A 72,089-nucleotide genomic window follows, 5' to 3' on the forward strand; every position below is an offset into this window, starting at 1 on the left:
TCCTCCTGACTGGTAGGAAAGGAAGAAAGAACACACACTCAATCAAAGGCAAAAAGTGAAAATAAAAGGAAACTACTGTCCGAACCACTTTACATCAAAACTGGCTTTTTGTTGTTGCTCCGTCAAAACAGATCTGATGTCTTGCAACAACTCCTGTGTGTGTTGTTGGTATGCAAACTTGTTTTCATTGTTGGGCACTCATCTGTGCTTAGTTTTTTTGCTCCCACCAGCCAGAAGAGAGGATGGGGGGGGGGGGCAGCACTTACCCATTCACTGGCTTTCTTTTCCACCACCAGTAGAGAGAAAAGAGACAGAGAGCATCAGGCTTTTACATCCACAGATGCTTAAATTCACTCGTGTGCTGCTGCTGTGATGGATCACTTTTTCTAAAAATTACCATTATATTTTGTCTAATTTATCTGGAGTACTGTTAGTTTTTGAGGTAGAGCTCTGTTTCAGGGGAAGTGACAAAGTCCTTGAAAAGCAATTTATCCCCTTCCATCCACAGCCACCTTCTACCTGATCACTCTTCCAGCTATATCTCCTGGAGCCCTCTTACTCTATCTTAATTTTCCACTGTGCTTTCATCACCTGCTGACTCACCCTCTCCATCTCACGCCCCCCTCTCTTGTACCTCCCGTATTACTCTCTTTCTCTGCGCTGCATCACACACTTATCACATCTAGTATCGTAAGAATCAAATGTGAAGGCCAGCCGTGCTCTCGCTGCTTAAATCTCCCCATAATGGAGCCCAAGGGTATCTGAAATTGAGTGTGAAGACTACATCAAGGTCATTTACTCCACCCCACAGGATAGTGATGGATGTCTTGTCTGATTGCTCGATTTGGCTGCCCTACTTGAGGAGGGGGAGCATATCCCATTGCGCTTTCTGAGTGAGGGAAGAGTGTTGCTTTTGCGCGGATGGCCAGAAAGTCATTCCTAGCGGGAGAGAAAAGACGGAGGAGGGAGGGGGGAGGAGGTGTAATAGGAAGGCGGAGATACTGTATAATAGCCGCTGGAGCCTGGGGAGAGAGGCGTTCTGTGTCCAGATTCCTGAGTAAACATTTGAAGGGATTAAAATAAAACATATTGATTGCTGGATGGATGGCGCACCATCTGTCAATACGCTAATCTGCCAAATTGACTGCGCCTCTCGGAGCATTGTGCGGCTCCAAACAGCTGGATCCAGTCATAGAAAACCATAAACATCAGCCGTAGTCAGCTGAAACCTTTCCCAAGTGCCTGTGATTTATAATCCCCTGGATTGTGTGTGCACTTGTGGGAATTACTATAGACTGTGTTTGGACGTGCAGGGCTCAGCCCATGCAATTGTATTGTAAGGGTAAAAAAAAGGCTCATTCACTCAGAGAAGCATGATCCAAAAGTGGACTAAATTGTGTGTCTTTGCCATTTTTCTTGGTCCATCTACTTTCTTAGAGGCAGCGTTGGAAAGTAGAAATTGGTGATCCATGACGACCCTTTTATCCAATCTCGTTTGTCACGTCTTTTTATGCATGACTATTATGAAGATTAGGTTCATTATCTCATTCGATTCACCATAATAAACTGTGATAAAGAATAACGTCATAATGAGTCAAGGAGCTAAACTCGATGTAATTCGATTTGGGTCTGAATTCTGAGCATGCAGTGGGACATTCTGCACACAGAAAAGAAAATGTGTTTTCAAGCACATTTATAGTATTTTGTTGTCAAATTATTATCAGACAAAGACAGAATTTAAATTGAGCAAACTTGCTCTCTAACACAGAATCAATTGAACTATTTCCCTGCTGACCGATAATCCTGCTAGCCACTGGAGTGGAGACAAAACAGAAATAAACTAATTTGACCTAGAGTTTATTTTTTTTTGCTCCGGATAACTTATACTTTCTTTGATACTAATTTCTCTACAAAAACATAACTCATTTTCATTCATTTTCCATAACTGCTTGTCCTGATACAAGGTCAAAGCAGTGCTGGAGCCTATCCTAGCTGTCATTGGGCAAGAGGTGGGGTACATCCTGGACAGGTCGCCAGACTATCACAGGGCTGACACATAGAGGCCGTTTACACGTACACGGTGATTTTGATAAACGGAGACATCTTCCTTCATTTGTGCCCTTTGTTTACACGCAAACGGAGATTTCTCTTCTGAAAACGAGTCTTTCTAAAAACTCCGGCCAGAGTGGAGATTTTGGAAAACTCCGGTTGCGCGTTTGCACGTAAACTGAGATGAACGGAGATAAATGGAGTTATGGGCAGCCGACATCACAGTATGCGCCGGAACTTGCGCCTGTGTCAAAAGTGCGACCTATGTTGCTATGGTGACAATGGATACATGGAAGGCTTGAGCTTCTCGTTACACTGCCACCTACAGGTTTGGCATGCTCTTGTGTATATATACACGGGTAAGTGTAAACGAAGATCTTTTTGAAAACGGAGACGGTGAAATGTCCGTTTATGAAAACAGCCGGCAACGTGTAAACGGCCTCATAGAGACAGACAACCATTCACACTTACGGGTAGTTCAGAGTTACCAGTTAACCTAACATGCATGTCTTTACATTGTGGGAGGAAGCCGTATGGGAAACAGGGAAATGGAATGGGAAATGGGATACTATGGGAAAACCCATAGTATGGATCTGAATCATATGACATGGACTCGAGTCAGACTGGAGTCACAAAGTTGAGAATTCACTTGGACTTGAACCTTTTGATTTACAAACACTTCTTAACTTCACTCAAGCGAAATTGCATTTCTTAGGATGGCGAAGGTGTGACCTGCATTACTCTCACTCTCATTGGCTAGTACTTGTTGCCTTCGTGGGCTGCATTGGTTAGGTTTAGACAAGAGGAGTGATAGGGTTAGGGTAAGAATGTCAGGGTAAGCCAATCAGAGGTAGAGTAATCAGAGTAGGGCGGGTCATGCCTTCGCTAACCTATGAAACACAAATGTGTTTCCCTGAAGCCCAAACAAATAGAAAGTGATATTCAAAAAGTGTACCACAAATCAGTTAATTATTTTTTTCCCCCAGCAAATCAACACTTAATCCCAAGATGATCCACTTTGTTTGAACCAATAAAACAGTATCCAATCAGGAAGAACCATGAAGAATTACTATTATGTTATGGGGAGATAGTTGCAAAAAATAATACCAAGATAATTTTGTTCATGCTATTTGTTAAAGGGGAATTATGACTTGGGAAATGAAAAATTGGGACATGGCTGTCTTGACTTGGGACTTGACTTGTGACTTGAGTGCAAAGACTTGCCAAACAATGACTTGGTCTCACCTCTGTGCTTAAATGCTCCATGGTGTGCTCAGAATTGTGACACAAATATAATTCTGTAAAACAGCTTCAAGAAAATGCAGCGCACAGTCATCCTGTATGAGGCGAACAGCGGGAGTCACGTATGAATCCTACAGTCTGAGGTGTTGAGCTGTCAGGTTCGTAATCAACAGGCAGGTAATTGACAAGCGAGCCGTGATTGTCTCAGTCTTTATTCAGTGTTATGCTTGAGAGTTAACAAAGCGTGAGATTGGGCCGTGCCTCTACGCTGCACATTCTCAGCTTGCAGGCCTTTTGTTCTGCAGCCCTTTGTGGAGCCTGCCCCGGATTCATTGAAACTCTCCACTGCTGAGAGAGCTGAAGGAGCTCCTTCTTTGTCACACACCCTCATTCTCTGCTCAGCACACACACATGCACATGCACATACACACACGGGCATGCACAAAGGCTGAAGCTCTGCCAGCATTTCGTGGGATAATCTACCTTCCTGAAGGTTTGCTAAAGCACCCTTCCCTCCCTCCCTTCTCACCACAATCCCACTTCTTCTCCTCTATCCTCCCTCCTCTCCCCTCCTCTCTCCTCCTTATCGGCCCCAGTGTAAGCAGCATGTGGTTTCCTGCCAACTTCTGGGAGCCGTGAGCAGCCTCTCCAAACAGGAACATGCATGAAGACATTCCACCGCTGAAGGAAACAGTGTCCTCAACCGCCCTCCCCCCTCTTCTTCAATCCCCCCAGACGCTTCCACACATCCTGCACAGCTCCGTTGGGACTTGACCACTGGACAGTCGGCACACACAAACATGCACAGACACACAAGAGCGGGCCCAGACGGCAGCAATTCAACACAGCTATGGACATGGAAATGAAGATGGGTGTGAGTGTGTGTGTGTGTGTGTGTGTGTGAGAGAGAGAGAGAGAAAAGCAGAGGGATGGCAGGAGAGTGTGTGCGTGACTATGTATGAGATAGTGTGTGTGCATGTGTATGTATGAGCGAGAGAGTTCACAAAAAGGATTGAAAATTAATTCTGCGAGGAAATCTGTCATCAGCTCATTCCACATCATTCATCATCGTGTGACGTTACATCACAATTTTGGTTAGAGTTTGATGTGAAAAAAATTCTCGTCAGTGTGCTCATTCACCGCATTTGTCCATGACTTTCAGAGAGGTTCTTCTACTGTACATATTTTTTTATTGGAAATCCATGAACGCTTTAGCTGAAAAGCAAATATCACTGTGAAGAGTACTGAGAGAGCAGTTGGAGGGCTGTTATGTGCCTGTTAGAAGAGTAAATTTGTTTAACATTGCAGGAGGGCTCTTTGAGACCAGACGGCAGGTCTCAGTAAAAACAATAGATCTACAAAAAAGTGGCAAAGCTCCTGTTAGTTTTGATAAATGTGGTGAGAGGCACATTTCACCTCCGGACATTAACCCACATTTGTCAATCTACGATACAAACCAGCGCAGATCCGAGTACAGAAATCATCTAACCATAGCATTCACGTGTGATTCATGAAACGTTCTTGTGTCGCCAACCAGGAATGATCGGGTGTTGATTGAAGTGACCGCTGAAAACAATCGTCACTTACGCATCCTGCCGCAATATACTGATAATCTTGGTTTTGAGGTCTTATGTCTAGAGTTTACGACATGAAGAGGCGTAATATGGCCAAGAAGAGAAACTTCTCTGAGCTAGAACTGACGTCCCAGGTCCAATTTAACAAACCGGTTTTATTACTACTGCCGAATTTATTCACTGCTGCGTCCATGACATCCATGATATGTACCAACCTATCATCACAAATGTATTAATAATATTATCTTATATCTTATGTAATAATAATGTTGATATAGCCCACTAATTAGATTATAGCTCATAATTGAGGAGTATGTGGCGGTGTGTATCTGGTCTGCTTTCATTTCGGGCATAACAGGTGGCAGAGCAAAAATTCAATTGCCTCGGCTACTAGTATTTAAATTATTACACAGTTGCAAGGTTTATTTATTGTTTTTTTTTTTTTTGTAATGTTCTTATGATAAATAATATCAACATGCTTTGGTTTGTCCGTGTTTAAAAAAAGAAATTATAGATGAATTTGAGCCGGGCACCAGTGGTGTTCAGCCTTCGGTCGAGCGCGTTGATGTAGGCCTTTACAAACTAATATGTTGGCCTCTTATCCTCATAGGCTATATGGTTTAAAGTTATTAATATGTGGCTGCAAATACTAAGATGGTAGTCAGAATATGGTCTAAACACAGTTCCCCAACTCAGCCAGTTTTAACATGCTGCAGAACATCTCTACGTTGACTCAAACTTGCATACACAAGCTAAGACCTGATGTCTTATTTGGTTGTAGCCAGCACTCGTGCCACTTTGATAAATGCCGAGCTCTGTGTGGAAATTCATAAAAGTACGCCCAGTTTTCTGAAGTACGTTCGTTTTGTAAATGAGGGCAATTGTCTTTCACACATATACACTAGCACACAACATGAGATTGTCTGTATCAGAAATGTTCTCACATACAGGAAATAGTCCGTTTGGTTTAGGTGTGGGATGGGACTTGGGTAGAACATGTAGGAGGCAGGACGTGATACAGATTACACCATGGACATGTAGCCAGTTCATAATTTGGTCATGAACAGCTGAGTCTCTTGCTGCTCTTTGATCATTTTGGCTTCTGCCCTTGCTGCCATTAGTTACTGAATCTCATCATCTCTCCAGTCATATTTGTTGCTGTATTTGTGTGAATGACTCTTATTCTTATTTGTTTTCTTTGGGATTTGTGCAGTTTGCAGTGCTGGTGTCAAAGGGGCAGGAGAGACGGGGCGGTATAGGGGCAGACCCAGAATGGGCTGGTTAAATGTCAAGTAAGTCCAATCATGGTAACACAGTAGAACCAGAACAGATGCACCAGCAGTCTGGGTGTCGTGTGAAGACAAAGCTGAAATATGACTCGTCCTCTTAATGACAAAGGCAGCATCCCTGTGAGGAAAAAATAAACTGTGTAATTAGTAGGCAAAGGAGGAAGAAACCATAGGAGACTCATTCTGAACAAAAGTCAAACAAAAATTGGGATTCAGACAGGCAAAAGAAGGCATTAAATCATTGAAAATCTTATTCATAAGTGCTGTGTTTTCTCTCCTGGCATGTGAGGCGTATCGATTGGGGAATGTTATTGGGGAATTCTGCAAGAGATGATTAATCATAAGTCACTTTTCTCCTCTGTGCGTATGGATCAATGCCAGAGAGAGAGTGTCCTCAATCTACTGTCCCGCTGCTTTTAGCAGCCAATTCTCCCACTTCTGCCCCGCTCTCTCCATCTTATCTCCACTCCTCAGTTTCTGAATGTTTTCAAGGAACAAGTAAACAGAGTGAAATGGCCCAGACAGAGATTTTGAGATTTCTTCCCTCCTTTCCTGGGTTGTTGTGTTCACCAGGCGGATACGTGGCAGAGCATCTTTTTGTGTGCCCACATAAATGATTCAGTGGCATATTGAAATTACACAGTGGGCTCTTCTGGTAAAATTGCAGGGGAGTTTTGAGATTCAGGTCAAATGGTGGATGCTCAAGACAAGCTGAAGTACTTCAGGCAAGAGGACTTGTGTTTAAAATGCTGAACAGATTTATCCTTCACAAAGTCTAATTGCCACATGCTCAAGTTTCTTGTCTTTTACTGCTCAAGCTTTGAATAGGGTCCTTTTGGAAATTTCATTACAGCCTAATTTTGTGATCCACATATAGCACCCCACCCCCCAGCCATTACATCATGGGCCACATTTACCTTGACCTTACACCCTCCAAATTATGCAAAGCTCTGGATTACGGACAGTGTTCAAAATCATAACATGCAGTGCCAACATTTTAAAAATTCTGTCTTCTGCAATTTCTGCCCACAGTAACTTCGGTTTTGTTGGGGAAGTAGTATGCTTCTACTGAAGTGCTTGCCTAATGGTGCTTCAGAAAGTCCCTCCACCCACAGCTTTTGCAGAATTGCTAAGTAAGAAGGGTTTGAATTTCCTTCTCAATGTCTCTTTTTTTACACAATTACTTCAGCCACTTTCGTGAATGTAACACCTTGAATGCCTTTGAGAAAGGAATTTCCGAAAGTGTTTGCTGATATTCCCTGATTTTAAAAGTCACATCTCACCCCTCTATGACAACTGTAGACCCTTTCCCCTTCAGACCTGGTCGAATAACCTGTTGTACAAGCTCATTTGTTTCAAGTATAATGGAAGGGAAAAACTGTGGTTATGGCATATAAACTGTGGTTAAGGTATGGTTAGTTTTGGGCAACCAGAAGACTTGGGAAGTTTGTGGTTAGGGTTAATAAAAGACAAATGGTATCTGCAGGTCTGTGAAGGGATGCAAACAGTGGTTTTCTGTATGAAAGTCTGCCTCGCTATATTCGGCCAATCACCAATCCGCCTTCCACACCCTTGAGCTGCCAGTATACTTCATCAGATCTGTTTGTCAGATGGTGAAGTATCTTCAGAAATCCCTTCCCTGCACCCTTCTAATGTCAGATCAGTGGGGGCTGTGCCTGACCATTTCTGCAACTTTCCGAAACCAACAATTGAGCATTCACACCCACCTCATGCTGTAATGGGCCGGTCATACAGAGGTTAGAATGGAACCAGGGTCTTTCTTAAGCTCTTTTTATTCATTACTCCTACAACTATTTCTGTTGCTTTTCATGTGAACGACCAAGGTCAACACTGTCTTCAGCCTAATTTTCACTCTGCCTTTGAGTGTGACCGTTTGGAGCAGTCAGACAACACATTGTATGAATTTCTTCTTTTCAAACATGACCCAACTCTTACATCCTCCATCTCTACACAAAGGGCACACTGCTCCCTGTACTGACACTCAACATTGGCATTGGTCCTAAAACATGAGGTGCCAATAGACTGCTGCAAGGATCTAGTTTTTTTGGTCAGCCGAAGTTAGCGTCACCCTGGTTCCCTGACAGAAAGCCAGTGGAATTTCTCCATTTAATTTTTGATTATTGCAGAAAATAAGCTCTGTGGCAAACAAAAATGTATGATTCCTCCACATTTTGTTCAGCAAAATGACATTTATAAATGAACCCCCACTTTTATGATTTTTGAAGTGTAAATGCAATTGCCAGAAGGCTGCACTATGGTCCAGTGACTTCAATGTTGCTACCACAGACTGTAAAGCCATGTTTGTCCTGTAGTCTCAGTGGGGTATTTACTAATCCATTTTATGTCGTAGAACAAAATGTGAAAGTCTCTTAAGCTTGTGTTAACCACAGATCTTATTTCAGGCATCAAACCAAAAACCCATTCAAAACACCCACTGACTTTGAGACGAGGGAACCAGAAGTTAAAAAATATTTTCTGCATTTCTGGACTCATTCCTGCACCACTCTATATGAACATTATTTCAAATGGTCTGCATATGTCCTGTCACATTGTGCTGATGATGTTGATGGGCATACTGGCTGCTGTAGAGATTGTACCCATTGAGTTCTCTAAACACTAGACATTACTCAGTTTTTACACATTCATGCCCAGAAGCAGTACAACCTCAATCTTCTGCTGTCAGACACGGAGCAGCCCTCTGGAGTTATTGGTATTCAGGGCTGCTGTTAGCTTCAAACAAAGTGCTGTTTGACACAATAGATGCAGTCAGATTCAGTCTGAACAGTTTTGTATTGTTGGTAAACCAACAATCTGACAGTGACTCCCACTTTCTGTGAGTCTGCTGCTATGAAATTTTGCCGATTTGCACCAACATGATTAGCATGACTGTCATCTGCCTTTGGATCATATGAAATTATTCAAAATTCTTTCACTGTATCTCACCCCTGATTTGTTTCACCACCTTAATGTCATGCTGTTCAAACTCGGCTACTCACCTCTCATAAATAATGAATGAGGACTAACTGTTTGTCTTGTGAAATCGTCTGCAAGTAATGTAAGCGCCTTGCTCAAGGGTGTAGTTGATGAGGGAGGGAAAAATCTGCTCCACAAGCACACTTCTCTCACTTTTAAGCCAGCTGTTCTCAGTAAATGTTTGTTAATGCCTCCTTTAATATGTTCTCCATCCCTGTTGTATCAATGAATTAACCAGTCTGCACAGATATTGTGGTCTGGAAAAAAAAACATATGTAGCAGCAAGAACTCATCCTACCTATGAATACAAATGAACTCCACTCACCACACTCTATGCAAGTGAGTGCTGTATAACTTGCAAGCTAAAACAAAAAAGCACAGTTTTCCCAGGGGCTCATTACAGAACCAGCGAGGCAGGGCTTAATGTTGTTTTGACTGAATTGTAGTTATCAGTAGGCCACCGTGATGAAGCTCAATTAGAGCAGCATGCTATAAGCTAAGCAGAGGTAATCACTGGGCGGAGGGCAGACTTATGTGGAAGCATGGATATTCACTCTGAACAGAACAGGCGAGGGATTCACAATAGGACCTGGAGCCGTGGAGAGCGGCTAATGAGCCTACATGATTCACTCTTGGTCTCCCCCACCGAGACCCTTGTCCTGGGCAGAGCGGAGGCGCGCATGATGTGTGTGCTCAAATGCATTCCATGACGCAGGCGCAGCCTGTCAGAGCCAAGAGGTGATTAAAAGTTTCTCTCGCAAATGCTGGATGAATGAAGGTCTTCTGTGTCTTATTAGAGTCTTGAATCAATCAAGAGGCTGTGTTTATTTCAGTAAACAATGTGTCCAGTACGGCTGTGTCTTCCACCATTCAACCTGCAGTTCTAGAAAGCTCTTGAGAAAAAATGCTTTAAGTCTTACGGGCATGATTCACTTGCAAAATGTCACTCAAATCAACATGTACCGACCAGAAAGAGACACACAAGGGCCACAAAGATAGATTGTGTCAACTGCAAAAGAGACACAAAATAACCACAACAGGGGCAAAAATGACCAAAAAAACCCACACACACAGAATGACCTCAAGGAGAAACCAAATACACTGCTCAAAAACATGAAGGGAATGCTTAATCATCACAGTAGAACACCAAGTCAGTTAAACTTAAAGGATATCAGTCTGTCCATTCAGGAAGCACAAGTGATTGTGAATCAGTTTCACCTGCTTTGGTGCAAATGAAAGTGACAACAGGTGCAATGGAGAGGCAAAAGCAAAACAACCCCCAAAAAGGGAATGGTTTTACATGTGGTGTCCACAGACAGTTGCTCTCTCCTTATCCTTCCTGACTGATTCTTCTCTAGTTGTGTTCTGCTGGTGTCCTTGTCACTACTGGTAGAATAAGGCAGTACCTGCAGCCCAATCAGGTTGCACAGGTAGTCCAGCTCCTCCAGGATGGCACATCTTCTAAGTGTGGTCAAAAGAAGTTTTGCTGTGTCTCCCAGCACAGTCTCAAGAGAATGGTGAAGATACCAGGAGCACTGGTCGTTACACAAGGAGAGCTGGACAGGGCTGCAGAAGGGCATCAACCCAACAGCAGGACCAGTACCTGCTCCTTTGTGCAGGTACTGCCAGAGTCTGACAAAATGACAAAACTGTCAGGAACAGACTCCATGAGGGTGGCATAAGGGCCTGACGTCCTCTAGTGGGACCTGTGCTCACAGCCCAGCACTGTGCAGCTCCACTGGCATTCACAAGGGAACACCAGAATTGGCAGGTCAGCCAGTGGCGCCCCGTTCTCTTCACAAATGAGAGCAGGTTCACACTGAGCACATGTGACAACCCTGAAAGAGTCTGGAGACGCCATGGTGAACATTATGCTGCCTGTTACATCATCCAGCATGATCAGTTTGGCAGTGGGTCAGTGATGATGTGGGGAGGTGTATCCTCCATGTCATAGCCATGACTGCTGTCAGGTACCAGGATGAAATCTTCTGAGCGAATGTCAGACCTTACGCTCATGCAGTGGGCCCTGGATTCCTCCTGGTGCAGGACAATGCCCGGCCTCATGTAGCCAGAGAGTGTAGGTAGTTCCATTGACTGGCCCTCTTGTTCCCCTGACCTAAATCCAATTGAGCACCGATGGGATGTTGTGTTTCCGTGCATGTGCGCCACCAAGTATGACCACAGACTGTCCAGGAGCTCACTGATGCCCTCATCCAGGTGTGGGAGGAGATCCCCCAGGACACCATCTGCCAACTCATCAAGAACATGTCCAGACGTTGTGGAGAATGCATACAGGCAGCTGGGGGCCATACATGCTACTGAGTCATATTATGAGTTGCCGTGATAAAATTCACGCACGTTTGATCAGTCTGTAATTTCTTACTCTGATTTTCGGTGTGATTTTGAATCCAGTCCTCAGTGGGTTGATGATTTTGGTTTCAACTGACTGTTGTTAGGCCTACATCATTTTGTTCTCAACAAATTATACAATGTACATCAGTAACAATTTTCAACTTGAATAATTCGTCAAGATCTGACGTGTGATTTAACTTTTTTGAGCAGTGTAACTACAAAAAGGGGCAAAACTACCAAAAAAGACACAAATTGTCTAAAAAAAAGCCAGCAAAATAACCTTGAAGAAACACAATATGACTAAGAGGAGACACAAAGTAACTAATAACAGGGCAGAACACCCAAAAAGAGACACAAAATGACTACACCAAGACAGAGGCAAAGTCACCAAAGTCTGTGTGTCTTTCCAACCCTATGCAGGAGAGGTGGTGGCCTTTTACATGTCTGTGCCCTGGGGTCCATTATCTCATAATACACCCATTCTTATGGGTATGTTTCTGAATATGACTATTCACAATGACAGAAAAAAGATATTCTGTCCAAATATACCTCATCCTTCTTGCAAATAATACAAACACTTACACTTTTCCAACACCTATACAGGAAGAATGAAAATTGTCTGTGCACATACTGTATGTGAAAAGCTTTCTTTTATGGAGTTAAAATGTGGGAGGCATTGCCTTAATGATCCACAACATGACTTCACAATTAAAGGATTGTGTGTTTAAATCACAGCCTTGGCGTTTTGTGTGCAGTTTGCATGTTCACAGGGTTTCCTCCAGGTACTCTAGCTTCACTCCCACAGTCCAAAAACATGAAAAACTCTAAATTGCCCATATGTGTGAAATTGAGTGTAAATGTGTCTATTTGGCCGTGGTTAAACTCTGTTATAGACTGGAGACTATTTTGGGCATGAAACACTTACTTTTCTGCATTCCGGTGAATTTATATGCATCAATATTTGCCTTCTGCATTAATTTGTAGTGGTAATGTCTTTAATTTTGTCAACATAAAAGTCCCCCGCTACTTTCATGTTTTTACTGGGGGGGACAAATGCACATGTTTGAAATACTGAGGGGGACATGTCCCCTGCATCCTAAATGCAAATGCACATAATTTAAATATTTATGTACTCAATGCTTATGTACTTAACAAGCAAAGTATGATCCATCTTGTGATGCTGGTACAACTCCCTACACAACAAGAGAGGATCATTCATAGATAAGCCTGTTATTACTAATAATAGTACTATTATTATTACTATAAATTAACTTGAAAACTGATGCAGCATATCTCTAACAGACCAGGAAACACAACAGGATTTATGACTGTGTGCGTGACACTTTATGTGTAAAGAGCTTGTGCTGGCTGGCTTTTTTTTAACAGGATTTTATTTTTGATATGATGACCCATTAGTACTTTTGACAAACTAGTCGTAATGTTTCTTTTCTTTTCTTTTAGTGTTCTGTATTGCCTTCATGTAATTGCTTTTGCTATTTGTGTATTGTTTCCATGGGCTCTTCTTCTGTCTTGTAAATCATTGTTAATGTGTTTTGAAACTTCTATGTATATTTGTTTTGTTACAGGCTCTAATAAACGCTATCAGTATTCCAGAGCTGTAATCTTTATGTATGTGCGTGGGTTGAGGTGAGGTCTGTCAAATTTCTCTAGTAGTTATTAAAATAGCTACTAAACATCCATCCAGACTTTTAAACCGAGTCACGCTCTGATTGGCTGGGAGGCGGTCACGTGACGTAGCGCAGTCAGTCGCTGTGCCGTGCCTCGAGCCAGCGCTGAGTGGAGCCTGTCTGCCAACAGCTTCAGCAGTGGCTCTATCTGGAAACCACTACACTCACTGACAATTAAAGGAGGCCCCTTTTTCTTCTTATTTCCGAGGACTATTCTTCACCATGGGCGACAAGAAGAGCCCTACCAGGTAAAGCAACCACCCACTGCCAATTTCTGCTTGTTTTGTGCGTTTCGGGCTCGATATTAAGATGCGTTTCCCTCACACAGGGATCGTTTCTCCCTTTTTCAGTTGGTATACCACAGCTAGCTAGAATAGTGCAGTCACTATGGCGGCTTCTCGCTCCCTACAACCCAGTCACTTAACAGACAAAGGGAAAATTTTCAGAGGATACGCCTGGCATTCTCCGAAACGCTCTTCCGTCTCGATGAAGCCTTTCGGAGGGTCAATGTCGAAATTGACATTGTTTGATATTGGTTTTGTTAGCCGACATGCTAAGCTTCGATGCCGAAAATTTTAGCAATGCTTGCCTGCCTGCTAGCCTAACGTTAGCTGGCGATACAATCGGACGGTGTGGAGCTTCGCCGCTGTGGGGATTTATTAACCAAGGAGCTGTACTTGTCGGGACTCGAACCCAAAATTAATGACAACACCATTATTTGTGCCGCACTTAGAAGCTCGTGTGTTACACAGCGTGTAGTGTTTGTCACAATCTCCTTTCTTGTCAATTCATGAAATTCTCTTGGTGGTATTTCAAAAAACTAACTTGACCTTAACATTTGTCAGGCCAAAAAGACAAGCCAAACAGACCGCCGATGACGGCTACTGGGACTGTAGCGTCTGCACCTTCAGGAACACCGCCGAGGCTTTCAAATGCAGCATCTGCGATGTGAGGAAGGGCACATCCACAAGGTAACGTAGCGCTCCCTCCCTCTCTCTCTGCCTCTCTCTCCCTCTCTCTCGTCTGAGCGTCTCGTTTTTCCCCTGCTTGGCTGGCTGCAGCAGCATTGCATCGCAATTTATGGGAATGACAACTTTGATCGACAGCCTATTTGTCTGTGAGCGAATGCGGACTTGTTGATGGACAATCATGCAAACATCTCCTGCCGTTGTCTGGATTATCCGTAGTTTCCCATTTTATGCGACTAACATTGCATTGCTTTTATGCATTTGTCTAGGTAGGCTGGCTGCTTCACTAGCCAGAGGGGGGGATGGGGTGGGGAAGAGGGACCATACTTCATGATGGCTGTACAGCTACAGTGCATCAACAGAGCAACAGCGAAAGGGCTGCTTTTTTCCATGGAGTGAAACAAGGTGAATGCATGTGCGTGCATTTCACCTACCTGTAGGATTGCAGAGGTTGCTTTAATGGTCTGACTAGTCAAATGTGTTGTGCACCATGGGGTGGATGAATAGAAAGGAGATGATTTTGTTTCTTAGATTAAGAAATGAGTTTTCAATCAGGACTATTTCTTTGTCCGTCAGACTTTTTCCCTCTGTGCAATGCAGTTTAAGCCAATGCCATTTCATGCCCAACCAGGCATGACACTGAGTGTTCAGATGAGGTTCAACAGTTTTTTTCCTCTCTTTTTATTTATTTATTATTTATTTCAGTTTTACACAAATCATTTTTTTAGTTTTTTAAGATGTCAGTCCATACAGTTTGTGATCAATCATGTTCAAAATTCAATCTGCTACAAGCCTGCTTTGTTCCAGAAGCTGTTTACAAGTGAATTCACTCATGTTTGCACACAGACAATGTCTCCAGATTAATCATATCAACATTTATAGCAACAGGCTTGTATGTCCCAGACATTTCCCCTGAGCTTCCCATAGAATACATTTTGTGACGTTAGCAGGCGACTGCATCTTATGGGAAACTGAGATGAAATCACTGTATAACTTAAATGTCATGATGGGATTCCCTTTCGGTTTTGTGTAGAATGACGCCTCCACCTCCAGTTCTGGGGAATGTTTGTGATGAGAAGTTGCGTGTGCCACTGTATGAGTTTGTTTACTCGTGTCATCAGTTGCATGATGAGCTGGAGAGATAGATGAGTCATTTGTGGGTTTGTTGACAAGTCCCCTGCACTCTAACCTTTCCAGCTGTGGTTTTACAATGAGTGGCTCCACTGACACCCCTGACGCACCACAAACGGGGAGAACACACTGATGCTGGTTTACTGAAAATCCAAAAGAGCTCAATCTTAATTGTCTGGCTCCCCTCCCCCTATGATCTTTTCCTAGCTGCGCGTGTAGCTTACCACAGCTGAAGATGCAGGCTGAGCCTGCTGCGCGAAAGCAGGAAGCGGAGACAAGCATGTTGTAGCCATCCTGCCACTGTGCTTTGGCAACAGCCCAGTTGCCTCTATTTGGTAAATGGGAGCACATGACATCACAGTAGTGGTTGTCACACATTCCTGTTTGATGTGAATAGTTAACCTTTGATTAATGCAATTGTGTAGTTGTGGGGCTGCCGCTTATTCTAATGAGTACTAATTAGCTGTCTTTTCTTCACTGTTTGATGTATTCCAGCAAAGCATGGGACGAAGCAACATGCTCTTAGCTAAATGATTCACACTTAAGGCTATGTGTGGATGTTTGTCTTGCTGCTTTTATCTGAGGCTCTACTTTGAATGTGCTTTTATGCATGAGAACAAGTGTGTTCACTAATTAGAGTTCCCCACTGCTGGTAAGAGTCAAAACACTTCTTTTCTCAAAGTTCGGTTTGGATCATCAGTTTGTGTTTACAAGATGGATGAACTTGGATAGTTATTTACATGATTGTATTTAAAGGTGCACTGAGCAGTATTTTACTAAGAAACAATGTATAAAGTAGATTTATACAAAAGTAATCCCTCTCAATCATCACGTATGACCCACTGGAAATGCATGGGGGTTTATTTATCTGTGGAGACCCTACCTTCTGCCTGTATTTTCTCATTTTCTACTTATTTGGCTGTGGTCAGGACAGTCTTGGCAACAGTGCACAGGTGAGGTTGGGACTTAATGAAAAGGTAGTGACCAGGTCCCAGACCATAAGTAGCACACATTCACAAGGAAGCTGCAAAAATAGGGGACACAGCACCAGAAATCCTGCAAATGGAGAGAGGCAAAACGCCAAGTGGACAAAGTCAGGCTTGGCTTTCACTTTCGCTAGTCATACTATGTTTACAAACAGTAGCTCACAATTCCTGCATCATATACCTTTTAAGCTTTGTTTGAAATGGCTTGTTTTCAGTGGTGTGAATGTCTGTAAGCTACTTTCCACACACTCCTTCCACAAGTATAGCTTCCTTTTCTTGTGTCCTGGGACAAAGGTCAGTCTGTGTTGACTTATTTGAACATAGTAATGAGAAAATGGATGCAGCTGAAGTATCACACACCCATAACTGAAAGTTTGTTGGTATAACAGGTAGCAGTCAGCAGGCATTAGTTCTGTGACGGTTGGTAGCTGCAGAGGTTGAGTCATACAGGGTTATCCTGCCTGTCCTACGAGAAATTCAAGATCAGATGAATATTTCCATCCTCCAGAGCTTGATACATCCATCCCTCACAGTGTGCATGGAGTCAATGAGACACCAGCTGTTTCTACAGGTGTTGATGGAGAATGCACAATTAATATGATCTATGGTGATTTGCAAATAGAGGCTTTCACTCCAGCAAGGCTTGAACTGCACTTTGTCCCCTGCCAGCGGTAGGTAAGCCAGGTAACTGTGGGTCATGCAGCTCTGATTTGTGCAAATGGAGGCAAGAATGTGTGTTAACGAGAGCAAAACTCTGACTGTGGCATCAGCATGCAGGGAGAGGCCCCATTCTCCCCAGCCCAGCGCAGCCTAACGAACCTGTTGACCCAGTCCAACTCAGTGATGTAACATGATACTCAAGTAGGCTAAATCTAGCCTCCGCCACTCTGACTCTTAAACAAGAAAGCACTCGGCTTTTTGCACCTGACCTTGCTGCTAATCTACAAGTCCAAGTAGCCCAAGTGTTCAGCCTTTTCATTCAGTGCCTGCTTCCTTGGTAATTGGAGATGGGTTTGCATTAGCATCCCCTGCGAGGTGCATGCTATCATATTTAAATGTTTCTGGCATCTGAACCCGATCGCTGCATGAACGTGACACCTTGTTGCTGTACATCAGTTTGCTTTGTGGTGGTGTTTGGTATGCACCTCTGTCAGCCCCGGGGCCTAGGGAGAAACCATTAGGAGCCCTCTAAAGTTGATTGATGGCAGGGATCACAGGAAGTCTTGAGGTACCTCAGTCTTTGACTGCTGTGCTGTTATCTATGCGCTGTTGCTCTGTTGTCAACCATTTCAAGTAGCTTCCATCTGTGCTTTATATAAAGCAGAACAAATGGGTGCCTCTCGCTGGTTAGCAAAATGCAGCGCTCTGACTGAATTAAATAAACCAACTTAAATGGACCCCAATTTATCTGAAGCTCAGACTGCCGAGAGGACACAGAACCTGAACCAATGCAACCAATTTACTACGTAAACAGCAGTGTGAGATATGGGGGTTTACCAATGTAGATGTCAGCTATATAGCCAGTGTTAAATGGTCATAAAAAAGTTAATATAAATGTTTATACAACACATGATTTGAACAGAAATCAAAGCAACTTGATACTTGTTCATACAATGGGGTAATTTTATTTTTAACATACAGATATAGAGCTTCAAATAGAAAAGATATAGAGGAAGAATCCATTTTTTTGTCAGGTGAACTCAAAAGCTGGAGTCCAGATTGCTCAGTCAAACAGAGCCCGACCTGTCAGATATTTGGACTGGCTCTGTGAAATTAAGCTTATTTGAGCTAAATCAAATGACACAACAATTTTTTTGCACATAATTTGTATTGACACTCTGTTAATGACACTAGACTGTCTCTGTAGGATTACAGCTTTCATTGTTCTCAGTTAATAGGTGAGGCCATCCTGCTGTTACATGGTAACAAGACAGTTTTTTTAGTCACCTGTAACGTGTATAAACTGACATGTGAATAATGTCATGTACAAATATTGTGACAAGTCTGAAGGATTTTAAGGTGAAGATGTTTTTTCTGATCACTCTGGCATACTTAAATGAATCAACCATAGGCAGTCACTGTAATTGTCCATGACTCTGTAGATATTTACAGATGTTAACATACTTAAGTAAATGTGTTTTGCATTTAAGCTGTGGCTTTATAATATGACCATATGGGAAACCCGTTAATCCACAGATTATGAATGTCAGAAACAGGATTGCTGAACACAATCAGAATGGACCAAATCTAAAGGATACCTACCCCTAAAGCCACGAGTTAGTAATGGGGCTAAACAAGTAAAAGTGCACCTCTTTCTTGGTGTAAGTGTTGAGGCTGCACAATTATTGGAAAATGATTGCAGTGTGCATCTGTGTTTGTGTGTCACGGCGTGTGTGTGTGACTTTCTGTTTTACAATGATGGAATAGAGTCATTATAATCCGTGGATTCTACCACTGTCACATTAAGGCAAATTGTCTAGGATAATGGAATTACATAAGAGGGACATGCTGGCGCTCAATTTATATCTGCACTTCCTCGCCCACCCCCTGCCCCCACAGCAGCCCCCACTCAGAGGAAACTGCTTTTGCTTATCCAGCATTATCAGCATCTGTACTAAAACCCTAAGCACGAGCGGGTAGCCCTAATCTTTACATGTTAATTGCCGGATTTAAAAGTTCTTAATTACTTCATGGGATTTGGCAGAGTGTGAGTGATTAAATACAGTAGCCAATTTGGCAATCTGACAAAACAGAGAAATGTTGAGAGAGAGCTGTTGAATCAGGGCTCCTCCCCTCACAAAAAAGATGAGGCAAATGAGTGTGACGGTGAGGGAGTGCGGAGTCTCAGGAAAATAGGGAAAGAGAGCATATAAGGACAAGGAGAGAGGGAGTGAGGGAGTTAAGTGTGGAGTCGCAGCTAGCTGAGGAGTAAGGAGAAGAGGAGGGCATGAGAGGACACGAGGAGAAACAGAGCGATGAAGGGACAGACAGGAGTGTAGCGTCTGGACATTTATGTGTGTGCGTGTGTGTTGAAGGAAGGGGGGTATGGATGGCTGTAAGGGGGATGTGCTCACTCAGCCACGAGTCTCCAGGGGCTGAAGCACATCATTACCCAGGGAGGGAGAGAGCTGGACTGGACAGCCTCTTCTGTTTCTACCAGCACCACCATCCATGCATGGGAAAAGGACAGCACCATTTGACATGTCATTTGCTTCGGATTGAGAATGTTTCCAGAACTGACCATTTTCTCTCTGTAGAGTTATAAAATGATTGTAGGAGACAAAGGGTTAGATCCTGTTGAGCTATGGTTTGTCTGAGCATTAAGAAGAAAAGCCTGATAGTTTGGTCGAGTTTGAATTGTGGCTACAGTAGTCAGAAGCGGCTTTGTGTTTGACCTCTTGGTGTCAGGTGTCCTCACTTGATGTTTGCTTGCTTGATGTTGTTCCCTTTGTGTAGAACATGAGAGCCTGCTGTGAAGGTGCAATGTCCCCTTTGGCAGTTCTGCAAATTCAAACCAGGCTTCTGTGTATACTAAAGCAAATGGGCAAGAAGATGACAGGACAGCAGCAAGATGGGGTGACCGCGTCTACTTGACAGATAACTCACGCACACCAGAGGCAAACAGCAGGAGAGAGGGTGAAGAGAGGTGAAGACGACCTACTTAAAGGCAGCGGGATTTAGGTTTGGGCAGCGGTGGTGGGGGTGATGGGGGCTAATGCACAGGGAGAAAGTGAAAGGAGAGCATTGGAAAAGACAAAGAGAGAATGATGAAGAGGAGGAAAACAAATGAGTACAAATGATACTAAGCAATGTGACACAGTGCTGCTGATGGAAGGAGCTCATACGTGCTTAGCACCTCTGCGATGAGTCGCTGTCAGTCTGCCCAGGCAGTTTGTATCCTGAAAGGTGGGTCAGGGAAAGAGTTGTCAGTGGGAAGATAAATGGTCTTTTACCCACAACAGACACAAACGTAGACGTTTCCTCTTTTAATTCCTCTGTCACAGACCTCCTTCTCTTCTTGCGTATGTCTGTCTATCTCAGATGCACCCAAACTCAGACAGGTGGACTCTTTCAGCTTGTCAGGAGAAGCAGAAAACCAGACTCCCGGCAGCCAGCATGGTGTATAAAGTTTACAGTTGTTACAGAAAAGCTGAGATATCTTTGCTCTTTTGCTGTTCGAGGAAAAAGAGTGGGGTGTAGATGCTTACTGGGTGCCTGCTGTGCACACACTCTGTACCTGATGGAGACATGGTGGGGGGATCCATACATTCATAAAAGGAGTGTAAGGTTGATAGGGATGGGAATATAGGACTGGTTCCAAATTGTCTGATCCATTGGAATCTTATGTTTCTGAGTCGTAGGGCTGTACCTGACTCAAACTTGTCAGTCAAATAAGATTTGGCCATATAATACAAATATTGGACGATTTTTATTTTTAAAATGAAGACAATGAACAAGGCTTAGCCAGATGTTCGGTGTGACAGTGGCATTCATATAATATAGTAAACAAGCTAACAATGCTGGAGATGTGCAACAACACTTCTTTCCAACATTAGATATCAAACAAAAGCCAGACTATGTCGTATTAAGTATACATGAGCTGTAGATTCACCACTACCAAGCAGAAGAGAGAAGCTAATGTTAATATGGAGCCTTAAAGTGCAAAGGTTCTCCCACTCTGTGCCACTGCATCACATCCACAGCTGTCCGTACCAAAGAATAGCGTAGAAGTTAAGAGCGCTTGCTTCACAGCAAAATCTTGAGAACAACACATCTCCACTGCACAGCACACTGACTAGCAAAAGAAAAAATGCTGCTCAACTTGAGGCAATCTCAGTTGATTGAGGGGTCTCTGACTGCCGATTCGAATCTCTGACTTAAAGGGGCAGCCCTAACGAGCTTATCAGTTTTTTTTATCAGAGCATGTTTTTCTGACAGTTGCACAGTGAAAAACAATGACGTCAAACTCGTGTCTATGCTGCTGGAAGCTTTCAACAAGGAGTCATGGCGGAGAGGAAAAACTGTCCAAAGCACAGCTTCACTTCACAAAGAAAGATGACAACAGTGCTGCATCAGGGCTGTACAGTGCAACATACTTTGTGTCGCATGTATTATACAGTTGGCGTCACTGGTTCTACGTGTTGTTCAGGCTCGCACAGATTACACACCAGTGCCCAATTTTTTTTTTTTAAAGATATTTTTAGGGCTTTTTAGCCTTTAATGTATAGGACAGACAAGCGTAAAGGGGGGAGAGAGAGAGGGAGTGACATGCAGCAAAGGGCCACAGGCTGGAGTCGAACCCAGGCCGCTGCGGCAACAGCCTTGTACATGGGGCGCCTGCTCTACCACTAAGCCACCAGCGACCTACTGTCATTTTGCTTTTTTGAATAAACACAATTATTTAGCTTATTTTTGTGTATCAGCGCCCAAGGTCATCAAATAAAAAACTTATTTACCACCCCCAAACAATTTGTAAAATGCTAAGCATGTTATCAATACTTAGTTGGATGACAGTTACTACAATTCTAAGCTAAAAGCGTCCACTCTGTACAGCAGCTGATCACAGCACAGGGCTCCAGCTGCTGTCATGCCATCTACACCTTTCTCCAAAGTGTCTCACCAAAGTGTAGATGGTGTGACAGCAGGGAATTCATGTGCAAGGCAACATACCAGAACCCTCGCTCCCGGGGAGATTGAAACCTGAATGTTGAGGAGACCAAGATGATGATAGAGGATGAAGCGGTCATCCTCGGGTGGAGAGCGCATCCCGTGAGAGAAGAGGGAGATGGGGAGGGAGCTGCCGCTGAGCTTGAGCCGCAGCCCAAAAGAAAAACATCTTGAGCAAGTTTATTAAAAAGAAAAGCAGGCGCAGCCACGCCAACTGTTACTATCCTGTTTTGTTCAAAGTAATGGGAAGATCTAAAGATCTAAGACTAAAGATCAAAGCAAGCGCTCTAAGGATATTGAGCAGAATCGACTAATATCTTTTCCTGTAGAATACTCTATATTATAACAACATTAGTGCCATGCAGGCAGGCTTAGCAGATTTTTTCTTTGACTGAGGAAACTTGAATGAAAATGAATGCTGTACAAATATTCTCTCCTTTCATCTACACTGTGTTAAGAAAATAAAGCAGTTGGTTGACGCTAAATAAAAACCTGTGAAGGGAATAAGAGAATCAGTAATGAATCGGACAGCTTAGCAGAGTCGATAATGGCATTGGTATCAATAAAATCTTATCAATTCCCGTCCCTAAAGGTGGAGAAGTAAAGGAGGGGGGTAACATCAGTGCCCCCTCTATAATTGTACAGGGATGGTGGGTCATTAGCCATGTTTCATGTGTGTTAATGGAGTCTGTTTAATCAATAATAATAATATTGTGATGAAATTTGTGATATACACCCATGGAACCACCCCACCCCCACAGCAGTCACCGAGGGGGAACACTGAACATTAAGCCCTCAAAGTCCTGACTCGAAGGGACTCACGCAGGGATGAATGGTTAATGCCTCTGGTGGGCAGTGGGAATGAATCAAGAAGCGCTGTAGCCCCAGGCTGCTCTTCAGGTGATATCCTCATTCAACCTCCGCAACACACTCACTCACACAGATTACTTTACCCATGGATGGCTGGAGGTGACAACACTGCTCCAGTCACCTCAGGCTCCGACTGATCAAGAACTCCCTCACAGGGAGCACAGGTCCCCCAGTCCAGTGGTATTTGTATATGTCATTTTTCAATTTGACACCTCAGTAAATAAATTTGTAGGTCTGTTCATATTTACTGATGAGGGTACATTTATAAGGTATTCTGTTGAAGACTGATGTCTCGATTTTTTGACTGGCATCTCAAGATAACCTCCCCAGACATAGAGGGCTGCCACTCAAGTCGAGCCCAGAGGCCACTGACAAACTCAGTCAGATTAAGGTCTAATATACAAATGTTACTCTTAGTGCAGAAACAATGGATCCATTAGGTGATTGACATAAAATTAATTGTCAATGACAAATCATATTTTGCTGGTTCCAACTTCTTAAATGTGAAGCTTTTCTGTTTTATTTTTAACAGTAAATTAAATAGCTTTTGGACTCTTGTTTGGACAAAACATCTAAAGATTAGACTCTGGGAACTTGTGATGGACATTTTTCATTTTTTGCCCTTACATTTTCTCTTCTCTGACTAATCAGTTTACAAAGAAAATAATAGTGAGATTAGCTGATAATGCCAAGCCCAAGTGGACAAATTGAAATTCCCTTTGTACGACCAGCAGTCCAATTACTATTATTAACTGTTATTATGGGAGACCAAGAAAGCCAGCAAATATCAACATTTATGAAATCAGAAGCTGTGAATTTTTGGCACTTTCATTTAAACAATGGCTTAAAAGATTAATCAATTATCAGAACAACTGCTGATTACATTTCTGCCAACTGAGTCATTGTTTCAGCTCTAGTTACTATTGAACATGAATAGTTAATTTACTATAAAATGATGTGTGGATAACAATCCATACTGATAATTTTACTCACATGCACACACTGCATTTTTTTTTTTTACAGTGTTGCACTGTTTCAAGAAAAGTGTTGTCAGCCAAGGGCCATGCAGTGCTCCTCCCAGACATACCTCAAGTCTCTCTGGAAAGATTGTCCAGCATTCAACAATAGAACAATAGAGCATACAGATATTTATACCCGCTGACTGGTTAACTAATGTGATGCACCACAGGCAGGCGGCTCCGTGCTCTGCTCCATCACCCTCCAAACTGGTAGGGGGAAGGGGAGAACATCACGTGCTTTTACATAATGATCAAGGCGTACAGCAAGTGTTGACACAGACGAGTTCATGTAGATCATCGATTACATGGCTGCCAGCACGTCATTGGGAGGTGCTGTGATCAAACTAAAGCCCTGTGGCATTGTCACGTGCTGGATCTGAGAGATGTGCTTCAGGCTGAGGCTGTGATGGTCTCTCAGTCCTATGTGGGGGGAAACCAGGTCACTGCTGAATGCATCTGAATAGATGATTCATGTTTGTGAACAACTTTGTACATCACCGAGAACAAGGAGCCCACGTTCGTACTGCGTAGATGCAGTTATTTACAGAGTCTGAATGAGAGAGTTGGCGATGTTAAATAGTCTGAGCTCTTCAGCGGGGCCGACCATGGTCGAAGAATACTGTTGTCTGTCTCGCTCTCTCTCTCCTCCTCGCTCAGCTGTCTGCCACTGCATTCACTCAGCCTGGCAGGAAATAATTGCTTGTCCTCCACACAGCACTTCAAATAAAAGAGCTGTGTTAATGAGGGCTTTCCTGCGCCTCTCTCTCTCTCTATCACACTCTCCATCGCTCGCTCATGCTCTTCATTACTCGGTCTCTCCATGAAGTGCTCCGGCTCATTGTTTTTGGTCTGTCTAGAAAGAGTTCCCTCAGAAACAGCAGCATCGGTTTTTGCCCTCAGCTCGCAGTATCAGCTGCTCCTGGCCAGCGAGAGCACCAGCTGAGCAGAGGTGTGTCTGTCTCTGGGATGGCTCAGCCTGAGTGGAGCAGTCTAACTATGGGTGTCAGTCTGACTGAATTAGGCGCTTTTAAGCATGATGATAGTTATTTCAGGGCATCCCGTTGAGGGAGTCTCCCCACTCCTCCCTCCCCCAGACGGTGGAATTTAGGGCCAAGCATAGGAGGAGCTGTCAGTCACAGCCTATTGTTGTGCGAAGGGGAGGTAATAAGCTGTAAGCCCTCACAGTGGGAAATGATTCGACAGCAGGCTTTATACACTTGACACTCTCACTCACACACTCACACTGAATCCACAGGAATATATTGGCGACAGCGGGAGGTTGGAGCAATCTCTGCAATTGGACCCTGGAGTTCACTCCTGGTCCTGCGCTCAGGATCATTTCCAGTACCTCTTGTGAAACATAGATGTTTCGTATTTGATTTGGATGTTTGCTAAATAATAAGACTCTGTTGTAGATTCATTTTCAGCAATGTTGTTTGATTTGTGCATTCTGTGCAGGACAGATAATTAAGATATGAACTGTAATTGATTTTGAATATGAATTACATTTTTAAGCAGAGTTAGACATTTTCCAGCTGTTCAGTCCCACCACTATGTTATAAATGCAAGTAACAAACACACATATGGTGTCATGCAGAATCTCCAGCCATGTTAATGAGCCACAGAGCATTGCTGTGCAAAGCCATGATGTGTGGTCAGTAAATAAATAATGGGGCATAGAGAGCGGTGCCTCTATCATGCCAGCAGCAACTCATGGCTGACTTACAGCTGGCACTGAATCACTGCTTAACTACCGGGCTGCTTCTGCCGCCACTGCTGCTGCTGACACAAATCTCAGGCTCCGACCAGGGCTTCAACTCCGCAACAGGCGAAAAGGGGCGTGGAGCTTATCGGTCAATCAATCATTCATTCATCGCCTCCTTGGCTAACAGCTCTTTCGCTGTCAAACAAAATGATTTCTGGTCCTGTTGGATGCTGTCTGTGCTGACAATCTGTTTTAGAGAGACAAATATTTATTTCATGAGGAGCATATATGTCAGTGAGCATATTTCTTTACTGTGGCTTTGCCCACTGCTGTATTCTCACATGGCTCAAACTGCCACCTTGTCCAGAACTGCATTGCATTTTATTGCACTTGCTCAGTGGCATGTTGATGTTTCTTGCCAGATGTTGACATCTGATCAGGAATCCGGAGGTAGTCATCAAGATTCCCATGGGAATGAAGCAGGGAAAACCAAGGCTCAGACGGGAACAGGACTCTTGAGGAATTTATAATTGCAAATTGGTGCTGTGTCAGCACAGACCAGGAGGTCCAGTGCTGTAATCAAATTATCCCCTCCTAATTAAATAGTTATCAACTTCATCACATAGGCATGTAAAATCATTGCAGGGTGTAGCAACCTTATTAGTACTATGAAAAGATACTCTACATGGGAAGCAATTACTTCAGATTTAAATGGAATTGGGATCAATTTCATGGGACAGGACAAGGTTGGCAATGATGAAGTTGGAACAGGACTGTAAGAAAGTGTCACATCTGTATCGCCCTTTAATTTAACCCACTGAAGGCCCCCAGGGGGTGCCTTATGAAAGGGCAGCAGGTAGAGACAGCCCCAGGCTCCAGAAAACCAAGGCAGCTAATGGATACTGAATCAACGGCCTAGGGCTCCTCAGCATTCACCACAGCCGGCGTATTGATGGAGTGTAGTGCGAACATTACAACATGATGCTCTATTATGCCCCGATTGATTGTCTTCTGATCGGCTGTATTCCCCCACCCCCTTCTCAAGGAAAGGCCCTCTCTGTCTGTAATAGGCCTCAGCAGGAGGAGACTAAATGAGCTTTATGGAGCAGTAGAGAAAAAGTTGCAAAAGGATTGGATCACAAGAGTTTTAAAGTGTTTGGCTACTAAGCCATAGATGGACTGAGTGGAGTGTCAGTTGTGAAAGATGCGCGTGGATGGAAGTGCAGAAAGGAGTAACTGGACTGGCAATATGATGTTGCCAAATTGAAACACTGAGGCTAACCACTTAAGCAGCTGTCTGAAAAACCACTCTCCACAGCAAGCCACTGAAATCAGAGTCATCAGTCTGACACACTATTGAGCTTCTTTTGTTTTTGCCTCAGTATTTGCTCTCAGACCATTCCCATGGCAAAGCCAAAAACATTTGTTTTCACTGCCAGAGCTTCATTTTACAGCAGTAACACTTGTTTATCTGCCCTGATGCTTAGACTGACAGAGTTTCTAAAACTTTCAAGACTCCCTACTTGACCACAGGTCTCCTAAAGCAATCCTGAGGATCAAGGGACCTACTCTCCACTGCTGGGATATCACAAAAACTCTTCCTGCCAAGAGTAGAATTGGGTTTGGAAGGGTTGGGTATACACAGCAAGCTAGTATAACTTGTTGTGTTCCTGTTGAAAGGCCCCCTGAGCAGCCACCGAGCTGTGCCAGGCTGTTTGTTTGCACGCTAAGCTTTTCAACTGCGTGTTTGTGTGTGTGAGCGTACTTGTGGTTTACTCCTCACCATGCTTGCCCAGTGCTGGCCTGTGATTATCCATGTTGCTGGCTACAGTTTGGTCTCGGCTGAGTCGGAGTCTCTGGAAGGCTGCAGTCATCCTTCCCTCTACCCCCAGGTCCTCTGCTTTCCCCCAGATGCTGCCAGCTGGTGTCCATTATGCTGCAGGTGTGTGTGTTGGGCCCAGGCTGTCTGACTTGGGGTTAGCATTTTGCCTCACAATTTCAGGCCCTGTTCATCTGCACAGCTGATGGAGCAAGATGCTGCTCTTGCTGCACGCATGTTTGTAACAGTTGAGCGGTGAAACACCACAAATAATGCTTTCAGAAAAGGATGGTTTTATGTGATCCGCCTCTTAGAAAATCAGAGGGATTCTTTGAGAGTTGCACGTGACATTTGTTTTCTTTTATTGTTTTTGCTGAATAGGAATGATGATAAAGTCAAAGAGATGGTTATGGATTGTGTTGACGTATGCATTTGAGTCAAAAAGGTGGCAGTAGAGCTATGGTTGCTGGTGAGCTCAGTGAGTGGAGCAGCTACACCATGTCCAACTGAATCTCAGTCTGTGACAAATGGGGCCAACCCTGCAGTAATCAGATTAGAGGACCTAAGTGACGTGCTGCAAATGTCCCACCTTGTGATCCTGTGCATTCATTTTATTACAGCCGTGAGCTAATGAGATTAGCCCTCAAAACAGAGCTGCTCCACTAGGCCCCGTAAACCCACCTCTGCAGCAGCTTGGAGCATCAGCCCCCTTTCCCTCTCTGGCCTGTAGGTTCAGTCACCTCTCTTTGTCAGCCGTAGTGTAACTGTGTTGGTGTGTAGCCAGAGTCAGCTCATAGCTCCACTACGAGGCTAATCCATCTTTGTGCCTTGGATCTCCTCCACAGGAAACCCAGGATCAACTCCCAGCTGGTCGCCCAGCAGGTGGCTCAGCAGTACCCGATGCCTCCCCCGCCCAAGAAGGAGCGAAGGGAGAGGAGCGAGCGCACAGACAAGGAGCGCCCGGACGGCGAAGGCGAGCGCGCCAACGGAGAGGGGCGTCCAGAGGGTGAACGTCCAGAGATAGTGAGGCCAGAGGTAGACTCTCCCGAAAAGGAAAAGAGTGACACCGAACAACAGCCAATCAAAGACAAACCCGACAGAGAGAAGGAAATTAGCCCAGCCGTCACGAAGAAGCCCAGCAGCAAAAAGACCAGGTCAGTGTACATGTTGAGTCTTCACTTGTGTCTCTGGATGTTGTCTGTGGTGTTTTATCCTCACCAGTTTGTATGTTTTCCTCCAGACCCAAATCAGACAACCATCAGAGCTCACCCAGCGACAAACACAGCATACAGTCTGGCAAATCAGCAACCAAGACCAACAAGAACTCTCACATTTCCAGGTGTGTAGCACCCTGTCATACACCGCATCTCTCTCTGGCAGCACACATGGTTTCACATCTATGACTACACAGCACTTCTTTTTAGAGAAAGTCATGCTGCACAAGGCTAGTGGGAAACCTCAAATGATTCACAAATGATCTTTTACACTAAACACCCACTCTCACTTTATATACACTTGTTCTGACGGTTCATGTGTCACCCAATGAATTGAGCAATTTAGTGTAACCGCCCCCACAGTGCTGGCAGCCTCCCCCTTGTTGTTGCTGAGACACACATATTGTGGTTGCCATTTCTGGTTAATGTTTTTTCTCTCCCTCTGTCTGTCTATGCCCCTCAGGCCCAAACTGAAGAACATTGACCGGAGCACCGCCCAGCAGTTGGCTATCACCGTCGGGAACGTGACAGTGATCATAACAGACTTTAAGGAGAAGACCCGCTCCTCCTCCACGTCCTCGTCCACCATCACGTCCAGCGCGGGTTCCGAACAACAGCACCAGAGCTCCGGCTCCGAGAGCATGGACAAGGGCTCGTCGAGGGCCTCCACACCCAAAGGGGATCTCTCTGTGGGGCACGACGAGTCGTTCTGAGGCCCCGTCCCTTTCGTCCCGTCCTCACCTCGCTCCACAAGCCCCCGCCCTTCCCCCCCCTTTCCCCCCACATTTCTGGACACTATGGATCCCATAGGGGGAGAGATTTCACCTTTCCCATCGCTGCCCTGCCTCCATTCCATGATCACCCTTGGATGCTGAGAGGAGTTGGAAAGCTGAGAGGAACAGTGCGGTGCGCCTGCCAGGGAAATGCAGGGGGATCTCCCCTCGTGGTTACACCCGTGGCACAGGCGAGGAGAGCAGGGCTACAAGGAATAACACCCCCATCCCCAACCTCCCCTGCGGTAGCATCCAGACACTTGTATGTATTGTTTTATATTTGTATGTGGATGTGAGGCCAAGTCGACATTTTTTGTTTTGTTTTTGTAAAGAAGAATTCTCCGCTGGGCACAATAACCACCATCATTTCAATAACTTTAAACTATTATTACCCTTATTTATTACCTGTTGCACCTGTATACTTTGATATTCTTCTTTTTTATGTTGACGCTTTGCTGTGTAGCCCTGCCGATTGATCATTCCTTCAGTGTTTTTATTGCAGTTTCAAGATGATAGGACAAGACTCGAGTCACACGGATACACACACACAAACACACACACACACACACACCCACACACACACATACACACACACTGGTGCTAGATACACTGTGAAGCGGTTTTGCAGATCTGGGATTGCCCATTCACTCAATGTGACAGAGTGCTGATGAATCAAATTCTTATTCACTTCTCTCAATAACACTGTCTCACTCTGAACACTGTCGGGACCTCCATCAGGTCCGTCTCGTTCTGTACAGGTCAATGTGCATCAGAGGAAGGTCACCTGAGGTTCAGACACCTGACTTTTTCAACTAGATTGTCTATGATTTAGTATGCTATAGCAGATCTCTTATACAGTATCTTATGTCCTTAACTGTACAGTGTAGGCTGTTGTGTAAAACACTAAAAGCTGTTGATATTTTCTGCATTCCGTACTTGGATATTGAGTTTTCTGGCTGAAGTTCGAGCTGTCCTCTCAGCTCTGGAGCCAGAGTGTTTCTTTTCTGTGGTGACTGAAGGACGGATCCACGCAGTTCCACTTGGTAAAACCATATCGAACTGTAAAATAGACCTGTTTTGTCAAGCTGTTGTGAAATCGATTTCATTTTTCTTTTGTTGTGGTCCTGAAGACGACTTTTGAATCTTCATTCTCTCAATCCCGATATCCCAGAAAACAAGTGCAAAGACACGAGCAATTGCAAAGATCGACAATTCAGTTGACTTTTTGTTTTTTTTTAAATTAATTTAAGACTCCTGTCATTGAAGTTAAAAAAATATTGCAGTAGTTGATAGAACACAATTTGCTCTTTCAATTTTTAGAACAGCAAGGCTTATTTAAGGGTTTTAATTCACTTTCACCTTAGCTGATCCTAGACCAACATAATTTCCTTTTAACTGTATGAAATTGTATAAAGAATAAATGTGTATATGATATCTTAGTTTTATTTATTGAAGGACCAAAGGAATTTCATAATGACATGATACATAGACAGATAAATAACAATTTGAAATGCAATTATCTAATGTGTGAGATGAATAACAGTTTAAATAAAGACTAATATAATCCATGTAAATGGTGTTCTTATTGTCCACTTTTCTCTGTACACGACTAAAATGGGGCAGAGAACTGTCAATACTGTGAGCCGAGTCAAAGGACTCTACTGGCTCCGCACCCTCTGGTGGATCTCGCCTCATTGTGCAGGTGATGAGAAGCTGGCTGGGTGTGGGTGGGTGGCTGGGAAGAGCTCCGGGTCTGCTGGGTCGCAGGCTTTGGCCTTAGTAAGCCCTCCTCTTCACTCTGCTGGACTACCACAGTACATGTAGCTCCCTTAACAGAGGCCCCAACTCACCAATTGAGCCGCTCCCAGAGCAACTAAAACCAGGTTAGGTGAGGTTAACGAGTCCCAAAAATCTCAGTCTATCCTACTAGGATCTGAGGGGCAGGATTTGATCTGTGTCGACTAAAAGCTTTGCAGTTTCACACCTAGGGATGATAATCATATGTGTGTTGTAAGCAATGTTTGAAGTCCAAGAGATGTGTGTTCATGAGGTTTTTCTGCTCTTAAGCTATGGTTAATATGTAATTATGTACTTTATTGCATACAAATATGGAATCAGTGTTCAAAGTGAGGAAAAGCAATGTGAATAGAACTAAAAAGTGGGACTGTTGGGTCAGAGGGGAAAAATGTTTTGTCCAATTTTTACTGAATAAAAAAAAAAACCTGCTTTGTAATGCAATCTATTAGAAATGGGCCTAAAAAGCCATCTTTTCACCTGCCTTATCTGCAACCACTTTCACTTGACTGAGTACTCCAACAGAAAGGATTCATTGTTAAATTATTGACAAATGGCCATTTGCTGAGTATATGAATTATTGCTTGTATATAGAATTTTAAAAAAGGTGCAAAAGCAAACACTATGAATGATGGCATTGGAGCTGAAGTCTTTTGTTTCCTGTTTCCTTTCCGCGCAAGCAGTTCTGTTCTTGTGTGCGACCAGTAACCTTAATTTACTGTGTAAAGATGGTTACATTTTTTAGCTTTGTTTGTCAGAGACCCAAATATAGAAGGCTTGTTTACTGACTGTATAACCTTAACCGTGAATTTCCAATTAAGTGTATTATACAAACTCATTTCTTCCTATAACAATGTCTTGTACAATGCTTTTAAAGTTATTGCTCGGTTTAAAAAAGAAAAAAGGAAAAAAAAGTTTTAGGGACAGTACAATAATCCATTCTTTGTTTAATCCAGTTTTAGTTTTTTTTTTTTTTGTTTTTTTTTTAACTTATAGCTGATGTGTCATTGTTTCCCCTTGTGAAATGGTCACATTATGTTCCTGGTGTGGAAATGTACGCAGCATTTTCAGCGGATCACGGCTCCTTGTCTAGCTTATAATGTTAAAATAATACATGTTTCTGGCATGTGCACGACTTTGCGCTTATAGGCTAACCTGATCATTTTCCTCCGCTTCAAATAGAAACGTCTATTTATGAATTTTGCTTGTAGTTTTTCACAAATAAAATTGTTAAAGTTATCTATCTTCTGGCTGCTTTGTGTCTTTTTATTGATGCTGTTTCTCCCCATACACACGTGCATTCACGCACACACACTTAAGTTCAGATCTTCAGCTGCTTCATACACTCTCGGATAACAGGAAGTGTGTATGGATCTGAGTCAGCAGACTATTGATTGAGATATCCCGGGGAGTGTGTGTTCATATAGAGGAAGCCTCCACAGTGCAGTGACACATGACATGAGGGAGCCCTCATATTGACAACAGCTTTCAATCATGTCTCCCTCCAGAGGCTGGTTAGCATCCCACTAATGCGCTGTCTAAAAGCTCCAACCAATGACTGCATTCCTTTGTCGCCACTGATAATCTATACTGATGTGCAAGTCCACAGAAAGGAAAAGTGGATGCTCACATTTGTTTTAAAAGCAGATTCACTTTGGTGTTGAGGTTATTCACTGAGGGAGTTTGGCTATTCCCTCTGGTTCATTTATTAATGTGCTTGGTCCAAACATCCCTTTAGCTCTGATGTTTGAAACATAAAAACAGTTTCTATTCTAAAACTTTATGTATCAACTTTGAATTTTTTTCCTCTTGATTTTCATCAATCAATATTTAAAAATAAGGGATTTTCATGAATAATAAATCAGGATTTTGCTTCAAATAAATAATGAATCAGAAGAGGTCTTAGTGCAGGAATACTCAACTTGCTTTGCCTGGGGGCCATCTTACAAAATGACAGGAAGCTGGGGGCTAATTTCTAGGATTTAAGGACAATCGCAGTTTCAGCCAGACCTCTGTCGAGGGGTCGGGGGAGCATCCTCAAGCACCTTTTCTTAAAAAATTAACTCTATTTTAATGTGTTTTATGCACTTAAGCACTTTTTTCCATTTGAAGTACAAAAGAAATTCCCAGTACGATTCAATTCATTCTGAATTAGAAAATGTTCGACGGGCCAACGAGTACCTTGTTGCAGGCAAGATTTGGTCCACAGACTGTAAATTGAGTGTCACTGTGGCTGATCTCTCATTATGGAATACATTTTACATCTTGACCTTTGCAATATATGAATTACTCCTGTGCACAAACTAAATACTCTGCAATACAAACGGGGGCATAGAGTTTAGACAACATGGGTGTTTACCAGATGTGGAAGGTCTAATGAGGAGCATTATAGGAAAGTGTTCTTGGAGCTGTGTAGTGTAATCAGAACTAAAAGTCAGGATACTGCTGCCTCTGCTGCATTCACTTTGTCCAGCCATTTTTTTTATCTACATAAAGTTAGCTCTTGCATGTACTGACAAATGAACTGTTTCTGTGTCCTAGCCCCTCAACGGGCAGCATGGCTTAGGAGCACAGAAGCCCCCCTTGTACAAGTAATATTAGCATTAAAAGACAAAGGGAAAAAAGGAACGTTAGGAGTTAAGTTAACATTTCTGCCTTTGCCATCTTGGTTTTCTGGAGCCAGAAGTGACCATATTTGGACAAGAAGCTGGCGCTGTGGAAGCGTTGGGGGCAGTAGTGGATCCTGATATGGGCCGAATGGGCGTTTGCCCAGGGCGGCACTTGACATGCTGCTGTGTTGTGCTATGGCCTATTTAAGTGCTGGAATTTGTTATTTACATGACGACGCCTGAACTCAACACAGGCTCTGCTCCATAGACTTTGTGTACAGTGCCGTGCTGCTGCCACTGGTTGGGGGGGATCTGATAAGAAATTGAGGACACAATCAGCAAACAGCCTGTCACTCAAAGCAACCCACCCTTAATTGTACTAATATATATATATATAACTTTAAACCTTCATAAAATGTAAAAGGGAGAGTTATACAATAACTCAACCCATATACAGTTGTTTTTCCGCTGTAAAGTTGGGCATTTTAACATGCAGTTCCTCCAGGAGCCTGCTGGCTGAAATGCCTAATCACAGGGCAGCTTTTTAAAAAAATGCAATGCATGCTGCGATTTATTGCAATGAAACTGCAGGGGCAAGAGGAAATTGCATAAAATAGTTGCCATGCTGTCAGATTTGAAACCCATAATGGTAAGCATTTAACGTGTCCCACAAAACGGCTGCCGTTCGAAGCAGCACTGAAGGACCGTTCGTGAGTTGCTCTCCTCCTGCTATCCCTGCCCTGTTAGCATGAGCTAACACAGCAGCAGCGGCTAACATGTGACACCAAGCTATTAAATGGCCCCAACAAGCTAACACCGATGCTGAAATGACTCGACTCTTGTCATTAAACCTGTCAATAAATATTGAGTAATGTTAGCTGTGTTATGCTAACAGTTATTCCTGACACACACCTCTCCTGTCAGACACAGCAGTAGTGAGAGGGGCCAAGGAGGGGCTAAGCTGATCAATACACTGCACACAGCCCTGCAATGAAATGAAACTTGACACATTTTAAATAGTCAGATTTGCAGTAAAGTTGCAGTGATTGGACAAAATGTCAAGGTCATGCAGAATTCACAGGGATTGGCTGAATTTGCATTAAATTTTTGCAATCGCAACATTGCAACACCGTAGAGGGACTAAACATGGGTGTCAGTGGGGACTGCCAGGCTTCTGGAGCCAGCCTCAAGTGGCCATTCAAAGAACTTCAGTTTTTGCCACTTCTGTGTTGGCTTCATTTATTAGCCCCGGAAGTTGCTGCTTGGTTCAGAGCACAGAAGGTTTTTCATTCTGGATATTAATAGCATTAGCACATCTGAACTTCCTGTCTTACCATAAAACAGCTGATTCTTTCTCACCAGTTCAGTTGCTAGATGCTAATTATGTACTGTGAGCGAACACTCAGGCAACGGAGGAATAGTACATTCAACACGTATGGAGCCATTACCACTGAGCAAGCAAAGATGAATGTAGTAGAGATGTAGACTACTGTTTAAGCACTTCATTAGGTCTTTATACAACTGTGCCCTTTATGCATTGCAAGATACGGAGCCTCTCAGTCCCAAAAGGTGATGCTTTTTATTTTGTGCCCACAAATTAATTATCTTGTGGGAACAAGTCATTAGCTTGAGTGCATAATGTGTTATCTTGTTTGCACAAGATAATAATCTTGTGCAAACAAGATAATAACTTGAGTGCACAAGATAAAAAACAACTACCTTTCCAGACTTTAGGGGCTCTATAGTATGATACAGACCATTTGCAGAAATGTTTTTTGTCTTTTAATTAACCCCTGATTGAGCTACTTGCTGCTTTTACTCTTTCACTCTTACAATTTCATGACAGTAAATCTACTTTGGTAAAATACCATCAACGCAGCAGTTCCTCAGCCTAAGCAGGATATGTTGGTATTCTTTCCACCTCTGGCTCTATATCCCCAGGAATCCTTGAGCCCATGGTACTTAACCTGTACCCGCTCCAGGGCCACTGAGGACAGCGTACAGAGAATCTCCCCCTTGAGGGATAAATGAAGTATATCATAAAAAGAAAATTGCTTTCAGGTCACTACCCAAGTAGCAAGGGCAAAACCTAACATATAAGGTGGCTTTCAAGCCATAAAATAAAATTGCTGTTTGATGTGATGGAGTAAAAATGGAGCATGTTGGCATTTGCTTTCAAGGTGCCATTATGGAGTTTGTTCATGAGGTTTCTCAAAGTCTGTCTTCAAATATTGTGAAGGTGTATCCAAACAGCACAGGCAGAATATCAGTAATCCATAAGTGTATTCTTGGGAATGCTATGAAAGAATTATGAATTATGACCAAATCACCAAACAGAAAAACTGAACTCCACTCTCTTTCTTTGTCTGCCTTGATTCAAAGAGAGCAGCTTCTCTGGGATCGTTTTCATTCAGGTCAAGGTCCAACCAGATGGGTGTCTTCCGTTAGAGTCGAGCCCTCTGCCAGCCCAAACCGCTATACCATGACCAGTTCCATATGTTGAGGAAGGGTTAAACATCTGCAGATAAGAAACCACCACTTTTATGCGAAGAGGAAATCAAGATGCAGAACTCTGGCAATGTGTGAAGCAGAAGGTGAAGCGAGCCATATTTCCTCTCAAACCGCAGATTCTGTGATGTTTACAGTGGTGCCTGAGTGTGGAGGAAGACAGGCGGTTTAAATAGCTGTGTGTCATCATCACCAATCTCAGCTCACTGGCGTTTATTTTTCACCATTGAGCTGTAGTCATCAAGAGGCAAATTCAAGTGAGTCATTAAATCCACTTCTTATTCACTACACTCCTCCGTCTGTACAGTATCTAACTGATCTTGTTGAAAATAGCAAACATCGTTTTACAAGTTTACATTAGAGCTTTACAGAAGAAAATCAAACCACTGAAAGAAGTAAAAGAGGCGTAAATGTGAGTATGTAAACCACGAATGTCACACAATTAAACATCATTTCAGGAACATAATGCTAGGCTACATGAATCTTAATTTACTGTACATCAAGACAGTTCAGTGTGGAACTAGCTTCTGTTGGTGCAGACTGAGACAAAGAAAAAAAACTGCCTGAAAGTTTTTACCTTTTTTAACACCTAACTTCAGAAATGAACAGCTAGAGCTTTCGACCGTATATCATGGTTTTTGTCAGTGTATGGTGCTGGCGCAGTTGACATGGAGCTGTGCATATTCAAACTTTCCATTATTTTCAACACCTCTAGTACTTCTTGTCAATGTTGGTTCAAGACGTTGAGCTTGACTACTGGATTTAGGGGCATCTTGCCTCGAGGTTGCAGGTTGCAACCAACTGAAACTTCTCCTATGTGCCAAGTTTGAAGGAGAACAAAAGTAGCTGATGCAAAAATGCAAATGGCCCTATCTTGAGCCAGTGTTCGATTTGTCCGATCTGGGCTACTGTCGAAATAACATGGTGGACAATTATACACTAATGAAAATATAGTTATAAATACTATATTCAATTTCTGTTAATATCCCCTGAAATCCCACACACTGGACCTTTAACTCAAGGTCCTCTTACTCACCTATTATGGAGCTTTGGAAGATATCAGACAGTCTTCATACAGGTTCAGTCTGGGTTTGCTGGCAAACTGGTAAGATGTGCCATTTATAGACGGAGGTTATAGAAACCTTGGCAACAAGTGATGATAAGAAATGATGCTCTATTCACCACATGCATAGTTCTCTTACAGGGCTCTGTGGGCACATCATTATGGACTTGCACACTGAAAATTTGCATGCACATGCTCAGCCAATCAGAATCAGCCCAGTCAACCGTGCAGGGGGTGCCCTTGTGAAAGGGCAGCACTCACCCCCATTCCTCAAACACTTTTTATAGTGACTCAACATGCTGTCATCCCAAGACTACAGGCTCTGCCCTGCCTCTCTGATTGCTGCCATCACTCTCCAAAACCTACCAGACTGCCTGCATTGCTGGATGACTTTCCCAAGGCTGAAGGGGGCATCTTGCTACAGTCCACCGTCTTCTCATCAGTGAGGCAAGACTCCCAAATAGTAGTAAGGTGGGCTGCCGTCTGCTGGTGCTGATTTAACAGAAACATGTGATAAAGAAAAAATCAATTTAGTGTTCAGCTACAATGACTTATCTTATTTGCGTATAAAATTATGGATTGGGTTACACCAGCTGTTCATAAATCCATTAGGCTAACAAGTTTGTGCATAAACTCCGTCCTGCCAGTTTCAGAGTAAATGTAGGTTTGCTTTGTTTGCATGGAGAAATGTCCTTGTTTGAGTTGTAGCTGTCATGCAGTTAATGAATGGATACTCTCCGATAATGCTAACCTAGCTAATGTTATTTGGTCATGTCGTCTAAAGGCCTGAACATACGGGCGTACTCTAAGCGGAGCGGACTCCGCGAGGAATGTCCGCAGTCATTCGGGCTTTCATAGTCGAGCGCATTTCCGCGTTGTAGTTTCCTGTAAAAATGTCCGTGAAAAATCCCCGCGATGTGTAAAAATACATGCCGAGCAGTCACTGGTGCGTGGAGCAGAGTCCGCGCGTTCGTAAAATCTGAGCTTTGCGCGCACAGGGCTTGTGGACGTCCACTTTGCGTCCGCGCGGACCTCCGCGGAGTCCGTTCCACGTACGTTCCACCTGAGTATGTTCGGGCCTTAACACTATGGGCTGGTTATGTGTTTGAGGTTTGTTGTATTATTTCTGTGAAATGTGATGATAATTTCAAATCTTACCATTATCAAACAGCATTTTAATTGTCAGATTACATATTTCTTTTACTCGTTACTCTAAACTGTCATATATTAGCAAGCTAACGTTAGTATTTTTTGTCAGTTGGATCAGCTAGCTATACACCAGCTAACGTTACATCAGTAAGTCAAGTCTTTGCACTAAAGTCCGTAGTCAAGTCCCAAGTCCTTAACTTTTAGTGTGGATTTGTTAACAAGTCATAATGCACTCTTCACCAAATAAAATGCCATTTTAATGACAGAGTAATAATATATTAAATTTAGAAAAATAATGAATGCTTTCTGAAATTTGTTAAAACAAGTTTGTTGGAAGCTGTTGCATCTTTGTCTGTTATTTCGATCCTCAAGTTTTGCATACTGCAATTCATCTTTTTTGTTGAATGAATAGACACTTTTATAAACATTAAGACGTTTTTTGGTGGGCGGGGCATAGCTGGAGACAAAACAATTCTCTACGAACATTAGCTAGCACTAGCTAGCAAGCTCTGTTGACTTGTTTTAGATATACTAAAAACACATACATACAAAATAAACATTTATTCAGAATGCCGGAGTGCATTCTGCCACAAACTGGACTGTTTGTAAATATAGAGGGCTGTTGGTACCATTCGGTTATCCAGAGCGCCGCACTCTTGGAGTGGCAGAGTGCACTCTGAGCATTGTGTCTGGGGAGATGGAGCAGCAGTGCCGAGCAGAGTGAACGCATGATTAACTTTACCCTTCGTTAATTTAAAAAGAAATATAACACTCAGTTTCTTCGGCCAATAGGGCCTAAAACCTACAAATCAGGTTAGAAATCTCGGGGTAATAATGGACTCAGACTTGAACTTTAACAGCCACATCAAATCAATAACATCAGCAGCTTTTTACCATCTAAAAACATTGCAAAATCAAAGGTATAGTGTCTAAGCCTGACTTGGAGAGACTTATCCATGCATTTGTCTCTAGTAGGTTAGACTACTGTAACGGCCTGCTCACTGGCCTCTCCAAACGGGCCGTAAGACAGTTGCAGTACATCCAGAATGCTGCTGCTCGGGTCCTGACCAAAACCAGGAAGTACGAGCACATTAGTCCTGTGCTCAGGTCTCTACACTGGCTTCCTGTGGCTCAGAGAATAGACTTTAAAGCAGCTCTGCTTGTGTACAAGTCTCTCCACGGCCTAGCACCAAAGTACATCTCTGACATGTTAGTGCCATATGAACCATCTCGGACTCTGAGGACCTCAGGGACCGGCCTCCTGCTGGTGCCCAGAGTCAGGACTAAACATGGGGAATCAGGATTCCAGTTTTATGCAGCTAAAATCTGGAACAGTCTTTCTGAAGATGTGAGACAGGCCTCTACTCTGACAATGTTCAAATCTAGGCTCAAAACAGCTCTATTTCACTGTGCATATGACTGAAAGGATCTTATCTTATCTGCACTCTTCTCTTTTAAAGTTCATTTTATAATGATTATTTATGTTTTTATTTTGTATTGTGATTTTAATGCATTTTCTTGTTCTGTAAAGCACTTTGAATTACTTTGTGTACGAATTGTGCTCTATAAATAAACTTGCCTTGCCTTGCCTTGCCTTGCCTCTCATTTTAGTGTAGAGCATCAGACTGAATTTACGAATGCACCATGTCAGGTCACTCTCCGTGAGTTACATGTTACTTGAATAAGTAAACACTGACCAGCGGGACCAGACTGGCCGACCCGTATGCTCTCACTCAGTGGATGGAGGATTTGCCAGGATTGCTGACGGTGAGATGTTAGGCTTTGTGGTTGATTACTATGCCAGTCTTACAAGGAGGATGACACTTTAATGGTTTCCTCCAGTTTGTTTCGCAAACGATCGAAGCTGACGTTAGCTATTGCGCCAAAATAGTTAGCGTTAGGGGGAAATCCAGTACTCCTCTTAATACCTCCCTAGTTTCTGACATAATAACCTTTCATTTACGTTATTCAGCCCTACAACAGTAAATGCTTTTTCCCTACCCTGATATGAAGTGTGCACTGCACATGTGTTTTTGATGATTGCCTCTGTCCAGTCCTTTCATCTGCATTTAACCATAGCTGTCTTTGTTTTTGTTGACGGGCAGTGGTGGCTGGTATGCGAGAAAAATTTAAGTTTGAGCCATGTCTCCTTCTATTCTGGCACCCAAAACCACAACAAGACCACATTTTAAGACTCCAGTGTAGCCTACAGCCCTGTGGTGGCAAGTCGTGTTTTGCCTCCAGTTAACAAACTGACATTGTGACGTCAGCCCCATTAGGGTCTATAGCATTAGTGCTACGATTCAGGAAATAAGGGGAAATCAATTGATTCGTGACACACTGTTTAAAGAGCATACTTTTTAATCTTTGGGCTTTGGGGAGGGTATCGACTATTTTCAAGTCAAAAGGCTCAAGTCCAACTTCACAAGTCATTGTGTTAATCCAAGTTGTGTTGCAAATCTTTTTTTATTTTGTCAAGTCTGCAGTCATCAAATTTGTGACTAGAGTCTGATTCAAGTCCAAGTCCTGTGACCTGTATCCTCACCTCTGGTAACAACCGAATCTCTATGTAAGAGTTTCTTTTTGTGATGCAGCCCCTTTTGCTAAAATAGTGTGTTATGTTATAACTAGGCTTAGTTTCAACTTAAGAACAGCTAGGTACAGGCAGTGGTCCTGGTCATTCAGGACAGGTTTGCCCAAACCTACCTGCAGACACTTGACCTTTCACCCCTGTTATTTAATTATTTTTTTTAAAGTTAGCAGACATTTATTGTGTTATTTCTGCATAGACTTGATACTCTCTCCAAGTTGACTCTGCTATATATTTCGGGGAATGAAATGAAAACTGGCTCAAACTATTTGCTGATTTTCCTCACAGAAAATGGCAGGAAGCAGTGGACTCACTATATGAGCCCGCAGTTTGTTAGAAGAGCTTTGTACCGCACATCTTGGTCATATCCTGTATGCTTCCACCTCAGAAATCAGACCTTTATTTTGGATCAGAGCCTCTACGGACTTCACCATCACTAGAAAACAGCTATTCAGGTTCACATCCTGAAATTCAGTATGAACCAGCAGTGATCTAATAAGCCTGTGTGTCACAAAGATGAATTCCTGTTTTATTCTGTTCAATATGATAGATCCGTCCTTTAGAAAGTACTGTATTATAATAGCAACGAGGCTGTCTCAGAAGATGAACAAAATTGCTTTTGATACTCATCAGCTCAAACTGTACAAACTGTGCTGAAATTATAATAAGAGCTTTTTCTACATTGAACTTGATGTTCTGAACACCGTAGCCAGGCTCATGAGAGCTGGAAACAGTTCATATTAAAGCATACTGTGAAGCATAAACCTCAGCAGTCCTTATTTAACCTCGACAGCTGTAAACAATGGAGAGAACCACTTATTTGGTGCCTATCAATCAATATGACATCGACCTCTACTCCGAGGGAATGATTTCTCTTTGCCAACAGTGCTGTGTAATTGTGGCTGGGCGATGATGATAGCTCATTTCAGAGTTGTGTGTATTAATGGCCAGACATGACTGAAAAGAGCTCTGTGTGGTATTTCTATTGACATGATTATGATAGAGCCGATGAAGATGTCTAAATCAGTCTCCGTGTCACACCACAACCCACTGGCAGCACAAGCTGTGGGAGCTCTCGGGTCTACGGGGAAGCTCCATGATTACTCACCACATGAGTGAGCGTCATCACACCGACGTGATCAATGTGGGTTTCTGAAGTGAAGTCAGACGGATTTTTAACGCTGCCCCTCCATCTGTCTGCTGGGATCAAATCTCCCAATAAAAGCACAATGATAAAGGATTTATTGAGCAGCAGCCTCAGTGCTCATAAAGTGGAACAGTAAATCTCTGTTGAAGAACTTTACCTCTTTTTTTCCAGCCACTCTGTCGGCGGACTTTTTTTTTCTCGTTTACAGCTGCTGCATATTTTCTTCCAATTTTATGCCAAGAGCTGTACAAAAAAAGAAGCACTCATTTCAGACAATCCGATGGTTCTTGGAACATTTGACATTAAATCCCCATTTACTGAGAATGGACCACATTGCGAGAGCTATTGCCCATTTTGTTATTATCTGCAGCTCATCAAGATGATACAAGATAATGAGGATTGTTTTATAACCTCAGTCCGCTATCTGTGTGTGGAGGAGGGACTGAACTAACAAACGTCTGAGTCTGTGCATACATGTTGAATGTGTGTGTGTGTGTGTGTGTGTGTGTGTGTGTGTGTGTATAATGAGTGCTCTTAAGGATCGTGTTAACATGACCGGCGGTGCAGTAAATTATTGATGAACTTGAGAGCCCTGAGAGGCTTGTAAAGCAGCTTCACCTGGAGGTCAGAAACTGAGCTTCTGATATCTGTCACAGCTCGCCCTCAGGGCCTGCCCACTGCTTTCTGACACCATTTAAACATCATACTCACATGATAAATACATTAAACATGACTGCCATTGGTTTTACTTGGAGTGTAGTTTCTTTATCAGATCAGGAGACACATGAATCAGCGTTGTTTTTCAGCCTCAAAAGTAAACACAGAATCAAGGGGATGATGTCGTCCTCACACGGATAAATCCTTGATCTGCTGCTGCTGCCTCTGTTGTTGTGGCAAATCTGCAGTTCTATTCTCCTACTGAATGCTCTGTCTTCTCTCCCTTAATGGGGGTGCATTACTTTATCATTTAGGCTAATTACCACTGAACAAATGGTTTCTCGCTGCCTGTCAGCCTGCAGTGTGTAATCATTCTTGACCCACTCACTGAACTCCATGTTTTAAGTATGTGAACTGCATAATATTCTCCCTGCTTAATTATTAATAGGACCAAACTGCGTGGGATGCGCCATCCATTTAATCTGTGCTCCTAATAACTGTGGTTGCACAGCCCAGTGAAGTCAGGGGAGGGGGAGAGGGAGAGGAAGATGAAGAGAAGCCAGGATGAAGGAATGAGAACCAGAGGGAGTCTTCTGTAACACACAGCAACACACTGTCCAGTGCGAAACTCTGAATGTTAACGTAAAAAGTACAAATAAAGCAGAGAATATTTGCTGGAACACATACTTTTTTTTTTTTTTTACATGTTGACACCATTTTCTGTCTTACCAAGAGTGTCATAAATCGTTATTAGCATGTAGCAATCTGGTCAGCCCTGGACATGGACGTATAAAGGGAACTGGATACAGTTTTTCATTTTTATGAAAGCTGCTCAGTAGCGAATGAGGCGAATGACGTTTGACTTCCTGGGTATAAAATAAGCCATAACCCAAAACTGTTCATGGAGCAAGCGCACGAGAGACTAGCCGAGCTGCTAACTTCCATCAGCCAAGCCAACTACTTCTGGTTTAGCCCTCTGCTAGCTTGAATGGAATTAAATGATTTAATCATGCAGCATTTCTAGACTTTTGAAATGTTATCAGACTGGCTGGATCAAATCCCGATTGTGAAATGAGTCATTTCACAGGGGTGTGACACTCAAAAATGTATCCACTGATAACAAACATCTCTTTCCAAACGTAATTCTATGAGAAAAAGTCTTTTTGGGCCCAGTGGCATCACATGACAGACCCAGGAGTTATAGATACACGGTTTGGCCAAATTGGCTTCAAAGTCCAGCGCTGTTCCCAAGGTCCTGGCCCTTGATTTTAATAGAGACAGTGGACAGTTTTACACAGAAACTTTTACGGATGAAACACCTGATTTAAGATAGCTGATACTGTTAATGCTTGATTATGACTGTTTAATGAACATTGCAAAAGTCTGTGAGGGTCTGTGATCAATGCTTTGGTAAAAGTCTTAGTAAGGGACATTTCCAGGTTCATACTTGTATTTTGGGTTTCTGCCAGAACATGGTTACGTGCTTTAATGTTAAAAAAAACACTTGATTTTCCTCAAACTGTCTGTGCTGGAACACCTGGATTCACCCTCTGTCTGAGAGGCTCAGTTTTGGCACCTGTTTTTCTAGGCTGCCTTCCCAAAAAAGCCCAGTCTGCTCTGATTGGTTAGCATTTAATTCATTGCAGCTGAAGGACTGACTGTTACAGAGTATAGCCGCACTTTCTACTGTGAAAAATCATCAGTGAAATCTTCTAAACATAAACGGACATGTCCCAGCATGAATATGATCCAAAATCGGGAAGGAATTAACATCAGCAACCAAGAGTATGTGTCCTTGATGTTAGCATATAGCTACATGTAGCAGCGGACTTGCAGCTGGGGAATGACTGTAACGCAGCATTGCAGCAGTTTCTACTGTGAAAAAATTGCCCAAAAAATCTTCCAGACACAGTCAGACATGTTCCATCAGGAATATGATCCAAAATCGGGGATTAATTAACAACATCAGCAACAGGATTACATGTTTTCCTGATGTTAGCATGTAGCTACATGTAGCAGTGCACTTACAGCTGGGAAATAACTGTAATAGAAAATTGTGGCAGTTTGTACTGTGAAAAACTACCAATAGAAGCTTTTAAACCTAAGTTTTCACAACTGGACATGTTTCAGCTGAACTATGATCTGAAGTTTACCTGACTTTAGCAAGTAGCTACATGTAGCAGTGTCAGCTATGTAAACACTTGGACCACATGACCATTTTAAAAAAAAATTGGTTACAAGCTGATGTCAAAAAGTAGAAAAAAAATGTATACTGCATGGTAAAGAAATGTTTGGAAATGTCAGGAGGAGTATCACACACATTTACCCCTAAACTGTAATTTTATTGGTTTCTAGGAAGTTCCTACATTTCTAAATACTTAAAATGCCACTTATAAGCTATTGCAAGGATTTTTCAACCCCCTTCTGTGCATGTGTCTTGAGTTGTAAATGGTTAACCTGCACATAGCCTGTTGAAAGTAGGAAAACTAACATTTAAAATATCTGAACGCTGTCATGTTCAGCTGTTGTTTTGTGTCAAATCTGAATAAGTATTAGAGTGGGAACAAGCTGCTCTGAGTGATTAGTGCTTTACTCATTTGGACACAAAGTTTTTTCCACTGACAGACCCTGGGACTGCTCTATCCAAGGAGCCAGCAATCATTCACCCTGCAAATCATGCACGAGGCTGACAGCTTGGCACCACGCCAAATGTGTGTTTCCATTTGGGAGCCATCCAAACAAAACCTTGAGTGCTCAGCCAAGCTCCTAATGAGCGATCCAGGGAGCTGGAGGTAGGCTAACGTGAACTCATTCACTTGGACGACCCTGGGCTTCAGGAGAATGTTTTTTCCCTTGGATTTCAACTATCAGAGCGGAGGAGAGGGAGTCCACTCCGAGGCCGAACCGCTCCTCTGAAATGTACTCTGTCACATCAACAAGATTACTTAGTGCTTAAGAACACAGTTTGACAGCTTTGCCGTTCACTGTTTGAGGTAGAGATGAGATAATGATGTGCTGAAAGCATTAGTTTCAACTCCTTTTCCAACTGGGGAGCTCGTGTACATTTACAGCTACACCTCTGTTGCTGCTGCTGTTACAGCTGTCAAATGAAACACTTACAACACCCCGAAATCTGCAAAATCGATCTCAGTGTCACTACAATACAACTCCAGTGTCTGCAGTCTCGATCAAGGCATCTACTTGGTCTTGCTGACAAATAGTCTGTGACCTCTTTATTGTGAAAGAGTGAATAATGCAGGACACTGTACATTTCATGCACCAGCTGCTAAGACAGAGGCTGTTTGGAGGAGCAGCATTCCCAGACTGACACATGAGGAGAGCATTTTATAAAACACCTGATATCAGGAGGAGTGTGCAACATTATCACAGAACAGATAACATAATCTGGGGTTTACAGGGATTTCACCTGTCACTGCCTAGGAAGTAACTCACAGCACCCTGATGTTTATCTGTGTACAGGCTCTAGACGGTGATTTGGAGGCTTCTGATCTTCACGGAGGCGACGATGAACACATGCCACAGCTGCTGCCTTGCACTGCTGCAGCTGCAGCGCTCCCAGCAGCGACGGATAATGAAGACGATGCAGAAGAAGAAGAAGAGGAGGAGGAGGGGAATTGAAAATCTGAGGGGAGGCGAAATAAAGGTGCTTCTGCTGTGACATTTAATTCACAAGTGAGTGGTTGTTATGCACTGGTGTGATTGAAAAGTGCCTTAGCTGCCTCCTGATTATTTTCCGAGGCTTCTGTGTAGCGCTGAAAAGCCTGTTCTCTGCAGCAGGGAGCATAATGAGATGTTGAGAGGAGATAGAGCGCAGTATGTATGAGCCCCAGTCTTATTTCAGGCTCTGGTGAGGATGGTTGTCTGGATTCAGGAGCGGGGGTGGAAGAATGGGGGCATATGGGATGTTACAATCCTGTTGAAGATGTCAGTACCTACAAGGGCTGTGAGCTGTGCCAACTGACGGCGCCCTGCTGCCAACTGGCACGACCGGCACTGCATATTGAGCGTCTCTCCTGCAGCGCCCACAGAGCATCGTGGGCCCCTTGGAGTCAGCGAGCCAGTGAATCATTTATGTTCTCGCTCCAACTTGCCAACATTTGTATGACACACTTTTTGCGATGTACTATAAGGAGATTTAGGGGTAAGACAAATATATCTGCAGAATGGAAATGCCTTAGCTCAGCTTTGTTTGCAGCAGTCATGAATTGCAGTTTTTTTTTTTTACACCACTAGCCAAACAGCCTCCGCCTCTCTTCCATCTCAGCCGGACTGATGTTTTCACACTGTGATTGAGATGCAGGGGACTTACAGGCAGGGGAGGAAAAAAAACAAAAAAATGATCGGCCCACTCTCTCTACATCACCTCGCTACACCTCGCCACACCACCCCAACCAGCCAAGACAGAATGAAGTGGAGGGGGTGTCTGTTGGCTTAAAGATAGAAATTGCCTCTGCTCCTCACATATATTTCATCAGCATTGGAACTCACCTCCATTCTTGGGAATTAATGCCACGGATTTCTATGAATGTGAAAGCAGGTTGCTGTGCTGTTATGCACCTCTGCTGCTTCGTGCTGCCGTGGAAACAGGGAGGCAGCCGGCTACAGCAGATAGACCTTTAACCAAAAATCATTAACATACTCCTATCATCTCAATCACAATTTATAATGCTTTATATCTATATATTTACATTCACAGTTGCTTCAGTTTGATAGTATTCTGTGATAGAGGCTTATTATCTCCTGATCTCCATGCTCTACTCATAAAAGGACACACTTAACCACACCAATGGTTTGTTATATGAGCCATGGTACCTGTTGATCTATCAACAGGTTGCCAGCAAAGTCATTCACTTTCACCCCAGTGGGTCCACTGATTAATTCACTTTCTTCACCACTTTCTTCTCCCAATTTTGGAACATTATGGAAAGGTTTAAGACATTTTCTAAAGCTGCCTGATTTACACGTTGCATCTCATTTTCTTTATCTGCACACAAACAGAAGCGTAGCAGGAACACATATTCCTGGAGTCCTGTCATCTCCGTAAGGTTGCCAGGCAACCAGCTCGAGGAGGTCACTGCTCTTGGCCAAGAAATAGTTCCGGTGCATAATAACTTGTGGTCTTTAAACATTTGATGTCGAATCGATTAAACAAGATGCAACGTGCTAATTAGCAAGAGGTGCTGTTAGGGTTGTTAGGTTCAAGTCTTTAGCTCCTTATGGAAAACAGAATACTTCACCATGAAATGACCATTTGTAAATCAATTGCGAACAAAATGGTTTTCTCACGTGCCTCCATATTGATTTATAGATTGATTAGGGGCCACATTTAACAGCAGCAAAACTGTCACACAACTCATGCAATATAATCAGAGTCTCATGCACTTTAGTTAAAACCTCACTCTGTAAAACTGAACTGAAAGTGAACTTATCTATGCTCTCTTCAAAGCCAGACTTCATACTAAGGGGTTTTTTTTTAGCAAGGAAACAAAGTTTTCTTCGCAAATTCAAAGTAACACGGCATGACTAATTGATTTACAAACCGTCATTTTGTGGGTGAGTTTTCCTTTAACTGATTTATGTGAGACTGATATCAATCTAACTCTTGGAAAGAGAGAAAATGAGCCTTTTCCGCTAACTGTCGAACCCTATCTGTAATTCTACAGTGGGGCAGCTGATGTTGTAAACACATGTCAGGAACTGAACCCTCAAATGCATTTGCATTTCCTGTTCACCCTCTGGTACAACATAATACATGGATCATATGAGAGTTCCACCCCATTTTAGTGTAGTAATATTACTATTATCCGAACCAAATAGTTACTGTATCATACATATATTACAGATTTACAGTAGGTCTCTTTATATACGTACATAAAGTGCACTGTTAGTCAAAGTCCTTAAATTCTGCGAAAAATTATCAATTCAACTCAAAATATTCTATGTTCTTATCAATGTGTTCATTGCATAGGTGTAGATTTCAGGGGAGATGCAGGGGACATGTCCCTCTCAATATTTAGAATCTGTGCATTTGTTCCCCCCAACAAAAACATTAAAGTAGCAGAGGATTTTTATTTTGACTAAATTAATTCAATTTGACATTTACACCATAAACTGATGCAGATAATGCACAAATTGGGGCATAAAAATTCACCAGAATGCAGGAAGTTAAGTATTTGGTGCTCATAATTTTCTAGTGGAGGACCCCCAAACCCCTGTTTCATATGTGCCAATGTTGAAATGAAACCTACACCCTTGGCTGATGATAAACATACAATGTATCTGCTATATTCTCTTTGGTTGGAATCTCCTCTTTCCACGCCTTTGTTTGACCCAGCTCAGATATACCCACAGGGATTATCCATACATGCATTATTTTATTGAGCACTAGGGCAAGGCTAAAAGGGCAACTTGCTTGCACGCCTGCCGGGAGATGTAGTCTCTTCAGTGATTCCTGAGTCTGCTCTGAGGTCTCCTTCTCCTGCCAGGTTTTATCGGGAACACCATCAAACAGAAACATTTCAGGGATGTATTTACCAGGTGCAGAAACAATGTTGCCTTGCAGTACGGAAGAGCAACAGCTTGACACTGAGGTCCTTGTGTATCTCTATCTAACGCTGTCACTGAGTGTGAGGAAAGCTACTGGCCTCCTCGCTCTCATTCTTTCAGACAGTCAGTGCAAAGAGCTCGTGAGCATTCAGCAGGTCCAGGTTGAAAATAGGTCAGAGGTAAATAAGGAGGTATGCTTAATGGCTTCCTTTTTCCATTATGGTCTGGCGCAGTGCCAGTACTAGTGAAGTCACTGCATCTTACAATCCTAATAATCCTAATCACCATTACATGTTAATAAGACTCTAATTCATCCAATCAAGCCAACTTCTTCCCTCCAAATCTGTCTCTGTTTCTTGCAGAGAACACTACCCTCAAAGTTTGACCTACTGACCTTTACATTGACTGATGCCGAAATATCGGTCTCCATTAGGGCACTTTGGCATAGAAGTTCCCAAGAGTATCATCACTGGATTCCTGGAGGAGCCCATTGTTGCTTAACTACAGATAAGAGAAACATTTATTTCTCCATTTATGACCATGTTGTGTCTTTTACAGAAATAAATGACATTGTCACATCATTAGTTAATACACAGGACATCCAATAATGACGCTAATAATTTACATTCTCAGTAACCTAAAAACAGAAATTTACAAAGTGGATTTCAAGACGTTCAGTTGTGTGTGTGACTGCATGTCTTTGTGTCTGTGTTTTGGTTTTGGCCATCATTAAAGAGATAAACATATGCATACCCAGATAGAATACCTGACAGATGGGGAGTTTTCCTTGAACGTGACTTTGTTGGCAGATCTCTGCCCGTTGAGCTTCCAAGGAGGATGCAGACAGACACGGGGAAGGCTCAATCAGTCAAATACCGTGTATCTGTTTCACCGCCAACCAGTGGAAATCCAGGCTCCTTCTCGCCTGCACAGCAGGAGAGCTGGAAACACATTCACTTGGGCTTAGACTGCAACCAGAGCCAGATTCTGCATGCATTACCAGCAACGAGCCAGTCACAATAAATACTGAGATTTAAAGTGGAAACTTTCAAAATAATAATGAAACTAAATTTTACAAAATAATTAGCCTTAAGACTTGTGATGGGTCAATCCACTTTTGACAAAATTTGATCCAGGGAGTGTAACGGAATGAGCTGTGGGACAGTTATCTGTGTGTGTGTGTGTGTGTGTGTGTGTGTGTGTGTGTGTGTGTGTTTGTGCTTGGCCAGTCTCCAGCAGTGTGGACTGAGTATGAAATCTTAGAGGGCAATTTTTATTGAAAATTCCAGTATTCCCATATCTCATTTCATCAGCCAGAAATTTTGTTGACCCCTATCACTGGTGTCAGGTGAAAATCTTGTATCCCCAAGATGTTGACGTATCACGATCCATGTTGTTCGGGATCATGCTGCAGTTCTGATTTTATAAAGTATTTTGAAGAGGTTTTATTGGCCTTAGGGGCTAGAAAACGTTGTTAGCTGATCTTCAAGTGTGAAAATTGTCAAAATTTGAGATACAAATTGGCTCTTCTGGAGCTTTTGATCATATCGTGCAATCTTCCTGAGCTGATAGAGTTGCCCAGTTGTAAATGTAGATGTGGAAATTTTTCAAGCACTTTTCAGTGGCTTAAATTCAAAACTGAAAGTTCATTAATTTAGTTTCATAAAAAGTTTCCAGGATCAAGGATGAGGTGGAAATACAAGGTTTCCATATGGCCTATTTGCTCCAGTAACATAGCGTTCCTGCTCACCTTTAAAAAAAAAAAAGCCCCCCACACATTTCATATAGAGAACAATTCCTCAAGAGCTGGTGCTGTTTTGGCAGACTGTGCTGTGCTGAGAGATGCTTCTCCACACAAAGCAAAATAATAAGAAAAAAATGCTCATCAGCTTTTCTTCAGGCATAATGTTGACATATAGGACTATGGATTTAAGTCTACAGGCTTTAAAATATCACCAGCACCATCCACAGATTGTAGAATAGTAAAAACTTTATGATGTGAGATAAAACAAAGGCAGAAAAACACCCAGCAGGAATAGAAAGAGCAGCCTCTTACATTTTATAGTCCAACTCTGCCATCTTGTGGTTAAACTTGTGGTTAAAAAGAAGAGTGTCCCCTGAACTCCAGTTTTGCTTCTGAGCTACGGACCATCTTTTAAACCCAGAATAAATCAGTGCTGCAGCCTGGCTTTTCCCTGAGCACTGGAACCTGTTGTGACAGCGGCCCTGGTCCCAGTCAATTAGGCCATTGATTGAGTTGTCAGGGGTGGAGGGGAGTGATGATATGATGTGATCAGTGGTGACACCCAGTGGTAATGTGTCGCTCCTGGTGCTCACCGCTCCATCCAGCTCATTTGGCCCCTGCATGTCCCACCACTTAATCAGATATGACAAGCTCCCCGGGCCTCCACTTACAAAACAATCACAGGCAACTGGCCGACCAGTCGCACCCGAGTCTGTCGTCCTGTTGAACGTTGGCCATTAAGGGGATGATGTGTGGCCTCTTTGCTCGTTTGAGCTCTCCTCTTAATTGTAAACACATTACTCTCAAGACAGCCTTGGAAACACAGCAGATGTCTAATTGGCGTGTTAATTATCATTATGCGCTACTTATGAGTCTGTCGACAGCACTCTGGCATGAACCGGAGCTGCTGTCAGATGGCGCAGTTTTTTCAGCGCCATTTTTTGAGGCTCCCCAAAACTCACTGATTACATCCATGCCTCATCATCAAACCATAATATCAAACAGGCTGTGAATATTTGAGCAACTCCAAAAAAGGAAAACCCAACACTGTTAGAGTGCCACTGGTTATAAAAATGATCCCTCAAGTCTGTCTCTGTGTGACAGAGTAAGTTATTAGAAATCATCTCTCTGTTTCAGCACCAGCTGACCTGACAGGCACTCCACTGTTCAGGGCAGGGTTTGTCTTCAGCTGAGGGTCGATCAGACACTGCAGGTTTCTGTCTGTAGAAGCCTCTTCAGACTCCTTTCATCCTGTCCTTCCTTTTCTCACCAACAGAGGAAGTGCCATCTCAACTCTTGTTTGTCTCCTGTTGCCTGCTAGTATTGCTTAATATCAGAACTTCAGCTGGCCTCATATAAACAGTCCAAATATTAGAAAATAGGCTTGCAGCAATGTTGCATTAAACATTATTTTGTAAACATGACAGGACTTGAAGATGTAATACTGCAGATATTTCTCAACCCCAAGACAACCCTGTCAGACTGCATGCTGGTATTACACTAAACCCAAAACACCACTTTTTATTGTCGGAACATGGAGACAGACAATTTTGATCTCGTGTCACAAAAACATTTTGACAATTTAAAGAGAAAACCTACAATAAAAATGTGTGACTCAGTGTTGAGCCACCACACACAATGTTTCTGGCCATAGACTTTACGTCCCTTGAACTCCACTGGAGGGATTAACACCATTTATCCAAAAAGATATTCCTCATTTTAGTGCTGATGATGGTAGTGGAGTGTTGTCTCCCATAGGGGTTGGGCTGAGTTGAGAACCACTTATGCCCCATATGGACACATCCGCATTCATAGTTTCTTCAATAATTTATTCAGGTTTGTAGTTGCCATCTATTTGTAGCTCTGTGCTGCTTGGACTACATTTTTATGATTCCCAAGCTTTACCTCTAGTGCTACAATTAGATCAAATGTTTTTATGTGTGTTATATCTGAGTTAATTACGGCACCAGAAGCCTAGTTTCACCACCAGACAATCAGAGATCACTGCCTTCTGATAGTCTGGGGACACTCCTTTCTAAAGTGTGTTTAACACACCGGCGAAAACGGCCGGCAACAAAGCAACACCTCTTGCATTTTTGAAAAGGACACGCCTACTCGGAAATGTGCGCTCCTCCTTTTCTCGTCTGCAAGGAAACAAACACACAGAGAGCTTGAAAATCGATGCCGAGAGATTTAACTCCGTTTTATCAAACGTGTCCTCATCCGTGAAGAAAATATTTTTTCCAGCGGATGTCTTAGTTACAACATGATTGAGCTAACTGGAGTAGTTTCATGTCGTATCCGACAACGGGAGGCTTTTAACAGATGACGTCCTGATGTTAGCTTTGCTGCTGCTGTTAGCTGTCCCTGTCAGCTGCAGTCACTGATGCTTTCTAGACATCGTGATTTCCCAAAACTGAATAAATAGCACACATAGCAACACAAAACTGCTTTGCTAGCTCAGTCATGTTGTAACTAAGATATCCGCTGGAAAAGATATTTTTTTCACGGACCGTTTAATGAGTTATTACCTATTACAGACACTGCTAACGGCTAACAGGGCTAACAGCTAACAGTTAGCCCAGCTAAACGTGCACACAGAAATAATGTAATGTAATGTTTGTTCAATCATTGTGTTTATAGACTTTACAAACATCAGATTAGTCCAAACGGTGATACAGTGATGTGAAAAATGTGACATATAGGCTATATATATATAGCTAAAAGCTCTGCTGGTTTTCTACCTGGAAGTATTTGTAAACGACAAGGCAATTCCCTCTATAGTCTGATCGAACGGATGAGTCATGGCCTTGTAAAAGATTATGTTTGTTTCTTTTAGTTGGTGAGAATGTGTCGCCGCAAGCGAGACAAACATCCACGAACTTTGATGGCGTTTTCTGCGAGCATGGCTGAGCCATTTTGTACCGCTACACGTGTTTCTAATGGGACTATGTTTACAAGCACAAGAGTTCAGCGAGCCACCAAAGGACCGCCCTGCAGATTTACTATTGGTTCTGCAACGTAGGGAGTTTTTTTAAACTCTGAAATTGTATCCGCCCATCTAAACACAAAATCAGGGAGAAAGTCATCAGTCTTTAGTTAAGCAAAGCGTCTAAAGACTGACTTGTGAGTCTACCAGAAGCCAGTCAATCCCAAATTTACAGCACAAAAAAAAAACAAAAAAACAAAACAAAACATGTTTACAGCCTCGTACAAAAAACGGCTTTGGGCTCTATAGCTGATTTCCCCGTCCAAGACAGTCACCCATTTTAATTTGGTAAAGGCCTATAGGCATAATTAAAGGCAGGGCCTCTTTGAGTGACAGGTGGGTGCCGTCCATTAACAGGTCGCTACCACAACAACAATGTTGGTAAGGTTGTGTAACAATGGCGTAACCCTAGATTCACAGAGTAAAGGCATAACTATATCTGTTGCTATTTCAGCGTACCATTTTGGGTGGCTAAAAAAAAGTCGTTAGCATTTGGTACTACTAGAAGACCCTCTGAGGAGTCAGGTGTTCAGGTTTTACTAAAGTGCATTTTGTTTTAATGGGTTCAAGCCTGTTTTTCTCAAGGAAAAATTTGCATTAGCATTATTGTAGTTAGCCATAGATGTAAATGCTCCATGCTAACCAAGCTAGCAGCTAGTGCTAGGATTAGCTCCCTCCAATCTGGTCTCACTCCTAAATTGTCTAATACCGGTATTTGGACAGTGACTTCTAGCATCCACATGTTTTTGTTGCCTAAATCCAACTACTTTCATGTGTTGGCTAAGCGTAACCACGTACATGTGCTGTTGAAGGATAAAAAGCATCAACTTGTGGTGTTGTACTGGCATTGTGTGTTTGTTTTGAAAGATACTGTATGCAAACAGATTGCAAAACCTCCAGAGGCAAATTTGTGATGTAAATAACTTACACTTGACTCATTAACTTTAACTCTTTGCAGGCTATTACATGAGTATTTTAAAATTCACTGTAAGAACACACCATTAACTCAGTATTACCTTCCTTAAAATAGCTGAGGAATGACTGTACGGTATTAGACCTTAGATTTCATAACTTCAATGCAGTGAATTTTAAATGTGGGCTCTCAAAAAGCCATATGTCAGGCAACACATTAAATACTCCAATTTTTCCTCTGTCACAAGCAGCCCTCAAAAGCCCCCTCAGATGGTATCTCCTCCTTTTAACAGACTGATATTTATAGGAGAGCCATCTGAATAATTGATCTGGAAGTTGAAGTAGCCGGCCACTGCGTCATGAGGACACAAAGAAAAGCCTGATGGCTGTGCCGGATGGAGTTACTGGAGCAGAAGTTCCTGACAAAGACGGAGGAGTGAGTGCAGCACTCTGCTTCGCTCTCCGCTGCTGGGCTGACAGCTACTTGGAGCTTGTGGTTGACTCCTTTCGTTCTTCCTTATTCTCCCCTGTGTGTGCTAAAGATCACAGTAGCTGTTCTGGAGCATAATTTCATTTTAACCACATTACTACACGTTTGAACTCTGGCAAATACATTTGCACACATTTGCACACATTAAATTGCAGTTGGGGGAATTCTAAATGAGTCAAACATTTACACTGCAGAAAATGCAAACATGCAACAGCACGGAGAGGATACAGTATAGTCTCAGGGCAGCCCAAAAGCAAAAGACTTTCCTGTTTCTGGGTGACCTGCCCCTTCTTGTGTTTTATCACTGCAAAAACAACCCTTTTTACAGCAACTCAACACTGGTGGCCCCTTTCATTTAGCACTAATAAGATCCCCTTCAGCTTTAATGAGCATAAGCACCAAGGTCGTCTAATTGGTGAACACAGCAGCATCGCCCTGTGCGGCAAGAAATTGAAAAGTCATAAAAATGTCACATGAATATTCAGATGAGATGGACAACAGCTCTTCCCTCACATCTCCATCCTCATCCTTCTACATCATCCTAATTATGGGGATATGTTAATTGGGCATCTGTTGCCTGGAGTCAAATTCATCTTTTTCTCTCTCTCTGCCTTTCTCCCTGCCTCTCTCTCTCTCCGTGCCTCTGCCTCTGACTGGCTGAGCTGCCTCTGAGGTGGAATCAGCCACCATGAGCATTTAAAATACATACACGCACACATGCATGCAAACTATAAGCAGTAGCCACGCTAATGCACTCATCTCATGCATGTTAACTTGTGCAATGGGCAAGATGTACACTTACACACGAATGCCACATATGGACGTGGTGGCATTCTCTGTCAGTTGTAAGCGGCTGAAGGTGTCAGCTGGAGCTGCGAGGCAAGCTGTGAAAACCAAGTCAATTAAGGAAACATGAAATTTCCAGGGAGCAAATATGCAATACACCGGCTGCTGTTCCCGTGGATATAACACAACACACTGCCATTTGGTGGTTGCTTTTATTCAAAGCGCTTCCCAGTTCTGTGAGAGCTTGAATTTTTAGCGTGGCAGAGAATCAAACATTTAATCCTGGCTGGCAGTGTTGGTGCCACTGTCAAGGAAAGGCTAGTGTTGTGGAGGTTGCTTGAGGCTCAGTGTTGGAGGGTAGTGTCAGATGAAATTTAAGAGAGAAAGTGAGTGCTTGAGTGTCACGTTTTTTTTAAGTTTTAAGTCCTTTATTATCGTCATGTGCACAACAATTACAGAAGCAGTTGTTGGCAATGAAAGTCTTGGATCTCAGGCTCCGTCCAACAACTCTCATTAATATGCATGAAGAAGAAAATCACGCAAGTAAAAGCAAAATGAAAATCTGAGACATAAAACAGTGCAAGTTTAAAAACAGGGCTAAAATATCAACATAAATATAAAATAATGTAACCTATTATAAATTTGAGTAGACAGTATTGGCAAATGAGTAAACTGAATTTAAGTAGGTATGTAATACATATATTTATATACACTGAGATGTAAACAGTTTGCAAAAGTACATGAAAGTGACATTATGGCCTGTGGGATGACACTGTGTCTGAGCCTGGTGGAGCGGGACCGGATGCTGTGGGAACGTCTGCCAGATGACAGCAGGCAGAACAGTTTGTGGCTGAGCTGTGGCTTTGATAATCCTGTTGGCCTTCTTCCTACACCGCTGGATGTAGAGGTCCTAAATGGATGGCACTTCCGTTCTGGTGATGTGCCGGGCAGTTTTCACAAACCCTCTGTGAAGCCTTACAGCTGAGGGGGATGCAGTTGGTCAGAATACTCTCCATGGTGCACCTGTAGGAGTTACAGAGCATGCTGGAGTCCAAACTGAACTGGAAGAGGGAGACGATAAATTGTGATAAATGTTTTAATTCTGCCATCATATCTCAAGCATGGATGTTTAAAGAGAGCTGGATACAGCATTGGAGGTGGGCCACCATTTTTTCCTGTGAAAGTTGCTCAGTGACGCATGAAGCCAAAAGCATCAAACACCAGTAGTGAAACATTTTGTCTTTTTGTTGTTAATTTTCGCAATAAGTAGAACAGTGAAATGCATCAGACTCAGTGTGCAAGGTTCCTGTGTGAAATGATTTTTAATAATAATAATAATGATAACTTTAATTTATATAGCGCCTTTCAAGAAACCCAAGGTCACTTTACAATAAATAGTAATGAAACAACACCAACAGAACAGTACAATACAACACAAGCAGTACAGAAAAGCAACAAAACTATAACAAACAACAGAAGAAAGCAGAGAAACTGTGTGATGGTGCACTGGGCATGAGATGGATTATTGAATTAAAAAGCTATGGTGAACAGATGAGTTTTGAGGGTGAATTTGAAAATGTCCGGTGAAGGGGCGTTGTGGGTTACAGGGGGGAGAGAGTTCCAGAGGGTGGGGGCAGCGACACTAAAGGCCTGGTCACCAAAAGTTCTGAGGTGGGAGTGAGGGATGAAGAGTAGGCCGGAGTCAGAGGAGGGCAGAGATCTGGATGGAGTGTAGGGGTGGAGGAGGTCCGTTATTTTGTAGATTATGCGGGACTTGACCGGGAGCCAGTGGAGATGGATGAGGGTGGGGGTGATGTGCTGCCAGGGCTTGGTGCGGGTGAGGACCCTGGCAGCTGAGTTTTGTACATATTAGAGCCTGTCCAGGGTTTTGCTGGGAACCCCGAACAGGACACCATTGCAGTAGACCAGGCGGGAAGTGATGAAGGAGTGGATGAGTGTTTCTGCAACTGAGTTGGTGAGTGATGGCCGAAGTCTGGAGGTGTTTTTCAGGTGGTGGAAAGCAGATTTGGTGACAGATTGATGTGGGTCTGTAATGAGAGGGAGGAGTCAAGGATCACTCCCAGGTTGCGGACCTCAGCAGATGGTAAGATGGTGGCACTGTCAATGCTTAGGATTAGATCCCCAGCCTTCTGGTCCGGAGCAGTGCCTTGGGGGCCACAACCATGAGCTCTGTCTTGTTGCTGCTGAGTTTGTGTAGATTAGATGTCAACCAGGATTTTATTTCAAGGAGGCAACTGATGAGAGACTGAGTGGGCAGATGGGCAGAGGGTTTTGTACTGATGATTTTTGTTGGATTATGGATTTAAAAAATGCATAATACAAAATAATATAAGAATAATACAGACTCAGCCTGCAAAGGCCTTAAATCTATGAGAAAAAATCTACTGGGGTCCAACTGCATCATGTGACAGACCAAGAAGTTGTAGTTACATGGTTTGGCCACTATGTCAAATTGGCTTTTAAGTCCGGGCGCTTCCTCAGGGCCTGGTATTAAGCTGGGAGGATGGAATCAAGGTGTGTGTGGCAGCCACAGAGGAGCTTCTTCATCTCCTCCTATGAGCCCCACTGTGACAGGCTGAGAGTATTCAAACCCAACCTCAGTTCTCAGCTACAAGTTCCTGTTATTACATGGCAGATTGTTTTTTCCATGCGTCAATATGTCATCACAATATAGTGCTCCAGGGATGACATCTCATTTAGCCACTTGTTAGCAGCCCCTTTTTCAAGACATGTAAAAGCTTCAGAATTCATCAATTCGTGGGGTATTTACTGACATATTTTATGCTGCAAAACAAAATGTGAAAATCTCTTAAGCTTGTGATAACAACAGACTTTAATTCAGGCATCTAAGAAACCGTTCAAAAAACCCACAGACATTGAGAAGAGGGAACCGCAATATCTATACTGTACAGTACATAATAGCTACAGTAGAGTCAAGGTTAGAGAAAGGTTTCACTTACAGTTTGGCAAATAAACTATGGTTAGATTTAAAGTGTGGTTGGGGTTAGGCAACAAAAACACACGGTTGAGGACAGGAAAGATCGTGATTATGGTTCATAAAAACATGATAAACAATGAAAGGTCTGCCACAGGAAGTGGAACTCCTTTCTCTGGTATGAAGGTCTGATGTGCTACAGCCCATTTTTCATAATTGTATCTCACATGCACTGTGTGTACTAGAATTCACATTCTCTCCTCACAGCAGAAAAGAGTTCTTTTAAACCAATTTACATACGTACAGTTTTTCACCTGTGTAGTTTCTGGTTGTTCTTTGACAGCGGCGACACCTGGAGCTCTCTGTTTCCTCGGCCCCTGGAGGCTGGACAGGGTTCCTTTGTGGCTGTGTTACATGGAGGTTTGCTGTTAGCACTCTCTGACGATACATCCTCCGCTCAATTAGCAGTGCTGATGCCAACGCCTCCCCGAAGATACCTTGGAGGCAGTAGAGATGAAGCAGCACAGGATCCTGGGAAGCCAGATGACTATTCTGAGTGACTCACAGCTTTGGCTCATTGCCCACGTGAAGGTGTGTTCAAGGTATGTATAGAGATGAAGAGCAAAGAGAGAGCGAGGCCCATTTGTGTGACTGCTCTCCCAGGTGAGAGAGGGAGAAATCCTGATACATTGTTCTCTTAGCTTTGTTCTGCAACACCAGGAATCTCAAATCCCCATGCTCTTGTAGACTTTAAGTCTCTTTCTTGTAAATGTTTGGTAAGTAAAGGATAAGAGTAGCCTTCTGTAAATATGATGTGTTGTGTGCATACTTTGATATAATAAAAAAGGCCATCAATTACTGTGCCATTCTGCAAATATAAGCCAGCCACCTTTTCATCTGCAGGCCCTGAGCAAAATCCTGAAGTAATACATCAAATTACATGTCTGTTTTGCCGATATTCTCTACAAACTCACAGAAGAGCAATTCAGTCTAAAGCCAGTTGATAAAAACGCATCCTCAACAAATGGTCTCTGAGTGAAATCTGAAAAAGAATGCAGTCTGTAGAGCTGCCTTCAACAGAAACATTGGTGGCTGGTGTGACACAAAGGTGAGATGCCTGCCAACAAACAACAAAACTGTTTGTGATTTAGCCAGTCATCGCTGTGTTTCCAGCGGCTTTTTAGGCACCAAATGTGGGTCTTTTTTTTTGGCAACCAATTACAGTTTTTTTTTTGAAGAGGCATTGCTGCTCTTCCAGAAGAGATTGTGCCCTCAAAATCAGGTATTTTAAGCCAAAACAAGAGGTTTTAGTGCCTAAACCTAACCACACGTTAACCACAGCATTGTTGAAACTTAAGGTTTTAATGTATCCCCTACATAATAATGCAGAAATGTACGAAGACGACAATGAGCTTTTAGCATCAACATATGAAGACAGAATGTAGAAAAAATGTAATCATTCAGTGAATTACTTTATACCGCCTGCCAAACATAATTGCAGAGTCTCCAGCTATGCTAGCAGCACTTAGCACAGCAGTGCTAATTGGTGAGCTAAATGCTAATGTCAGAATTCTCATGATGATATCTCTTTTGTTAATTAGCATTATGTGCAAAGTACCCCTGAGGCTCATATGAGCTGCTAGCACAGTTAAAAAGTAAAATGAAAAAATAAAAAGAAATACAACATTGTACCAGAGGCAGCAGAGCAACCTTGTGTGTGCTTCTCCATTTCACATTTAAAAATAAATCAATCAGATTAATTTGTCCTGTTGTTAAAGCAATCCACTTAATTAACTGAGTAGCCTACCACTTAACATATCATACATTTCCAAACCCACTGTAACAAACTGCATTACCACTTGGCAAAACTCAACACACACACTGTGAAGCTGGCAGCAACCACTAGGGGTAGGGATCATCAGAGACCCCACGATACAATATTACCACGATACAGTGGTCACGATACAACATTATTGCGATTTTTAAATTTTATCTAGCGGACGAAAAAGCATTTGATTTTATTATTATAGTGGCTAGCAAAAGTTTAATTTGTATTTGCAATATTATTCATTTATATAATAAGTAAATCAATACTTGGCATCCATGTATTGATACAATATTGCTATGCAAAATACCGTGATACTATGCTGTATCGATTTTTTCCCCCACTTGAAACAACCACATGCTGCAAAGACTGAGTCTGTGTTGCAGGTGAAGAGCCCTGCTCCGCTCCGCATGACGTGTCACCTCTGTGTCCCATGTAATTTCGTGTGTGAGGCACGCAGGGAAACATGGTAATATGGATGCAGACTAATTGGAGCTTCCAGTAAAGTGTGCAAGGTGGGGAAAACATATTAAGCAACAAATATGTACATGAATACATGGAAATGGTGATAGACTGTCTCTGTAGCAGGTTAGATTAAAGAGGAGCAGATATGAATCTTATGCAACAGAAAACCATAGAAAATGTTCTCCTTTGATAAAGTCAAGTTTATTTATAATTATAAAGCTCATTTAAACCAAGAAATGTAGAGCAGTGATTCGTCAGCAGATCTGGGAGGTCGTGAGGTAGAATCAGCGATATCCAGTTCTGAGATGTAGTGGTGCTAGTCCATGCAATGCTTAAAAAACAAATACAAAATCTTAAAAACTACTCCGTACTTTACTGGTAACCAGAGACGAATAGGCCAGTACAGAGGAGATATGCTCTCTCTTTTCCTGGTACCAGCGAGGAGTCAGTAAGCGTAGTTCGACATTAGCAAACAGAAAAACTGACCACAGATACAGATAAGGTTTCACTGAGCTTTTCTTTTATCTTGTGCAGCACTCCCCACACAAACCCCCAGAGGATGAAGGGAAGCTCTGCTGCATATCATCTCATTTTCCCCTCTTGCAGTGTAATGTGCAGCCGGGATGCTGAATATCACAGAGGGCCAGTTGTTGGCACAACACCAGTCAGAGAAGTGCTGTGCAAGGGATTGTGGTCATGCCTTCTGGTCATTCCTCTGTATCTACACCACTTTACAGTCCAGGAGATGGGAATCAGCCAAGAACAATGTAATCGCATGCTGAAGGCAAGAGCAGGCAGTTGATCCAATAAAGACAGAATTCATGTCCAAGAATATGTAAAAAAAAAAAAAAAAAAAAAAATCCACACTATTTGAGAAGATATGGTGGAACTTGGTTATAATTACTTTTTATTAGGGTGGGGAAATGCACTTACATCCTCTTCCTATTCAGTGGGACATTTTCTTTCAGTTTGTCACCTTTGGTCAGAATGAGTCCTCACTTCTTTTATGATCTCACCTCAATTCAAGTGTGACAGACACATCTGGCATGCTTTAAATCAGATCAAATCTGTCTACTCAGTGCTTGTCTTTCAATAATTAGATTTTATCACATCTTTACTCAAAAGTAATCTGCTTTTCTGTGTCACATTGTTGCATCACAGAGATTTTGTTTATTCATCCATTTTCTTCACAAAGCGATTCACCTGAGACTGAGTTCTATTTTACAAGTGAGCTCCGTCTATGAATAAATCACTAAAAACAAGTACAAAGACAAAAAGCAAAGATTGTCCAAACAACAAAGAGAGAATGAACACACCATGCAGACGCAGTGAAGGTAGGGACGCACAACAAAGAAGCAACTGAGGTGTTGGAAATCAACAGGAGGAGGAATAATAGACAGCTGTAAAGGATATAAAAGATAGATGTATATTCTCACAAGCTCCAAATGATCTGTGGACATATTCATAGTTGTTGTCTTAGACATCACCACAGACACTGTCATTCTGGCCTTCTTCTTTTTTTAATTTTTTTTTTATTTTTTATATATTTGCGAACGTTATACCATGTTGTGTAATACTACACGACACTACACTATACTTTACTATATTATATTACACTATGTTATATTCTGTGTTATATTCTGCTGTTATACCATATTGTGTTGGACAAAACTATGCTATGCTATGTTAGTATACTAACATACTACATATTTAGTATGTATATAAGTAAAAACTATGTATACTATACTATATTGTATCATGACCAAAGTATGCTATGCTATGTTAGTATACTAACATACTACTATTTACTATGTCACAATATAAGTACACTACACTATACTATACTATACTGTACTGTACTGTACTGTACTATATTATACCATACTATACTGTACTGTACTGTACTATACTATACTACACTACACTATACTATGTTACACTATACTATACTATACTGTACTGTACTGTACTGTACTATATTATACTATACTATACTGTACTGTACTGTACTATACTATACTATGCTATGCTATACTATACTATGCTATACTATGCTATGCTATACTATACTATACTATACTATACTATACTATGCTATGCTATGCTATACTATACTATACTATACTATACTATACTATACTATACTGTACTGTACTGTACTATACTATACTATACTGTTATACCATATCATGTAATACTACACAACACTATACTATACTATACTATACTATACTATACTATACTATACTATACTATACTGTTATACCATATCATGTAATACTACACAACACTATACTATACTATACTATACTATACTATACTGTTATACCATATTATGTAATACTGCACAACACTATACTATACTATACTATACTATACTGTTATACCATATTATGTAATACTACACAACACTATACTATACTATACTATACTATACTATACTACACTATACTGTTATACCATTTCATGTAATACTACACAACACCATACTACACCATACTACACTATACTATGTTATACTATACTATACTATACTATACTGTTATACCATATCATATAATACTACACAACACTATACTATACTATACTATACTATACTATACTATACTATACTGTTATACCATATCATATAATACTACACAACACTATACTATACTATACTATACTATACTATACTATACTATACTATACTGTTATACCATATTATGTAATACTACACAACACTATACTATACTATACTATACTATACTGTTATACCATATCATGTAATACTACACAACACTATACTATACTATACTATACTGTTATACCATATCATATAATACTACACAACACTATACTATACTATACTATACTATACTATACTATACTATACTATACTGTTATACCATATCATATAATACTACACAACACTATACTATACTATACTATACTGTTATACCATATTATGTAATACTACACAACACTATACTATACTATACTATACTATACTATACTATACTATACTATACTATACTGTTATACCATATTATGTAATACTACACAACACTATACTATACTATACTATACTATACTGTTATACCATATTATGTAATACTACACAACACTATACTATACTATACTATACTATACTGTTATACCATATTATGTAATACTACACAACACTATACTATACTATACTATACTATACTATACTATACTATACTATACTGTTATACCATATCATGTAATACTACACAACACTATACTATACTATACTATACTGTTATACCATATCATATAATACTACACAACACTATACTATACTATACTATACTATACTATACTGTTATACCATATTATGTAATACTACACAACACTATACTATACTATACTATACTGTTATACCATATCATATAATACTACACAACACTATACTATACTATACTATACTATACTGTTATACCATATCATGTAATACTACACAACACTATACTATACTATACTGTTATACCATATCATATAATACTACACAACACTATACTATACTATACTATACTATACTATACTATACTGTTATACCATATCATATAATACTACACAACACTATACTATACTATACTATACTATACTATACTATACTATACTATACTATACTATACTGTTATACCATATTATGTAATACTACACAACACTATACTATACTATATTATACTGTTATACCATATCATATAATACTACACAACACTATACTATACTATACTACACTATACTGTTATACCATATCATATAATACTACACAACACTATACTATACTATACTATACTATACTACACTATACTATACTGTTATACCATATCATGTAATACTACACAACACTATACTATACTATGCTATACTATACTATACTGTTATACCATATTATGTAATACTGCACAACACTATACTATACTGTACTGTTATACCATATCATATAATACTACACAACACTATACTATACTATACTATACTGTTATACCATATTATGTAATACTATACTATACTATACTATACTGTTATACCATATCATGTAATACTACATAACACTATACTATACTACACTGTTATACCATATCATGTAATACTACATAACACTATACTATACTATGTTATACTATACTATAATATACTGTACTATACTATACTATACTATACTATTATGAAGCCCTGAATTTTTCTGGCTTAAATGAAGACTGTTGACGGTGTTGTTTTGTCTTTAGCTCGTTTACAGTACTTTATGAGAAAAGCTATTACAATTTTTTTTTTTTTTATTTTGACTTCCACTTTGATGTTACCTGTGTTTCCTCATATATGCTGTTTATGGGACACATTACCTCACTAGTAACCACCCTCAGAAATTTACAGTGATTATCCAATTAGCTTCAGTGTGGAGTCTAGCTCCGCTCTTGAAGTCGCCATTAAGCAGTCCTTTGATTCACACTGACTCATAGAGAGAAAAAGATCATCCCTGCTCTGTGCTCATGCTCTTCTGTGGCTTTGTAGAATCTCATTTTGGGCAGGAAATTGAAAACTCAAATTGTGTTGGACCTGCAACCCAGAGGCAGCTCAGCAGGACACCTCCATCATTTTAAATTCAGCCTATATGAAGGGCAAGTAGGGGTTTTTAGAACAGCTTTGTTGACAGTTTTATTTTTTCCCCACATTTTGAAAAAAATGTTTCTCTGTGTAGCCTACTGTTTACATCATCCCTCTTCTGCTGCTTTAAAAGAATCTCTCCTTCCTCCTGCTTTTCAGTGAAAGCCCTTTTTTTCTCTTCTGTGTGCCATATCCCCCAGAGCTCTCAGCTGTGTGCCCTATTTTTAGAGGAGCACTCGGGCAATTTAGCTGAACAATGTGCTGGAGTCGCATCTTTGCTTCTATGTGATCTGGTGGGATGTTGATTATGGGCATCACATTTGCATTGTATATGTGTGTGTAGCCTATATTTTCAGACCTCTCTCAGGTATTGATACATACAATATTATTCAGTATAGAGAAAGGTGGGATCTGTAACATAATTCTGAAAAGCCACACAGAATAATGTGTGACGGCAACATGGGTTTACTGGATGAAAAAACAATCACAGAAAGGAATTACCGTGTAATTTAAGAGCAGTGTTTTTCCCCACAATACTCTGCAGAGTTTAAGACTGAATAAGCCTCAAATAGGAGCACAAACAGATCCCCTAGTGTCCCGTCTAAGGTTCATCATTATTGAGCTGCATTACTACATTAGCAGCCAGGCTGGGGTAATTAAATGGAAGCCCTGTCGTGTCCTATAATTCAGTGGAAGCAAGCTCAATTAACCGCCTAATTAGAAGCAGAGCTTGCATGAAACATGTGAATTCCCCTTGTGTCTAATTCAATTTATTGATCAATGTCCTCTGATAGAATTAAGAGTCACACAAAATGCAATAAGCCAGCAGAGACACAAAGAGAAGGATAAGCATTAATCAGAACATGACTAACAAATAATGTTGTTCCTGCTTATCTCAGCTAATTCTGTTTTTATTTTCCTCATAGGTACTTTTGTTGATGTGAACCAGTATCTTAAGGGTAGTGTGCTCAGTGGTCCTTGACTTCCTGAAATGATTGTGAAATTCGTGAATGAATACACACAACAGGGTCTCTTTCAGAGGACAACTCTGAAGTGAAGGCTGTAGGTGGACGCTATGCTCCAAGCAGTCTTACGTGGGAGGAAGAGAGTCTGATGAATAGGACAAGAGCCATTAAAGTGACATTGACAAAAAGGCAGGAAGTCAGATTATCATCTGTAGAGAAGGAAGTGTACTAGAGGTGATTGCCTTGGCCTGCGGCAGGTGAAATGCAGAGATCTGGAGGAGTTTATAGCAGGCTGGGTCTTTCATCATTGGGCCAAGTTCAGAGCCAGTAGGACTGGAGAGGAGTCGAGAACATCTTATGTTTTTGCCTACCCTTCCTACAGCTACATAAATGCATGCAGTATCCCTGTGTAGTGTCTAGTGATATTTTATTTATTGTCAGCAAAACCCAGGAAAAGTGCAAAATCAACACATGAATTTACAAAAAATGGATTGCTGATAGCATTATCAACTGGATCACTTGCAACTGCTAACTGCCCTGTCTCAAGATCTGATTCACAAAAGATGTGATTCTGATGCTGAAGGCACCCTTTAGCATCTTTATGAGATGAAACCTACTATAACAGACAGCAAAACAATGTAAAGCTGCAGGAAATACACCATACCAAAGGTGAGCCCTCCACAGTTGCAGAGGTCAGCTATAGCCCTACACTGGCTAAACAAACCAAAACTAGATTTTAATCATGGGCAACTGCAGGCTACGAAGAAGTAATGAAGCTTGTGGCTGGATGTACGGTAGATGAAATGTAGCCCCATGAGCGTCTCTCCGTCTTTCAGTCAGAGCCTCAGGAAAATACGGTAACAGATATGGTACAGGCAACAGAAAACTCCCAGGTAAAACAAGCTATTTAGCCTTAGCCACACTTAATGACGATTACCCTGACATTCACACAGAGGCACACATCTGAATTTTGGGGAGTAACGCAATTATCAGTTTTACAGAGTGTGATGGGAAAGTAATATAACGCGTAGTGTAACGAATTACTGTTGGCAGGGAGTAATAAATAAAGTAATATCATAACTTTTGAAAAGAGTAAGTACCATAAACACTGTGAGTAATATAACAATTTTAGAGTAACAAGCCCAACACTGGTCCCTGTGTATTTCCTGTTGTAATATTTGTTAAGTGAGAAGCTGCAATGAACCAAGAAACAAAGGAAGAGTCAGTCAGTGACAGCATTTGAATATTTATTTGGTGCCAGACTTTGGTTCCCGTTCTATTGAATTAATGGGGCAGGCATAGTAAGTCCCACTATAACTCATCACATTTGTGCTCTTTCACAGTTTTGTTTCATTTGAATGTGTGCATTAGTTTTCAGTTTTAGGTCTCCAAACAGATCACGGTTCTGTCCGTCAGCTGCATACTCAACTCAAGCACATCCCAATACATGACCAAAGGGGGCAGCTATGACCTATTATTACTGACCATACTGCTACAAGTGTCCCAGCTTGCCTCAATGATTTACATTCGTGCTAGTCCATCCATCCATCTTCTAACCGCTTCATCCTCTTGAGGGTCGCGGGGGGGCTGGAGCCTATCCCAGCTGACATCGGGCGAGAGGCAGGGTACACCCTGGACAGGTCGCCAGACTATCACAGGGCTGACACATAGAGACAGACAACCACTCATGCTGACATTCACACCTACGGACAGTTTAGAGTTATTAACCTAATCCCCAACCTGCATGTCTTTGGACTGTGGGAGGAAGCCGGAGTGCCCGGAGAGAACCCACGCTGACACGGGGAGAACATGCAAACTCCACACAGAAGGGCTCCCACACCCGGGATCGAACCAGGAACCCTCTTGCTGTGAGGTGACAGTGCTAACCACCACACCACTGTGCCACCCATTCGTGCTAGTCATCTAGCCTATATTAGCTAGCACACACATAATTAAGTCATAACAGCGATTAATCTAGAGAGGCTGTTACATTTGCTTTTACTCACCAACATTTTAGCTTCCTTTCTGTTTCTTTTACATCTTTACGTGGATTATTTCTTACGGACGTTAATGGTTTTATCTCCAAGTTAATGTAGGAAGTCTCAAAAGAGATATTGCTTGCTAACGTTAGCTAAACAAAGTGCAAAAGCTAACTTAGGCCAATGATCAAGAAAGTAACACGTATCATGGAGTCATAAAGGTCCAGATTTAAAATACCTTTGCGATTAGTGCCACCTCCTGACAATAATAGGACACATTATGGAGAGCTGGCTAAAGTTAGCCCTCCTGAACATTACTAAATATTGCTAACAGTTTGGTTGTTTTTTAATTGATGATCAAATGCATACCTGCTGTATGTACAAGCTACACAGTGATGAACTGTGATCTGGTTAATTGAGGTCTGGTTAGTGATAATAAGTCAGACCTGTCCTGTTTGGTCACGTATTATGATGTATTGGACCAAACGGGCTTGGGTGAGCTAATGTTATATGCAGCCGCTGGACAGAGCCATGATCTGTTTGGAGACCGATACTGGGAAAACTGGAGAACTAACACGCACATTTATTTAAAAAACATCAGTCAGCATGACGTAATGTGTGTTCTTTTTATGTGGTGGAAGCATTTTATAGTCAAAGGCGAAACAGCACAGATATGATGGGTTGTATTGGGACTTGGCATGCCTGCCCCATTAACTTCAATAGAAGTGGCACCAAAGTCTGGCACCAACAAAAAATTTGAATGCTCTCACTGATGCAATGACTTTTTCTTCCTTTCCAGTTTCCTTGGAAGCTGACAGGAACTAAACAGGGACTAAAGCTGTTGCTGTAGCAACAGAGTAGTAATAAAACAGTCTATTAATTTATGACTACTTTCCATAAATGACACTAAGGTAGATGGTTTAAACATTACAAGTGCAGCTGTTTATATTTATCATTGCCACCCTCCAAAAAAAAGAAATCCTAAATACTTTTTCATGTATTAAACAGAGTGACAGAGGGAAGGCTTTGGTTTGAAATGTTTCCAAGTGTCACATCACCTTAGCAGCAGAGAGGAGAGTGTGCGTTTGTGTGTGCATGTGTGTGTGATGTCCTGCCACGTCAGATCCAGGGACGTCTGTCAGAAAAGATATAGTGCTTTTCTGATTCATCCCAGTTTAAGCCCAAAAGCATGAAATGTAATTCAACCTCTGAGCGCAGACACAAAAATATAAATAACTGTCACAACTTCCCTTTCGTAAAACTTCTTCTGTCTGTATTCATATTCCTTTCTGTCAGACTGGCACATCTGCCATGCACACTGCGACTTCTGTCAGAGAATCAGGACAAAGCAGTCAGCTGTTCCCCTGTAGGCATATACACGCTTAGCTATCTTTGACTTTTTATATCAGCGCTATGCATAAAGCTGTATGTGTCATTGTGAGTGTGAGAAACAGGGATAGTTTTTGCCTTAAGAGCATCTTTGATTCCCCTTGTGCTGCTGTCACAGTCCATCCTGTGGATAGTGGACATTTCAAAATAAAAAGCTAACAGTTGTTTAAGGGATGAAGAAGGAGGAGATCGACCTGTAAAATAATAATAGAAATCCTGTAGGAATATGGGCAAAACCTCCATCACCACCTCTCTGGGGCTAAGGAGTTTAGAGCTGGGCGCTTCCAGGTGCCTCTCTTTCAGACTAATGCCAAAATCATACATCTGGTCTTACAGTCCAGTCCCCAGGGTGGCACTGAATGTTTCTCTAAACCACAGATACTGTATTGTACATTTGTACATTTCATACCTATCATATCAACATTTCTAAAGTGAGATAGTTTAGTTCAGATGTATATGAGCTGAGTTTCTCATCACGAGGAGGAGGGGTGGTGGATGGGATGACACTTTGGCGAGACGGCTAGCAAGCAGTAAACATCAGTAGATTTCAAGTCATGTTTGTTTCAACAAAATAGGCTGTTTGCATACACTGTTTGTACGTATACCGACAAAAAGTAATGCACCATAATTTATATATATTTATATACATATCACATAATCATGAGCCAGTAATTTATGTTTAACATAGGTAATGGGGAAGGGAGCAATCAAGTGATCAATGAGCTGATGGGAGTAATGCGAAAATCATTGAGGCAATCTCTCTTCAAAGGCAATCATGGAGTTGTTTGAACACATACAAAGACATAGAGCATGAGAGAGATCTCAGGGAGAGTTGGAACCTCGAAGTGCAAATGCTCATATCTGGTCTATCACAGTGCAAAGTAAGAGTGAATATCTGATTTGCTCCTTTTGTGATAAATTGCCTGATGCAGCCTCCCCAAGACTCTAAACTGCCTGTAGGTGTGAATGGTTGTCTCTTGTCAATTGTCGAGGATAAGCGGTTACAGATAATGGATGGATGGATGTTTGTTGAATGTGTCTCGCTAAAAAATTGGGTTGTTGGCCTCTTGTGAGTTGGACAACATTCAGGCTTCAACCTCAACATCCCTTATTTTCATGCTGATGTTCCAACAAGAAGTAATATAATATATTACTTCTTGTTGGAACGTAATGTATATTACATACATAAAAGTATGCATGTGAATATGATGTATATATTCATATATTGGCCTTGCAGCAAAAATGAACATCGTGTCATCATGGTGAATATAGTACTAAGTCTTCAGTGTTAAACTTCATTTAACTAAACCATCTTGAGCAGTTGACTGCAGGCAAATCAGATTTGTTTTTCAAATCTTACTGTCTAGTGTTATTTGCAAGTGATCAGATCGAATTCGTCTGTCGAGACATCACCAGCCTATCTGCATGGGTTGCAATGGTAACAACGTGGGCATCAGAAACTATGTAGCTACACTGGTGAGGCAGCATGAGGTCCATCATTTCACTTTCCAAACAATCACACTGTCAAGTTGCAATGCAGAACTCCTCTGT

The 72,089-nt window shown here is 41.9% G+C and overlaps 1 protein-coding gene across 1 annotated transcript; it reads left to right on the top strand.

Annotated features, from left to right (window-relative positions):
• The first annotated feature begins 13,280 nt into the window (after window positions 1–13,280).
• On the top strand, window positions 13,281–32,340 carry rybpb (RING1 and YY1 binding protein b). Its single transcript, XM_049578873.1, has 5 exons — window positions 13,281–13,436; window positions 14,034–14,159; window positions 28,199–28,507; window positions 28,594–28,692; window positions 29,031–32,340. Exons 1-5 carry the CDS (start codon window positions 13,411–13,413, stop codon window positions 29,278–29,280), a joined length of 810 nt encoding a protein of 269 aa, XP_049434830.1. The 5' UTR covers window positions 13,281–13,410; the 3' UTR covers window positions 29,281–32,340.
• The last annotated feature ends 39,749 nt before the right edge of the window (window positions 32,341–72,089 follow it).

This window comes from Epinephelus fuscoguttatus, linkage group LG1 (assembly GCF_011397635.1).
Source record: "Epinephelus fuscoguttatus linkage group LG1, E.fuscoguttatus.final_Chr_v1".
NCBI classification, from domain to species: domain Eukaryota; kingdom Metazoa; phylum Chordata; class Actinopteri; order Perciformes; family Serranidae; genus Epinephelus; species Epinephelus fuscoguttatus.

Excerpts from the sequence above, each read along its gene's own strand:
- rybpb (XM_049578873.1), top strand. The coding sequence starts at position 13,411 with ATGGGCGACAAGAAGAGCCCTACCAG. Across the intron at positions 13,437-14,033 it reads GACAAGAAGAGCCCTACCAG|GCCAAAAAGACAAGCCAAAC; the intron begins GTAAAGCAACCA and ends AACATTTGTCAG. Across the intron at positions 28,693-29,030 it reads AAGAACTCTCACATTTCCAG|GCCCAAACTGAAGAACATTG; the intron begins GTGTGTAGCACC and ends TATGCCCCTCAG.